The sequence below is a fragment of the Artemia franciscana genome, unplaced genomic scaffold (genome assembly GCF_032884065.1).
Source record: "Artemia franciscana unplaced genomic scaffold, ASM3288406v1 PGA_scaffold_32, whole genome shotgun sequence".
NCBI classification, from domain to species: domain Eukaryota; kingdom Metazoa; phylum Arthropoda; class Branchiopoda; order Anostraca; family Artemiidae; genus Artemia; species Artemia franciscana.
Window position 1 is genome coordinate 1,387,354 of NW_027062665.1, and position 72,089 is coordinate 1,459,442.

The 72,089-nt window shown below is 34.6% G+C and overlaps 1 protein-coding gene and 1 long non-coding RNA gene across 2 annotated transcripts in view; one reads left to right on the forward strand and one right to left on the reverse strand.

Annotated features, from left to right (window-relative positions):
- Positions 1 to 27,814: 27,814 nt before the first annotated feature.
- Positions 27,815 to 50,800, forward strand: LOC136041628 (uncharacterized). The gene is made up of 2 exons (XR_010621073.1): positions 27,815 to 29,604; positions 50,521 to 50,800. It is a non-coding gene; the product is annotated as an uncharacterized LOC136041628 (long non-coding RNA).
- Positions 50,801 to 64,675: 13,875 nt separating this feature from the next.
- LOC136041629 (uncharacterized) overlaps positions 64,676 to 72,089 on the reverse strand; it is a 176,567-nt gene continuing 169,153 nt past the window's right edge. Inside the window, exon 6 of the mRNA XM_065726326.1 lies at positions 64,676 to 64,747. Within this exon, the coding sequence (XP_065582398.1) occupies positions 64,719 to 64,747 (29 nt within the window). The 3' untranslated portion in view covers positions 64,676 to 64,718. The remainder of the gene's footprint in view (positions 64,748 to 72,089) is intronic.

The following is a 72,089-nucleotide window of genomic DNA, read 5'->3' on the forward strand; positions in this document are numbered from 1 at the left end:
TAACTGCGCGGTTTTGCGTTCTTTAGCCTCAAGCCTGTTTCCTTGCTGTTCTTTTGATTCCTCGGCACGCTTTATTTTCTGACTTTCTCTATCAGCAGCAAGTTTTTTGGCATAGACTCTTTGAGCATCTTCATCGGCTTTTGCCATTGTAAGTTCATCAGTCATTTTAAACTTAAACATTAATAGATTTCTACGTGGACATATATGTCTTAAATATCTTTAATGACGTCACCGTCATAGCAAAAATGACGACAACTAACTTCATGACGCCAGTCGACACAGAAACATGACGTCACCTGATCCACAGACAGACAACTTATTTTTATATATACAGATAGATATAATTCTAAAATTGTTAGGTAATTTTCTATTTTGAAATAAAAACTAAAAATTATTGCTCAGACAACATAAATATTTTTGATATTTACATAATAGCTTTAGTGGTTCTGGACTGAAAACTAAATATGCTAATCAAATTGGGAATTGCAATCTTCTAGGTTGAAAAGGCAGATCCATTGGAATCATGAGAATGCGTGGAATAAGAAAAGCCTCACCCTCAAAAGGCCCTGTCAAGATTGTTGCCTCTATTACGTTATAACAGACATAACACGTCATTTGTGTCCCGGTGTCCCGGTCTGTAGTTTCGTTAGTCGACAAACATGACGTCAGACGACAAACAACTTCATGACGACATACAGCTCAATCCTTATAATGACGTCAGTCGACAAACATGACGTCAGTCGACGCACAAACATGACGTCAGTCGACAGACAGACAAACAACTTATTTATATATATATATATATATATATATATATATATATATATATATATATATATATATATATATATATATATATATATATATGTATATATATATATAGTATATATATATATATATTATATATATATATATATATGTATATATATATATATATATATAAATATATATATATATATATATATATATATATATATATATATATATATATATATATATATATATCTATATTCACAGATGGGACACAGGGACACAACTACAATGGCGCGTAACTAATATGGCGCGTAACGACTTACGCGCGCGGGTATCTATTTATATATATAACGTCATGTTTGTCGACTGACGAAATTACAGACCGGGACACTGGGACACAAATGACAACCGGGACACTCAAAGAGTCTATCTATTCACTGTCAATAAAAAGGTATTATCCCTATTTTGAACTGTTTTACTTTCCTCAAAGAGAAATTACAGACTGGGACATTGGGACACAAATAACGACCGGGACACAGGGAATATAAATGACGACCGAGACGCAGGGACAAAACTACAACGAGGACACCGGGGGGAACAGGGGGATGTATAAATGACGACCGGGACACAGGGAATGTTCGATTAGCAATCACCATCAGCAAAGCTCAAGGGCAATTATTATAATAATGAGGTATAGATCTGAATACGGATTGTTTTTCCCATGGACAATCATATGTTGCATGTTCAAGAGTCGGTAAACCAACAATCTATTTATATGCACAGACAATGGGACAGCGAAGAATATTGCATATTCACAAGTTTTATAAACATATATATATATATATATATATATATGTATATATATATATATATATATATATATATATATATATATATATATATATTATATATATATATATATATATATATATATATATATATATATATATATATATATTCACAGGTGGGACACAGGGACACAACTACAATGGCGCATAACTAATAAGGCGCGAATAAAAGCTAAAAAGAAAAAAACTTTAAAAAAAGGAAAAAAATAAAAACGAAAAAAAAACTAAAAAGAAAAAAAACACCGGGACACAAATACGACCGGGACACAGGGAATATAAATGACGATCGGGACACAGGGACACAACTACAACGGGGACACCGGGGGTTACAGGGGGATATATAAATGACGACTGGGACACAGGGAATGTTCGATTAGCAATCACCATCAGCAAAGCTCAAGGGCAATCATTAGAATAATGAGGTAGATCTGAATACGGATTGTTTTTCCCATGAACAATTATATATTGCATGTTCAAGAGTCGGTAAACCCAACAATCTATTTATATGCACAGACAATGGGACAGCAAAGAATATTGTATATTCGCAAGTTTTACGTAGTTAAAAACATATATATATACCTATCTATATTCACAGGTGGGACACAGGGACACAACTAAAATGGCGCGTTACTAATATGGCCCGTTACGACTTACGCGCGCGGGGGGCTTGGGGGGGGGAATTTAAGCAAACATTCTCATTTTTCCTATTTTCATATATTTTTCTAATGTTTTCTAATCTTCCAGAAACGTTATTTTCCGCACTACCTTTCTTTCTGGTATACTTACTAGTCTTACTAGTATCTATTCTTGTACAGTCCATCCTGCTTGATTTTAATCAGTTTAACAGATTATTATTTTTGTCACTTCTATTAAGAAATGCCCTCCCCCCTCAAATTCTGAACAATGCCTTTTTTATCTTAATTTAAAAAAAAAAACACAGGTAATTCCTCCTTTTTAGATTTTCCTGAATCTGTCCCCTACTTCGGTGGGAACTAAACTTGCCGTAATAGATCGGAATTAATACACTCCAATGGTTTTTCCTCATTTTCTTAATCATGAAAGCTATACGGTTCAACTTGATCTTCAAAAGAAGCCTTGAAGAACATTAAATCTTATTGATATTTCGCTTTGAAATATTTATTTGATCCTTTCTCTTAGGTTAAACTAAGAAAAGTAATAAGAAATTTTTTAGACCGAGAGTAAAATGTGATATTAAAACTTAAAACGAACAGAAACTAACTTCTTAAACCTTCTTAATAGTGAAATATAAAACGAACAAAACCGCACAAAAACGATGGAATTGAGCTCGAAGCGAGAAGATGTTAAGATTGTTGCTAGGCCTAGACAAGTCAGATATCAGAGTATTTTTATCTATAAATTTTATCTAAACAATCTTATGCTAAGTCCTCCAATAAATAATATTTCTTATGTACATTTAAGCGATTTTTATTCACAGATTTGTTAGTTGAGGATACCAAGTCACTTTCTTGTGTCTCATTTCCATTTATGTATAATCTAAAATTATTTGAGTCTATTAACGTTTTTGGCAATTATCGATACCGGTTGTTAAATGTCACTTTTATCAGAAAACCCATTCAACAGCTTACCTGAAGACATACGAAGGAAATTAAACCATTATTTTCAGCTGTGAAATCATTGAGTAGAAAATTTTTTGCCTGTTGTGGGAAAAAATCAAAATTCTAATTGATATATCTAACGGAGTAAAACGAAGGAAAACTCAGGGGGAGTTTCTTGTTATTAGCGAGCCTGAGATTCCTCTAATAGTAGGATATGATCTCTTAAATTGCTTGGAAATTTCTCTTGATTCTCGTCGATACCAAATCAATCTAGGCTCTAATAATTTACCACAAGAAAAATATAGTGAATTTTTTGCCGAAATTATCGATAACTTTGTAATGGAAATGCGAATACAAACCTTATGATTTTACTTAAATTGTTGGATCGCCAATTAGGGACCAGTTAATCCAGGTTTGGCTTACTGGTGTTGAGAAGTCAGTTACTCTAAGGTTTTATTAAATAAAAGAACACGTTTTTTCATCTGAAAGTATGGAGTAAAATTAAAATGAAAAGAAATTATTACGTATAGGAAGGGGGTTGCCTCATCCTCAACACCAGGCTCTTTACGCCAAAGTTCTTCAGTACTTTAAAAAATCTTCTTATGGTTCTAATTAAACGACGCAAGTGTTTCAAGAGTCGTTCTTAAAGAATTAGGCAAAATTCAAAATGTTGCTCCTTACTTTCAGTTGAAAAAACTTGTTTTTTATTTAATTTATGATAATTTTTTTAAATAAAGCCAGTAAATATGACCTTACCTCCACGGAGATATTTCCCTCCCGACGGAAACATCCTCTAGACAATTCAATCCCGGTAAAAATTCACCCCCCACAATTACCCTTAACAACTCCACGGGTAAAATTGAGACGGAAAAATGAAAGCAAGAACTATAAAAATAAGTTTGTATAGGCATTCCGGCAAATTTCCCCTGTGTAAAATTTCCCTGCAAAGTTGCCCCCTGGAAATCTACCTCTCCATGGGAAATTCTCACGTAGAAAACTCCCAGCATAAAATTCTGTCCCAATCCCCACCGAAAATGTATGCATACTTCCCAATAACAAATACTATGTGTAAAAAATGGGCTAAATTTATAATTTAAAGATCTTTCCACTTGGGTGGTGGAGGTTTCATGTTATGTCCAAAGGCATAGGCCTAAGGCCTGTCTAAAAATTTTCATAGGAAGATTTTTGGAAAAAGGGCCGGGGGATGGGGCCTAGTTGCCCTCCAATCTTTTTGGTCACTTAAAACAGGCACTAGAATTTTTATTTCCGTTGAAAAGAGCCCTCTTGGGGTGTTCTAGGACCAAAGGGTCGATCCGATCACCCCTGGGAAAAAAAGACAAATAAACACGCATCGGTGATATTTCTTCTGGCAAAAAAAGTCCACGTTCTTGCAGATACAATCTTGAAACCTCTGTAGTTGGGTTTTTTGATATGCTGAATTTGATGGTGTCATTTTCATTGAAATTCTATTACTTTTAGGGGTTCTTTTCCCCTTATTTGAAAATAAGTAAATTTTTTGTCAGGCTCGTAGCCTTTGATAGGTAAAACTAAACTTAATGATACTTATATATTTGAAAGCAGCATAATAGGCCAATTGTTTTGATATACCTGTTGGTATCAAAATTCTATTTTTCAGAGTATCGAATACTATTGAGCCGCTCACACCCTGTTACCAAGAACTAATTGATAAGCATATTAAAGTAGTTTATGGAGATGAGTTTTAGTTGAGACAGAACTTATCATGGAAAGAGATGAAATGTTGCCTGCCATTGCGTTTGGACGCTGGGATTCTTATGATGCAGATGGCCCGGGAGGTAAGTGTGCCTTCCCCCTATTAGGTGGAGTATGGTGATCACCTGGAATGTTTTATGATGAACTGGCAATGTTTGAAGGATTTGAGGAATAGTTTTTTTTGCAGGGGGAGGGGGTGATGCACTGTGACTCCCAGGTTTCTTGGGGTCCTCATCTAGGAAGCTAATTATTGCAGTTGAAATTTTTATGAACAATGCTTTAGAGGCACGGTAGTTATGATTTCAAAGTGTTGAGTGATACTGTTTGATTTGTTCAATTTATAAACATTTTTGGATGAAGACTGACTAAATGGTTTGGCACTTTAGATGTTAATCGACATGTTTCTGTATCAGTGGACGAGATTCTGGAAAAGTTTGCTCTTAGCTCTGTTCATAGGTTGTAAATTGCTATTTAGGACGAATCTCTATTTCTTGATTTGTGTGTTTTTGGTTTGTGTAGATGTTAAATAATATAATTTGCCTTTTATCGTTTTTTTGAAGGAGACTATGAAAGAAAAATCATAGCTTTCTCGAGAAAGAAATGATACAATCTGAAAAAAAGGTTCAAATAGTCTTATTTGCAAGCAAAATGAAACAAAAATAAAATTAATCAGCGCAATCCATGAGTATAGGGATTATGACTAGTGGCTGAATTTTTTTTTTTTTTTATTTCTTATAGGACTCTTCTCAATTTAAGGAAATTATGGATCGATTATAGAGAAATTTAAAAAGAATTTCTGGATAGTTGAAGAGGGAGAAAATAAATAATAAAAATCGAAGTAGCTTAAGGAAGGAAAAGAAAATAGAATTAAAACGAGTATGAAAACAATTTCAATAAAAAGAAGGGAGAAGAAATGTAATGATTGTTGCAAATGTAAAAAATGTAACTAGGCATAGACTAGTTAGATATCAGTATATTTTTGGTATTCAGTGTTTTACTACTTTCAGGTTGTATTTTTGGTATGTAGTGTTTTAGGGCGCCATGGTTGTATTTTGCCTGTTTCTGCCTTCCTTTCTCTTCCAAGTGGAATTTGACCATGACCACGACCCATCAGCCAATGAGGGGATAACTTGGGGACCATTGATTAGGAATGTTTATACTTGGGACTCGGAAGAGAAGAGGAGGTAAAAGACATAACTCGTGGACAGTTCAGCTTCGATACCAATAGTAATAATCTCTTTTTTATAGATCTTTAATAAGATCTTTTTTTAGCTTCATTGCTTCATTCACATTATTTTCTTATTTTGAAATTGACCTCTTTATATGAATTTATATCTTCTGGTTTTAGCCATAATAATCCCTAATGTATTTATTTATTGGTTTTTGTATCTAATTTTCGTGTTTTCACATATTTTACATTTCTATTAGTAATAGTAATGAGGGTTAAAAGTTTTTTTTCACGTAGCTGGTTCTCACCTATGGGAATGTATCCGTTAGCAGCGAGGCATAGAAGGGTCTTGTCGCAGCCATAAGAGGTAAATACTACTAAAGTTACAAATCCGTCGAGACATTATTGAGCGCACCTAGGTATTACGTAATATTAGTTGCTTCTTTACCTATGCAAATGTTTTCTTTAAGATATTGTTATTGATTATGTACACCTCGGTGTTACCAATGCTATAGGGAATTTCTTGTTACGTAATTGTTTACCTATGTTGAGTCTGATGCAATATAGAGTGACATGGTAGAGCTCACCGTCCGCTTACCTCAGTATTGAAAAAGATTTCAGTGCGTCAACATTGTGGCCATTCTTCTAAGAATATTCCTTAGTAACAGATGCTTTTACTTTTATGGACTACTGCATTTGGACTACTGGACTACTGCAATTTTATGGACTACTGCAATGGACATAGCAATGATGAAGTGAAACCTAGAGTACCTAAAGTAGCATTAGAAATTACAAGGATTTGTCGGCTAAGCCTAAAATTTGACGAAATGTCTGTAAGATATGTAATATCCTTGAGCAAATCAAAGATGGAGTTTTGTAGTTATGTTTTGCAGCAACATTTAATATAATGCACATGCAAAGATAATATGACGGATTAAATGCATATTGAAACATATTGAAGAAAAATGATCTGAATTAATATATATATATATATATATATATATATATATATATATATATATATATATATATATATATATATATATATATATATATATACATGTTTTTAACTACGTAAAACTTGCGAATATACAAAAGTCTTCGATGTCCCATTGTCTGTGCATATAAATAGATTGTCAGGTTTACCAACTCTTGAACATGCAACATAAAATTGTCCATGGGAAAAACAATCCGTATTCAGATCTATACCTGATTATTCTAATGATTGCCCTTGACCTTTGTTGATGGTGATTGCTAATTGAAAATTCCCTGTGTCCCCGTCTTCATTTATATATCCCCCTGTGCCTCCAGCATCCCCCTTGTAGTTGTGTCCCTGTGTCCCGGTCGTTATTTATATTCCCAGTATCCCGGTCGTCATTTGTGTCCCAGTGTCCCAGTCTGTAATTTCTCTTTGAACGTTCCGGTCGTCATTTATATTCCCTGTGTCCCGGTGTCCCGGTCGTCATTTGTGTCCCGGTGTCCCGGTCTGTAATTTCTCTTTGAGTGTGCCGGTCGTCATTTATATCTTCCGGTCGTTATTTGTGTCCCAGTCTGTAATTTCTCTTTGAGCGTCCCGGTCGTCATTTATATTCCCTGTGTCCCGGTTTTTAGTTTTCTTTTTCTCCTTTATTTTTGGTTTTTCCTTTTTTTGTTTTTTTTCTTTTTCAGTTTTTAGTTATTTTAGTTTTTTTGTAAGTTTTTAGTTTTTTTTTTCTTTTTAGTTTTTTTTGTAGTTTTTACCTTTTTTTATTTTTTTTAATTTTTTAGCTTTTTTAGTTTTTTTAGTATTTTATTTTTAGTTTTTTTTGTAGTTTTTACCTTTTTTAGTTTTTTTCTTCTTTTGTATTAACGCTAAAGCCAAGATTCGAACCTGGAACCTGGAACATAACGCTTTACCAACTCAGCTACTTCGGCTTGAATACATTCGTTTTTGAAAAGGTGTATGATGAAATAATTCAGACGTCATATAATGACGTAACTCGACAGACAGACAGACAGACAGACAACTTACTTTTATACTAGCTGTTGGGGTGGCGCTTCGCGTCACCCCAACACCTATTGGGTGGGGGCACTTCGTGCCCCCCAAGCCCCCCGCGCGCGTAAGTTGTTACGCGCCATTGTAGTTGTGTCCCTGTGTCCCACCCGTGAATATAGAAAGATATATATATATATATATATATATATATATATATATATATATATATATATATATATATATATATATATATATATATTCGCAATTTTGTATATTCGCAAGTTTTACGTAGTTAAAAACATATATTATATATATATATATATATATATATATATATATATATATATATATATATATATATATATAATATATGTTTTTAACTACGTAAAACTTGCGAATATACAAAATTCTTCGATGTCCCATTGTCTGTGCATATAAATAGATTGTCAGGTTTACCGACTCTTAAACATGCAACATAAAATTGTCCATGGGAAAAACAATCCATATTCAGATCTATACCTGATTATTCTAATGATTGCCCTTGAGCTTTGTTGATGGTGATTGCTAATCGAACATTCCCTGTGTCCCCGTCGTCATTTATATATCCCCCTGTGCCTCCAGCATCCCCCTTGTAGTTGTGTCACTGTGTCCCGGTCGTTATTTATATTCCCAGTATCCCGGTCGTCATTTGTGTCCCAGTGTCCCAGTCTGTAATTTCTCTTTGAACGTCCCGGTCGTCATTTATATTCCCTGTGTCCCGCTGTCCAGGTCTTCATTTGTGTCCCGGTGTCCAGGTCGTCATTTGTATCCCGGTGTTCCGGTCTGTAATTTATCTTTGAGTGTCCCGGTCGTCATTTATATCTTCCGGTCGTTATTTGTGTCCCAGTCTGTAATTTCTCTTTGAGCGTCCCGGTCGTCATTTATATTCCCAGTGTCCCGGTTTTTAGTTTTCTTTTTCTCCTTTATTTTTGGTTTTTCCTTTTTTTTTGTTTTATTTTCTTTTTCAGTTTTTAGTTATTTTAGTTTTTTTGTAAGTTTTTAGTTTTTTTTTGTAGTTTTTACCTTTTTTTATTTTTTTTTATTTTTTTTGTTTTTTACCTTTTTTATTTTTTTTTTAATTTTTTAGCTTTTTTAGTATTTTCTTTTTAGTTTTTTTGTAGTTTTTACCTTTTTTAGTTTTTTTTCTTCTTTTGTATTAATGCTAAAGCCAAGGTTCGAACCTGGAACCTGGAACATAACGCTTTACCAACTCAGCTACTTCGGCTTGAATACATTCGTTTTTGAATTTGTATAGGATGAAATAATTCAGACGTCATATAATGACGTAACTCGACAGACAGACAGACAGACAGACAGACAACTTACTTTTATACTAGCTGTTGGGGTGGCGCTTCGCGCCACCCCAACACCTATTGGGTGGGGGCGCATCATGCCCCCAAGCCCCCTGCGCGCGTAAGTCGTTACGCGCCATGTTAATTACGCGCCATTGTAGTTGTGTCCCTGTGTACCACCTATGAATATAGATAGATTTATGTATGTGTTTTGAACTACGTAAAACTTGCGAATATACAACATTCTTGGCTTTCCCATTGTCTGTGCATATACAAAGCCTTATTTTATTTTATTTTATTTTATTTTCTTTATTTCCCTCAAAAAATGAGGAGTACGCTACAATATAATATAAAGAAAAAACAACTGATAACACTTACAATCAAAACGTATCAAATATTGATCGAACACTTAAAAAAAAAAAAAAAAAAAAAAAAAAAAAAAAAAAAAAAAAAAAAAAAAAAATAAAAAAAAAAAAACACTTGCTAAATAGATTAGCCTATAAATCATGAAGAGCCAGAACTGTTACTAAAAAACGGAAATAAATTGTGGCCTAAAAGGCTAATTTTCGCCCTATCTTCAAATGTTTTATATTTTTTCTTTATACAGACTACAGGATCCTTCACACTAAGCTTTAAAACAATCTCAGTGTTACTAAAAGAAAGGGGGAAACCAAGTAAAAATTTACAAAATTTAAAATAAGCAACTTTAATGGGCGAAAGATCAGAAGGTCTGAAATTTCGGAAGAGGAGGGACGGGAATAATACGTGAGGCAGAGCAACAGCGCTATACATACGACCAAGGATTTTTTTTACGGCCAGTCGCGTGCCATTGCAAAGCTTTGGTGGGTTTATGTTACGTAACGATATTATTGGTACGCCTATTTTTAGTTGTAGCACGTTTGGTGGAAACCCTGAAAGATCCACGAAATTTAAAAATTTAGATGTATAATTAACCGCCTCATTTGGTTCCAAAACTGTGTCGACTGACTTGTAAAGGACTGCCTAGTCTCGAATCTTGGTCAAAACAATATTGTTGATTTCGTGGACGTCTATATTTTTGGGTGCAAGAATCGCTCTTTCACTTAGCCATTTATTATTTTTATAATTGTTTAGAATATTCGGAAATACTTTTTCAATTAATTCATTTTTGGACGTCACTAAATTACAGAATTCAGCTGGTAGTTGTGTACGTCCTGAAATTGAGTCTACTGGGAGCTTTCCGTTTCCAATTGCAAGCAATTGATCCGATAATGTTTGACCAAAGTCATCGTTTTGCAATCGGACACGCATATTTGTAGTTAATTTTAATGTCTTGACGTGTGCCCGTAAATTAGAATTTTTCAGGCAAGCATTCATTTCGTCTGCAGGGGTTGATCTAGGTATTATAGGTAATGTTTGCCTGAAATCTCCCGCAAGCAATTTTAATGTGCTGCCAAAGTGTTTCGACTTCCCTCGCAAATCTTTCAAACATTGATCCAGAGCCTCGAGCGATTTTTTGTGTGCCATTGTGCACTCGTCCCAAATAACAAGTTTGCATTGCTGCAATACTTTACCTATCCCAGATGATTTGGAAATATTGCACGTGGGAGTTTCTGTAGAATGCAAATTCAGAGGCAATGTCAAAGTCGAATGAGCAGTTCTTCCACCAGGCAGCAACGTTGTGGCTATTCCGGACGACGCAATTGCCAACGCTATATAATTTTTTGATCGAATTGATGCCAGAATCAGTTTTATCACAAACGTTTTACCAGTACCTCCTGGCGCATCCAAAAAGAAAATTTCTCCAACGTTGTTATCGACACAATGCATTATCGTATCATAAATGTCTTTTTGTTCCGATGCTAACTTGGAAATGTTATTTTGTACATACGACAATAGATCACTCGTACTGTAACTTTGTTCACAATCCAATTCTACACATGTCGATACAGCAGCGGTGCGATTAGGTGAAGGCATTCCAAAATCCTAAAGAGGTTTGTTTGCCTTACATACGCACAAATCTTCTATAATAACTAAAGTGTAGTTATAAATTTCTCATGTAAAATTAAAAGTCATATCTGACGTCTCTAACCGTTTTCGATGGAGTATATCTTTGGACATATTCGATTTATATTTTTCCCGTAACTCTGTAGGAGCTGAAGGAGAGCAAGTTGTTATTATGATTCCAAACAATGCACGAATTTGACTTGGAGTTGACGTTTCGCACGCGTCACTTTATTTTTAGTATTCCATGTGCAATACAAAGGCACTTCAGTATACAGCAGTTTTTTTTGCAAAAGAATCATTTTTGCTTAGCGAAAAGAAAGCAGTTAACTTTGTATCCGGTGGATTCAGGGCTCTTTGTTGCACGTTGGATTCCGAAAAATAAACACGTTGACCATTCTGTAAATGTACCGCTAAGTGAACAACAGCTGGACTACGTTCATTTATCGGAAATGAAAGAATTCGCCAAACAGCTTCATTACTGCTTATGTATCTTCCAGTCTGAGATTGTACGATTTCGTCGATATCTTTGATTTCGGACTGCAAGCCAAAAACTGCCACGTCACTGCCTTTGTTGACCTATTTACATATGTATTTGATTGCCTTTATGGAGTTACAGTATTCAACGTTTATGTGTGCATTAACTGTTTTTGATAATTATTGGGAATATGGAACAACCCACTGGTTATCTACTTCGATGGTGGCACCGTTACGCTTCTTTATTATTGCTGTTTTACCGCCATCTTCAGTAGATCTTCTTCTATATTGTGGGTAACCATCATTGCCAGTAATTGTGTTGGGTACTAAAAGTCGAGGATATTGCTTTGTACACCTACCTTTGGCCATGCATGGTGAATTTTCGTTCAGTGCACCGCAAGGTCCATGTATCATATTTTTTACAACAATATCATATAACTCCTTATCGACATTTTCATCAGGTATTTCAGCGGAAATCAAATCATCAATTTCGTTAGAAGTAATTTTATAATGTAGCCAGATTAGTATATGTGCGAGTGGCAATCCTCGTTTTTGCCATTCCACTGACTACATCCAGCATCGCACTGACCCAAACACTTCAAGTTTTACTATGTAGTTTATCAGTGATTTCAACTTTTGCCGGAAGACACGGGCCGTAATGTCATGTCTATAAACCACCGATTGTCCTTGAAGTAAAAGCTGCTGTATCTTGTCCCAAGAATGATTACATGTAAATGTAATAAAAAAATCTGGACGACCATAGAGACGAACATACGCAATAGCATCTTGAGCATATTCATGCATATGACGGGGACTGCCAGCATATGACGAAGGTAAAATTGTTAATCTTCCAACGTTTGTGGTATTACCGTCATTTACAACTGCATCTCGCAAATGAATGTATTGTTCAGAGCGGAGCTTGGTCTGATTCAGATGGATAAATAGCAAACATTCTGATTTAATTTTTGAATACATATCAACGATGTATTGGTGAAACAATTGACGGCATTATAAAATATAATTGTCTTCATCCTGCCGAATCATTAATCTATAGGAATAATAATGCATTGCACTGCATTTCTTATTCATTTCTTTGTTAGTGGCTGGATTTATCAATTTAATATTAAAGTGATAGCCGTCGGCTCCATCCGAAAAAATGATAGGATATTGTAGGGCATCGTAGCATCGATGAGTTTCAGCAATTCTTACCAACTGAGCGTTTTGCTTATGAAGAATAATATCTTGAGGTAAAAACTGATCACCGACCATAACGATTGCCACTTCGTCGATAGTTGGAGCATTGCATCTACGTACATGTTGGCCAGGAGGCGTTTTGTCAGCAGAAATAAAAATTTCATGCGTATCAGTAGGCATCAAATCGATGGCTGTTTTAAACAGACGCACAGAATTATAATTTTCGTGGAAAAGATGTTGCAATTGGGAAACGATTGTCCTTTCAACGTTGGGAGAAATTTCGCAACGTGCATTCAATTCAGAATTTCTGTCACTGACGAAGTACAATTGTAAAAATTTATGATTTTCGCCTGAGAATGGTAGAAGGGACCCTGCTCTATGATAAATTTGCCCTTTTACTTTTAAAGTAGGCATAAATTGATCTGGATTTTCGATTTGGGCACCAAACGACGTCATTTGGAAACATGAGTTATATTTTCTGATTTTTGATAAAAAACGCTTAGATTCTGACGTAGTTCTCTGTAAGCAAAGTCTTCAATGGCTCTGGGGGTGCAGCCAGCCGAGGAAGTTTAACTTTTCCTGAGGCGCAACACATTCCCATTGTTTCACCATTAAATTTCAAGGCCTTGCAGTAGGGACAAATTTTAGACATAGTCCCGATTTGAACACATCTACTATAATCATCGACTGGGCTGTACCTGAATGCAATGCGATAATTTTCACGTTGCTCTTGTGATTCCTCGGCACACCTTATTTTTTCAATTTCTCTTTTAGCAGCAAGTCTGGTTTCACGTTGCTCTGGTAGTTCCTCGACACGCCTTCGTTGACGGTAATTGCACATTCCTAATCTGGCATTATCTTTTGAAGCCGCAAGCCTGTTTTCACGTTGCTCTTGTGATTCCTCGGCACGCTTTCTGTTCTTACTTTCTCTATTAGCCGTAAGCCTGTTTTTCTTGCTGTTCTTGCGATTCCTCGACACGCTTTCTTTTCTTACTTTCTCTATCAGCAGCAAGTTTTTGGCATAGACTCTTTGAGCAGCTTCCTCGGCTGTTGCCATTGTAGGTTCTTCAGTCATTTTACAATTAAACATTTTTCCGTCCACGATCTTCTTACAATTAAAAATTTGTCTTTGAACGAATTTCTTAAATACCTTTAATGACGTCATCGTCGAAACAAACATGACGACAACTAACTTCATGACGACATGATGACATGACGTCACTCGACAGACATAACACACATACAACTTATTTTTATATATATAGATATATAGATAGGAGTGCGTTTGTTACTATTATATTTTTGAAAGTACTTTTGCTGTTGGATATTTTACTGGCAATGGAAACTTAAAAATAATCTTTATTCTTTTTGTCAGTCTGTAAGGTGCAGTGTAAATATAAAGATTAATAATAGTTATATTTGAAAAAAGAAAAATCACATGGTATCTAGTGACTTTGGACAATTGTTTGACTCTAAATGATCATTTTCAAGAGTTTTCTGTTCAAAGGGAAATTTTCTCTCAAAGAATGCTTCACGATATAGTAAAAAATGAATTTCCATCTTTAGACTTTTGTATGGAACTTTTATAACGTGGGTCAGATTCATTTACTCAATTTAATGACTTACTAGTTGAAACATAACAAAACGATAATGTTGATTTGCTTTTGAACGATACCAAAATGTTAGTTTAAGACGAACCTTTTTGTTTGGCAACCACAAACAAGCTGGAAAAATAGGTTTAGTGAAGTCAGTCGATTACTCCTCCTAGAAGTAAAATGAACCAGTTTCTTTTTTGAAGTGAGACAGTCAGCAGTGAAAAAATGTTTAACATATGTCCATTATGTTTGTTTACATTGGGTAGCCTGTGAGAATTATACATTTGTTGATGACTATGACGAAAAGCGTAGGTTATTTAATCCATGTGAATTTCATAGAGGATATGCAGTGCAACATAAAGACTAATTCCTGTCTTGAAGATTTTGTGACTCTTAATTCAGAGACTTTCTATGATCCAATTGTTACTATTATAAACGTGATTAATGGAAAAATACTAATCCGGGTATGATTGGAAAAAAACCTAAACGTCATTTCATTTTGTTTTAAAGAGATGGGTATATTCGTGGTTTTAAATTGTTTTGGAAGAGATAGCCTGGTCTGCGCTTCAACTGCTGGAATAGTAAGAATTTCTGTTTTTTTCCAATCATGCCAATGTTGCTGTGAAGAAATTGGCTACTATGATTATAAACCTACTGATTTTTATTTGGCTTTTGCAGAAAGTGAGAATGTCGTGTGTGATATTGCTTCAAAGAAGAAAATTGAAAAAGATGAATTTTATAATATGAATTAGACTATTATTGTTTTAGGTTGTCCACCTTAATGCTGAGAAATTCACTGTAAGTATATCCACAACGTCGAAAAATAAAATATTGTAGTTGATGAAAACAGCAGCTTTTGGTCGATAAATCTTTGCCTCCAATTAAGATTTTCCATTTCACCCAAAAATGTGTTTGATATGATGTGCGTAGAATGTATACGGCATGCCAAGAGGATAAAAAATTTCAATATTCCTCGCTTTTTGAACAATGCACAGCCATTTTTCGTCTTTATAATTGACCGACTACTATTAACAATGATAATGTTATTGTTAACCCTTTGTTCTCTGAGGGTAAAAATCTGAGGGTAAACGATAGGACTTGAATTTGGACTTTTACGGATCCAAGTTGAATATTTTGATTACTTGATCTGTGTTCATGGTGTCAAGTATAATAGAACACTACCATAAGGGGTGACCACTACATAATAGAACACTACCATAATAGTACACTACCAAATCGTTTTAGCAAGAATAAGGCTATGCTTTCCGCTAACGACTCGGCTAAGGTGCACTCTAAACGCACAATGCTGGTTTGAATAGTACTCATATCTTGAGTACAAGACAAATCCTATGCAATGATACCTTGAGTTTTTGCAAATGCTGCATCGGCCATACCATTTTCGAATAGCTGCCAATCTCAATCTAGGGATTGCATTGTCAATTCATAAAGGGTCTTATGCTATTCATCAAAGCGTAAATTGTAACTCGGAATTCAATTTACTTTACATAAAAAAGATGAAAGTCAAAGATTTCAAATTTTTGTTTTGAATTTGTCCATGATAAAAGTGGACTAGCACTTTTAAAAAAACCAAAGTGAGTTTTTAAGGAAGATCGCCACTGATAAATGATGAGTCGGTGTAAGTTCGTGAACCCGTAGAGATATTTAGTTAATTCTTGATTGTATTTGGAATAAGAAGTGGACAACAACGTTTCCGCCTTGCGCAAAATATAGAAAAGCACTATAAAAAACACACTTCTAAGTTGGAGACTGATCGGACTCTCCTCCTACCATATACTGAATTTTCTACAGACCGAGATGGTGTATATGCTCTACACATGCATCTCGATTTGTAGTAAGGTAATGACCGTCTGATAATACCTTCACACCGTCCTTGTATACATTGTAACAGTGTAGTTTTTAAACTTTAAAGATTGAATCCCCATCATCTTTGCTCTTTGAGCTAAATTATTTTCTACACGGTCTCTATAAACACTCATGTGAAAATTTTCATTATTTTTATTTAAAACTAAACTTCTTTTTTCCCGTAATGCATGTTTACAATAGGTAAGAAAAATAGGTAGTTTCCTTAATTATCGGGAGGATTTGACCCGGTGAAATTTAGTAAGTGAGGTGTATAAGATTTCTTGTTTTTGCGGAAAGTTTTATATTGATAGAACTAGCCAACTATCTCTTTATAGGTTTATTGAGCATCGTAACTCTATAGAAAAAAACTCTACAATCAAAGCCTCCTGAAGCTTTTGCTTCGGCTTTTACAAAACATATTTTCATTCATCCAGAACATTCTATACAATATTGATGAGACTATGGCTCTCTCTAAAGATAGAGGTTGTTCTCAGTGAGTGAGAGAGGCTATAGAAATAAAAAAATATATGTTTGCTAATATTTCAATAAACAGTTTTACGGAAAATTTAACTATAGAGTCAGTTTATAATATTCTTTTGTAAATATGAACCAATAGTTAATAAGGTAATCAAGGTTTCACAAAATCACTAGGGGACGAGATTACCAGTCCTACCAAAAAGAATTGCTTCAATAATGACTAACAATAGGCTTGTTCCATAACAAAATAATTAAATTCATTTCCATTTTTATACTGTTTTGTTCGGTTGTTTTGTTATTCTCATCGAAATAACTTATTAGCTTCTGTGACCTATGTGGATAAGTTGTGACAATAGTATTCTATTATTGTTGCTGAAGGTTTATTCATCTTAATAAAGGCGAAATATCTTCGTCGTTTTAGTTTTTCGTCTTTTCTCTCTACTGGCCAGAGTCTCGTTTGTTGTTTTTCATTGAGTTTTTTCTCTCTTTCTTGTTGTTTTTCATGGCGATCAGTTCAGCTGAAGATATTTCAGAACTCATGTACGGCCTCCGATCGAACGACGGCTTTATGAATCTTAGTGACCTTGAAACCATCCACCAGCATCCACCGCCAAAGAACGGGGTGTACAACAATATTCTGTTTAGGATTAAGGTTGGCATTAAGCTTTCGTTTCGAAGGTGTACATTGCAGACCCCCTTTCTCTACCAAAGAAATATTATAGAGACTTCGTGAATCCCTAGGCACAGGTCTGCATAAGCAAGAGAAAACAAAATCCTTTACCGTGTCATGAAGTTCCACTTATGCTTCACCATCAACTTTGAAAACCATCCCTGCGGTCGTTTTTCCTCAACAGTGGCGATGTCGGGAAAACTTGGATTACAAGGAATGTTCAGTTATTATGTTCAGCAAAGAGTAGTGAGACATTACCGGTGGATAAAGGGACTTCATATCGAGAAAAACCGAATCTAACTTTTTACCGGTGCTTTATCTAGTCGGGTCAGTTTCCAGGCTACGGTCACCGTGAAAAATATACCCTCTTTGCATGGATCTCTCTACAAATAATCACTGGTCCATATCTGTGATCAACCATATGTTTTCTTTGCTGGTCTTAAGAATTAAATCTATCACCAAATGAGAAATTGAAAAATAATAGCCCAAATCCAACCCAGATTGCTCATAGCTTTTGTCCATGTTTTCACATACCAATATCCACTAACGTGAATACATCCCTTACCAATTACATTTTACAATAATTTTCCTAATTTTTACGCCCTTTCCCAGCCCAAACATTGTTATTAAATTCATAGTCGGCGGTGTTGCATTGACCATCGTGAAGTGGGTCATAAAATGCTTCAATGGGCGGCAATTTTTCCTCACGTAGTGTCGAGGTGGACTTGTAGTACTCATATGAGTACTTGCCCTTTTATGTTAGTAAATCATTCATTTATCATGTGGTAAGAGCTGTTTAATGAGGGAGAAACTATTAAAATTGTCGCTTCTGTATCTGAATTTATTTCTTTATTTAGAGAAAAACCTATAAGAATCTAAAAATCGATTATATTCAAGTACGTATAGCCGTTATCAATTGTTTTCCGATCGGATTCCAAGACTATCAGCTCCTTAGATGATTTCCGTTTGATGTTACAATAAAAAAGAAACATCTAACTATGCGCTATTTACAAATTCACCTTTCTGAAAACGCGCCAACGCTCGTATAATTAGTCTAAAATCATAGTTTGTATTGTGAATATGAACCGGTTGAAAGTATTGCTGCTTTACGTTTAAATTCCATTATTTAAATGCCAGTCAACGAAAGTTACTCCTCAAATAAAATTTGACTTCTTAAATGATTAGGGTCATGGGCTGGCGTTTCCCCACTACCATCGTGAGAATTCTCTTTGAAAACCCAACTGATTTCATTAATTTTAATTGCTAACTCGTCCTTGGATGATAGAGTCATTGGATAGTTTACATTACATAGTCATTAAAACGACTTATTAGCTGTTTTCATAAGTTCAGCCATAGCTGCTTCCACACAATCTTCCCTAACAAATGTCTGAAATACCCTTATCAATTGAATGGTATTACTAGAATCTTTTTGGGTATGGGCAAAAGAAATTGCACCGGCTCTAAGCTCTTTAACATGATTCGAGTTCGATGGCCTGTACACAGCCGTAAGTTTATCTTCGATGTCTAAGGCAACCTTCTCATTCTGTAAGAGTAAATTCTGAAAATTCTTGAGCCGCAAGATGGGATTGTCACCCGAAGTCGTCTCAACAGATTGTTATCCATGACGCTTACAGTGCCTTAAGTGAAGCTTTAATTTCCATACAGCATGAAATCTTGAAAGACACTTCAGACAATAGTAGCACATTATTCCCTCTTTATTTTATTTTGAGCCCCCACATAAAACCAGACTGATAATTTCAATAGGAAAAAATGTCCAGTTGAGTCAGGCTCTGTGGGAGGCTCGAACAGAAGCCATACCTGTGTTTGTGTTTTGTGAAAACACAAAGTGTTTCATCGATAAAATGGACGGGGTTTCAATGGACATATTCCTCCCTTTTTATCTTTTCGTTGACCCTCTTCAAATTCAGTATCGTAATGAAAAAATGTTATACCAATCCTGAAGTGCTCATTGACTCTCCCAAAAATGTCTATTTTTTCGAATTTTATAGGATTCCACCCCTTTAAACAGTTAAAGCCTGACCTAGACTCTGACCTCTCTCCACCCCATATTAACTGGAAACTCTTCTAATTATCTCTTAGTAACATCCATTGCTGGGGATCCATACATTGACACAAGGAATGCATAGTTGAAGCGCTCTATCTATCGAAAAGTAAGTGCTGTACACCTTGACAATCCCTCAAACTTGCATAATATTTATAATATTATCCTTCCTCCTCCTGCTTTTTCTGAAAAATTGCTTTTTAAATTTGGTCACATTTATATTTAAGCTTTCTACAGATGAAACTACTCATCCACTTCCCTTTTTATTGTAACTTTCTACCTTATTATAGATACTGCTTACCCACTCTGAAAATGACCCTCAAAGTTATGCAAGTCAGAATAAAGTGTCTTCATTTCCATCTGTATGTAATGTGAATATACCTCTCCGAACTTTTCCTTAAAATAATTTTTTTGGGTGATGGATGCTTTTATGCTGTCCTGCATTCCCCCATCCCGAATCTGTTTTTCAAGAAAGGGTCGAATCTTGCCTGCATAGGAGTGGACTATTTCAATTTGATCCGGACTATTACTACCAGAGTAATTGTGTTAAAAGGGTCTCTAAACTCAACTTTAGAGACATAAACATTAGGCAAGGCTATATTAGCCAAATACTACTACTACTACTACTACTACTCACAACTCACCGCAGGAACAAGCCACTTGAGGCCAACAAAGCTAAACAAACTCCTCCTCAATCCCAATCTATTCAAAGCCTCCGTTTTTTAAAACATCCAAGGAAGTTGTCATTTCTTTTTGATAACTTTCTTTTTGAAGTTCTTCCACCCAAAACTAGGATGACCTGCTTTTCTTTTAGTCCTAAATTGTTGGTCGAAAAAGACGACCTGTCATCCTCCATCCAAACAACGTGCCAAGGTAATTTCAACGTATCTTTTATTATAGCCCTGTATCGAGGCTGAGATCCCTCACAAACGATTCCAAAGTGAAATTGGCCGAGCTTTACTATCTTGGTTCACCCCTGTACTGAAACCCCTTTCAGCTAACTTTCCACGGGGCCAGTACTGAAACAGTCACTTTCACGGAATTGTGTTTGTGGTGACAGGATATGGCTCTACATGCCATCAATGTAGATCCCTTGCGCAGGTGGTAGTGTTGTTAAGCTAACGAAAAAAATAACAACAGCCTTTTTCGCTTTGAAGTATTTTTGATCTCATTCTGAAAAAGAACTTATTTTAAGTTGAAATAGAACGTATTATTAATCTGTGAACTTTTAAGGGGGCAAAATGGCCGCTTGGACGGAAAGACATCACTCTACTAGCTAAAGTTTAAAGACCAGAAATTATTCCGTAAGCGGGGTAGTGTGGCTGTTTAGATGTAAAGAGAATCTGCTAGTATAGGAAAGTTTAACGGTCAAAAACTATCGCTATATGAGGGCTAGTTGCCTTCTACCCGGACCAATACGATTCAATTTTCTAAAAAAAACGTCATTTTAAGCCCTGTTATCACAAGGTTCTTTTTAAAATTACGAGTCTTAAAAAATTACGCTTATAGGGGGGCTAATACTAGTAATATCAACTTGTGCAGCTTCTTTGCCCAAGAAATCATCTACTAATTGGTCAATTCATTCTATATCACTCTTAGCCAGCTCTGCTACCATTTCAAATGGGATCTGTAAAATAATAGTATTTTATTTTCCTTGAAACAATTATGGTAAATTCCTCTAAAAGTATATTAATATGTTCACTACTTGTCCCTTATAATCTCATTAAAAACCATATTTTTTTTTCATTGTAATGAAAAACCTATTTTTAAGGTTGGGCAATATCATCAAATCTCCCTCGCAGGGATAGCGATCATGGGCTTTCTTTATATTCTACAATTTCAGTACTCAATCCTTAAGTTCTTTGGTACTAAAATACTGTTCAATAAGTCACAGATAATATCTTGTTAGGCTCCTTTGCTCTTTTTCAAAAATATCAAAGGTAAAATTTTGAGCTCATTATACCCCTAGAAAGCAGCATTGGTAAAGAAATATCAATAAGTGCATTTAAAATATTTTATTTTCATTTTCTGAAGGGGTATAGTTAATCTCTAAGAATTGCGTTATTTTAGCCATTTCTTTAAGGACCAGTAGCAGCAACATTGGATAGAACCATCTATTGAGTCGAACAGAATGCCTTACTTTAGCAGTGATGAAAAACCTATTTTTGGTATGGCCAATACCATAAAACCCCCTCCTAGGGATAACGAACATGGTCCAGAGTATCCTAGTTATTTCCTCCTTATTAACTTCAACAGGGACATATTTTTTCCCATGCCAAAAAAACATATAAAAATAACTTTCTAGGCATAATTCGTTATTACTCGATTAAAATATTGCAAATTTCTTGGCACCAATGCGTCTTAATGAGTCTGAGTCTATACGAGTCTTAAAATAATTTTACAAAAGACCTTGTGTCTTCACCTTGCATGGATAATGAAGGGGTCACATATTCACTTTGCTTGATGGGTGAACTTTTTGAAAGCACCGTCTTTGGACTATGCGCGGGGTGGGGGAGAGGTGTTCTTATTCAATTTTACTTTCTTTGTGGGAGAAAGCTCAGGATTTTCTTTAATAGAAATTAAATTTTACATTTTTATTAAATAAAGACACAAACCGGTAAGATAAATCTTAATTTCAACATGTATGTTGTCTCCGCTTAAATTTATCTCACACCTATTGACCCTATCCCTTCTGTAACAATGTTAGAAGTCATCCCTCTGCAACAGAAAATGGTTTCTATTAACGTAGTATTTAAGTCTAGAGGCATTTCACGGTCTGAACAGCTGTTTTCGCGGTCCACAAGGATGAAAAAAAAATTATGAAAAAAAACTTTTTCCATAAAATAAGTTTTTCATAGAAATGTAAAGAACTCAATTAAATTGAAATTGAGCAAATAATCGATCTAAGTGAAGTAAGTTCTTGCGATTTAGATATAGTCAAACATAAGGGATAATAATAAAATATCAACTGGACAATTATTTAAAAGGAAACACTAATGTACAATTAGCGTTTTCCCAAAAAATCCGTGTTTTCCTACACAAATAATAATTTTACGCTCAGTCTACCCTAATTTCTATCCTTAAATATAAGACGGTTTTATAAAACTATTTAACGCAAAGATTCAATTTGTTTAGGCAGACAATTTACGACAAAATGGCACATATTAAATATGATCAACCATAGTCTACTCCCCCCACTAAAATAATCAAAGATTTAGTGTGAATAGAACTCAGTCAAATTAATCAGAAAAATATTTGTGCTGGGATATTCTTGTTATGTTTAATAGCAGCAAACAACTTAATGGATTTTTGGCTCGAATGCGTCAATTTAACAGCAGATATGTGAGTGACCCTCATCTATTGACAGGTAGAGTTCGGCACAATTACGGCCTAACTGAAATACACTCTATCCTTAACGGTTGTTAATTATCTTTTGTTCAACCCATCTACTAGAATAGGCATAGATTGGAGAAATGCACTTTGAAATTGCAGACGTGGTAAAAGGGTATATTTTGCGAGAAAATTAGGTTATTATATCACTGATGGAGTTTTGCAATAGCAGGTGGAAGAGGACTTTAGTCCGGTAATTTCATATAGAGAATTATATCAGTTCTTATATGACTACATTTTCACCCCTATTGTTTTGGGGGAGGAGGATCTATCCTGAATATCCATAGGAGCTTACCTTTTTAAAAATTTGTTGATGCACTAGCTATTTCAAAAGCAAGACTGATGGATTTCCCTGTTTCAGTCTAGATTTTATAGTCCTGGAGAAAAAAGGAAATTATCCGGTCCATAGCCCGCTATACGAGTAGCATTCTCTTGACTGATGCGATTAAAAATCAATAGACATCTAGATCATATAACGGCGTGCCTTTGTTTTTGTCAGACAATCAATACATAATGTGAATTCCTTTGTCTTTTACTAACAATGAAAAAAAGGCCTCTGTTTAAACCAGAAAGGACTTATGTAAATATTTGACTAAGATCAATTTGACATATTTGGACTAAATCGCTACTTGACTAGTGAGGGTACTGTGGGTTTTTTCTGTGCCCTTAGATTTTTTTAAAAATCTAACATAACTATCAATGAAAACATCCAGTATTATGACATCTACATTTGCATGGCAATACCACCATCTTGAAGGTTCCCCACTTCACTGGTTGGCCCTGAGGGTTTTTATACACCCTCAGGTTTTTAAACAATTAACATAACAACCAAAGAAAACAATTCTTAATTATATAACATCTAGTTCTACATAATCAATATCAATGGCTTGAAAAGAAAATATCTTGACTGACTGATCCCGGGTTTTTTTCCTACACCCTTAGGAATTTTAATCATTTGGATGGGTAAACAATTACGTAACAAGCAAGTCCCATTACTTAAGACCCCAGGTGCGTGTAAAAATGTTTTGAGGGATTTGCAACTCTATTAGCATATCCCCTATGGCTATGATCGGACCCCTCTATGCCTCACTACTTTCACATTTACTCTCTCCCATCATATACAAGATATATATTTTTAGTGACTCTCGGCCAAAAGAACTCTCAAAATTCAAACTATATTTCATTTTTCTGTACATTATGGCAGAAAGAGAAAAAACTGTATAAATCATAAGTTACTTTCAAAAGATAAGAAATGACAATGTCCATCAGCGAGAATGTAGGATACGACACATGACATTCATTTGCCGTGTTGTATGTTAGTTTTGAAGTTTGAAACCAGTCTTTGGTGTAATTTTGTTGATTTTTGTCTCTTTTCTTAAGTAGTTCCCTCTTGTTACAAGTCTTAACTGTTGCTCTTTTGGTCAATGATGGTATTACCTGAACAATTTTTTTGGGTCATGAAGCTATTGTTAATGCATGCATTTTGATTTTTTGAACATCTTTTCTCTCTTGCCAAACTACTGCAAACTCACCGTTATGGAGTTATTCCGGCCCAAATATTCTTGTATTTACACATATAGAATTGCAATCATTTCCGTTTTCGTTGATCGGATATTTGAAATCACGAATCTGTAATAGTATAGAAACAAATTTGGGCTATATTTTTGCACTTTAGGAGGGTGGGGGTAAAGCATAGCATATATTATATACGTAAACTAACCATTGCTGTATTTAATATATGCTGTGCCCCCCCCCCCCTAATGTGCAAATTTATAATAACTCCATAACGGTGAGTTTGTGGTAGTTTTGCAAGAGAGAAAAGATGTTCAGAAGGTCAACATGCATCTATTAGCAATAGTTTTATGACCCAAAACAATTGTTCAGGTAATACAAATATTGACCGCTCTTTTTTATTTTTTTTTCTTAGTTTAAATATCATTTGTTTAATTTAAATAATTAATATATGCCTTCATAGTAGTAAAAGTGGTGTCGTTTTGGGGGATCAAGGGGGGCAGTTACCTCCAATAATTTGGAGAAAAATATTATATAGACCACGCCTCTTGACTCTCCAGATGTGAACCCCTCATGTTTCCCAATAAAAATGTTGGATTTACGCCCCTAAGCAGTAATTCTCGTCAACGAGTCTGAATAGCATGGCTCGTAGGCTGGCTCTAAGATTTTAAAACGCAATAACTTAACTTTCCCCACACGAATACTAAAAAAGTCATTAGAGACTCCCCATGATTCAGGAAATTACTTCACGAAATTGCTATAGATCAACAGCTGGAAGGGTTGTCACCAAAAAAATATGTGACGGCTATCACTAGGTTTAATGGCTATTTCCAATTAAACTGAGTTATTTACAGTGATGTGTCTGTGTCAAGAAGGTAATTGAAAAACCTATATATGTCAGTATTCCATCAGCTTTTGGCTGATGTAGTCTTTAATCTAATGGCTCATTGAAATGAGCCATTTCAAAATGTGTTTTTTTTATCGTTAATATAACATCTTTAGGAAGCGAGGATAAAGTTACCAATACATTTAGAGAGGTTAACACAATTCGGATTTTTCTTTTTTTTCAACTAAGCACTTTCACTGGAATATCATGCTTAAATTCAAATTTCGACAAGATACTATTGATGAACCATTTGTTGGCAATGGCTAACTACATTGTGGCCAGCATATATTTTTTTAGGTAGAACATAACAATTAGAATAGATTATAGGAAAATTGTTTTTTTCTATGTTTAAAATTCTATGTTAAAAATTCTACACGTTATTGTTAGCCCCCGTCGAGCCTCCTCTAGACCCCTGGAGGTCATAAATAATGCATCAAAGGTACTCTTATAGTAATCATTTCCTACTGGCCTTTAACCATATATTTTGTCTTTTCTTTCCGTTTGAGCTTTCAAATTCACCAAATTTTATCTTTCTTATATTGTTAAAGCCTTTGATGAAAGCTGATTCCTCCTAAACGAAGGGTTAGCGCACTAGACTTGAAATCCTTTGTCCTAGTGGACAGGGATTCGAGTTCTGGTGTCGCTGGTGTTTTTTTTTTTTTTTTTTTTTTTTTTGGAATGTGAGCCAGTAGTGTGATTCTGTAAACTCAACTGTAAATGGGTATCTAACCAGCTGTAAAGAAATATGTAGTAGAAATACGGAAAGCGTCAGATGATTTGCCTTCAACCACGCATTGCACTCCTTGCCGAAGTCAGAGAATTAGGAGATCAGTGCTTGCGCTACAAGAAATTATTGTAAATACCAGGAAAAGCTTGTTTTTGGTTAAAGTCAAAATTAGTCTTGAAAGAAAAGTTCAAATTATCGAATTATTTCGCAACGATAACAATCGAATTTGATAAAAAATCGAATTATTTCACAACGATAACAATCGAACTCGATAATAATCGAATTATTTCGCAACGAAGAAAGAAAATTCAGAGAAGTCGTATACTTGAAAAATTGGATACAACGTGCGATGCATTTCTCGTCAGAAAAAATTTCCAAAGCATGGCACAAGGACGCATAGTCTAGCAGATCGATACTACAGTGGGAATATTTAACGCATTGTAGAACGAATGGCCCTTGAGAAGCCCTTAAAAATATTTCATCAAAAATGCTAACGAAGTAAGGATATATAAGGTTTGTTTTCACCATCACTATATTGTTTAACTATAAAGGAAATGAGAACTTATTGGGAAGGTGTAAAGAGAGAGACCTTGAATAGATTAGGATGGAGAAGGAGCGTGCGTAACTGTGTTGGTCTCAGGCGGCATGATGCTGCAATGAGTTATTATTATAACTAGTAGTAGTGGTGGTAGTAGTAGTAGTAGTAGTAGTAGTAGTAGTAGGAGTAGTAGTAGTAGTAGCAGTAGTGGTAGTAGTAGTAGTAGTAGTAGTAGTAGTAGTAGTAGCAGTAGTAGTAGTAGTAGTAGTAGTAGAAGTAGTAGTAGTAGTAGTAGTAGTACTATTCATTACCATTACATTATAACAGACAACTTATAGAACAATTCTTCTTCTGATGCTTCATTTCCTTCTAAGACGTAGTAGTACATAAAAAAGTTGTTTCCATCTAATAAGAAAAGTATATGCCGCAGGCCTTCATTTCTTTCATAAAGGATAAGATTTGCAAGATATGTTTGTCCACAAGGCTATATTTTAAAAATAAAACGTAAATCTACATAATGAGAAGTCTAATGAGAAGCAATTTTTAAAGATTATATACAGAGAGTCTATATTGTGTATGCTTCATCCGAAGCAGATACAAGTGTAGGACTAATTATTCCGTACTTGTCTATTGAACAAATGTTTTTTGTATAGTTCATTGACAATAATAGAAACCAAAATATTTGCTCCTCCCCCCACACATTGACAAATACATTGTATGTCTCTCTATATTCGTATGAATTGATTACATGAACCGGCATTGGGGAGGGAGAGAATAGGTTAAAACTAGATGCTATTCTAAAAATCAATAGGTAGAAATTTTCTTTATTAAAATTACTTCAAATTTTGGTAAAAGTGTACATAATTCATGGCACATGAATTGGATTGACGCTCATTTTTATTTATTATAAATAGGATGTGATTTAATTAGGATCGAAGGCACGGGCTATTTTGGGCTCAAACCCTTGACAATTCAAAATTCCTTGAGTTTGTGGGCACTTCTTAATACAATTATCTAGCTTTTTTTTTTTCAATTAGCTTCTCTCTTACCACGAAAATAAATTGGTTTGTGCCTTTCAATTAGTTTTTTCTTTTTGAAGAATGCACTGTCTTTCTATGATCAAATAAAAGTTCAAACAAATATAAGTCTTTTTATTAGACCGTGAAACAGATACAAAACATTTTGGGTACTTCGATCACGTTTAGAGTGACCGTCAGCAGTAGATTAACTAAAGTGTTACAAATAAAACAAAATATATTTATCCTGAAAAAAAAAACTGTTTCTGGGTCAAAAATAGTTTTCGGTTCATTGGCTGAGTTCGGTCTTAATATTGTCTTATTGTAAGTTGAATTTTTAAACAAGGTGACGCAATATTTTCCTTCTTCCAATCAAAGTAAGGAGAAAAGAGAGAGCTTTCTAAGAAAGGAGAGAAACGGCTCTGTAGTAACCGAAACGGTAAGAAACAGAATTTTGATAGTAATGGACAAATCAAAGAATCGAATTTCGATGCTTTAAAATTCATAAAATTTAATGTTACCCATCAAAAGTTACGAGCCTGAAAAAATTTGCCCAATTTAAAAAAAGGAGAAACACACCCAAAACATCGAGTGATCTTAATGAAAATGACACCATTAGATTCAGCATACCCGAAAACCCTAATGCAGAGGTTTAAATCTCTGATAAATCTTTTGATATCGTTACATAGGAAATTGAAATTCCTAATTCACTTTTTAAGAGTCAAAAGAGGTCGGAGGGTGACTAGCCCCCCTCCCTGATTTTCACAAGGCGATCGGATAAAAATTTTGAGATAGCCATTTTTGCAAAAAAAGTTTGAAGATCAGTTAAAAAAAAAAAACACTGAGGTCAGCACAACCCCGCAAAGGCTGGAGCAGGGCTTGTAAGTTATGGTCAGGGGCATGTATGGGTGTTACGGAAGGGATGATCGTATAAACTTCAGAGGTGGCTAATTTCAAAGGAAATTGAAAGTTCTAGTTTAATTTTTAAGAATCAAAACAGATTGAAGGGCAACTATGCCCCCCACGTTCTTTTTCACAGAACCTATCCAATAAAATTTTGAGACTGCAATTTTGTAACAATTAGTTTAAACATCAGATAATAAAAACTCCGAGGTTGACGCAACCCCCTAGAGCCTAGGGACAGGCGTTGTAAGCTATACCATTTGAGTACCCTTTTTAGCAGTCAAATGTGACTTGAGAGCAAAAAGCCTCCTTCCCCTAGTCCACGCCCTCTTTTCCCCAAATGTATCCAATCAAAATTTTGAGATGGCTATTATGTCCAAAATAGTAAAAAGGTAAAGTAATTAAAAATAGTCATCTTATTAATTATTAAAAATAATCACTTTTTTCGGAAAGGGCTCCAATATATTTCTTGTTCGCCCCTGAAACAAGGATTTACGGACTACAAGCTGCAATAGCACTTGTTTCCGACGGCCAAATTTTGCCTACTTTTCATCTTTTCCCGCGAATTCAGTATGAGAGTTTAAAATTAATGAGTTTCTTTTGAACTTTACAGACATCGCTTTATCAGCGGAAAAAAAAAGAATTTTACTTTTTTTTTCCCGCACGGTAGAGGGGATGATGGCATTATGAGCTGCCTTCCAGTCTACCATATCTTTAGACATTGTCAATTCAATAATAATGGAAGCTAGATTTTTCTTTGCAGTTTGGAGAAGAGTCATTCATTGACTCTGCACGTACACTGTGATTTCTCTTATATTTTCTTCAACCTCAGAATCCGCTCTGTCTATAGTCATTAGTGAATAAGCCGAAAGAAGAGAAGTTAACTGTATGCTTTTACACTGCTGAAGGATTAAAAAGAGCGCTGCAGGTATTTGGCGTTTCTCTTTTGATCACCACTGCACTCGCAAGACAGCACTCTTCTATGAATTTCTCAAATCCATCACAAAAGAAAGTTTGTTATTTTCTTTTCCCCTCGGTTTCCGTTGTTCTGCTCCCAAAATAGCGACATCTATTTTTGTCACATTGTTGTTAAACTTTAAAATTGTAGCAAGCATATTTTTGAAAAAGTCAACTCCAACGTTCAAGTGTTTTTATTAAGTGTTTATTAACGGGACTCTACAAAATTTTATTGATTGCTTATGGACATCCTTTGGTATCTTATTGGTAAGGTCTGATTTCTTAATCTTAATTTGAGATTAGATAAAAAAAGTTTTTTTTTTAACGGAAAGTAAGGAGCGGCATTAAAATTTAAAACGAACAAAAATTACTTCGTATATGAAAGGGGCTGCTTCCTCATCAACGCCCCGCTCTTTACGCTAAAGTTTGACTCTTTCTCTTAACTCTACTTGTTAAAATAGTAAAAAACTTTAGCGTAAAGAGTGAGGCGTTGATGAGGAAGCAGCCCCTTTCACGTAATTTCTGTTCGTTTTAAGTTTTAATGCCGCTCCTTACTTTCCGTTAAAAAAAAACTTGTTTTTTTTATTTAATTTCTGAACGTTTTTGAATCAATGCATGTTTTGATTTTGGCTCTCCGCAGACGAATAATTAAAACGAAATCTGCAAATATTTATTTTTTTGGCTAAATGGCTTTCTCATAGTTTTGATCGAATGATTTTGGGAAAAAAGGAGCGGGGGAGGAGGCCTAGTTGCCCTCTGATTTTCTGGTTACTTAAAAAGGCAACTAGAACTTTTATTTTTTAAGAATGTTTTTATTAGTAAAAGATATACGTAACTTACAAATTAGCTTACGTAACGAACTTCTGTATTCTCATGTTTTTATTACGTATATGAGGGGTTTCACCCCCTCGTCAGTACCTCGCTCTTTACACTAAAGCTTAATTTTTGTCCCAATTTCTTAAGAATGACCCCTGAATCACAAAAGCCGTAGAATAAAGAGTTGAAATTACTAAAAATACTTTAGCGTAAAGAGCGGGGTATTAGGAGGAGGTGAGCCCATCTTATGCGCAATAGTTTCTGTTCGTTTTAAATTTTAGTGCTTCTCCTTACTTTCAGTTGAAAAAACTTCTTCATGTTTATTTTTTCATTGTTTTTTTTTAAATAATGCTAGAAAATCCTGCGCTCCCTTCATGGAAATTTTCTTCCCCCATGACAAGTTTCTCCAAGAAAAGGTCTCCCAACATATCTCCCGCTTCTCAACCCCCCCCCCCCCAACCTAAAAATCCCCCTGAAAACGCCTGTACACTTCCAAATAACCATTACTATATTTTGGGAATTTGAAGTGCCGAAACCCTATAGGCAAGTGTGTATTCTCCTGATGAGCCCTTGTGTTAGGTTGTTGCCTCTGAATTATTTGTCTTTTTTTTACTGTTTTTAATATTTGGTAAATGACGAATTATACTTACTTATGACACGACTGCCTGTCCTTGGATTATTCTTTATGGTTGATTGTGTATGGCTATGCTGTTTGACCTATGTAATTGTATGGAAGAGTAGGGTTAAAGCCTCATTCAAGAATTGATCTATATTAATTACTAATGTAGGAAATCAGTCTTCTTTTTCTCCTTTTTTTTTTTTTTTTTTTTTTTTTTTTTTTTTTTTTTTTTTTTTTTTACGTGTTTGTGCTGTTGCATTGGTAATTTCTTTTTTCATAATATGTAAGCACTGGTCAAAGTTTGTAACTTGTAGCCCCTCCCACGGGGGACTCTGGGGGAGTAAGTCGTCCCCAAAGACATAGTTATAAGGTTTTTCGACTACGGTGAATAAAATGGCTATCTCAGAATTTTGATCCGGTGACTTTGGGAAAATAATTGGCGTGGGAGGGGCCTAAGTGCTCTCTAATTTTTTGGTCACTTACAAAGGTCACTAGAACTTTTCATTTCCGTTAGAATGAGCCCTCTCACAAGATTCTAGGACCACTGGGTTGATACGATCACCCCTGGGAAAAAAAACAAAAACAAATAAACACACATCCGTGATCTGTATTCTGGCAAAAAATGCGAAATTCCATATTTTTATAGATAGGAGCTTGAAACTTCTACAATAAGATTTTCTGATACGCTGAATCTGATGGTGTGATTTTTGTTAAGATTGTATGACCTTTAGCGGGTGTTTCCCCCTATTTTCGAAAATGAGGCAAATTTTCTCAGGCTCGTAACTTTTGATGGGTAAAACTAATCTTGATGAAACTTATATATTTAAAATCAGCATTAAAATACTATTCTTTTGATGCAACTATTGGTATCAAAATTCCATTTTTTAGAGTTTCGGTTACTATTGAGCCGGGTCGCTCCTTACTACAGTTCGTTACCACGGACTGTTTGAAAATTCCAGGTCATTGTGACTAGCTGCTTTTCTAACAGAAAACACTCCATGATCTAGGGTAGCTCAAAAGAATTTCCAACAAATTTTCTTCTTCTTTCCATCAATGCAGGCACAAAATATTTTTACTCTGAAATAGATTAATAATGAAAATGGAACACTTTCAATCTTCCAGTCCGATTGTGCTGCCAATATCTCATTATTACGCAAAGATCTTTCATTTTATTAATCTGAGAAGGTTTAACTAAACTTACACATTGATTTGTCTGAAAAATCGGGGTTTGGCCTGATTTCTCTTGCATAAGTTTTACCTCTGCCTTTCCTCACTTTTCTTCCATGCTCTTTTCCTAAAGCTCTCATATTTTTTTTGCTTTCATTTCAATGTAACATTTACAATATAAAATGTCAATGTAAAATTCGTAAGACACTTAACTTGGAAGAAGATCTTCTTCCTTATCTGAGACTACATCTAAGGTATTTTGTGGACCAGCTTCCTTACGCTTTGAAACAAAAACTTCATTGCTAGTACCTTCAGCACTTGAAGGACTAGCTTCAGGCAAATTTCAAACTTGTTGGTGAGCTAAGTTCTTCAAAACGAACAGAGCTGCTTTAGATTTTTGTTAAGAGTTACTGTACTGGGAATATAGATGGATCCTGAAGAATCATGGCTCAAATCCTCGAAACTAATGTCAATCTCAATCAAAGGCTTCAGGTTAATCTCGGTTGAAGCTTCTTGGTTAAACTTCTTTCTTTTTGACGTAAAAGTGGGACCCAAAACAGACAGAAATTAAAACAAATAGTATAAATTAAAATATCGATTAAATTGAAATTAAAATTAAATTAAAATTATAACAAATAATCAAGTCAAACTGAATGTGAACATAAATTGCTAAAGACATTTCTGAAGGTAGAATTTTCTCTGTTCAAACAAATAGAAAAACTTACGCAACATCTTACTCTCTGATTCATACTCATCTTATATTTTTAGAGTCTATTCTGTCTAGGCACATTTCTCTTATAAAATATTTGGTCTTAAGATGACATAATTTCGGCCCAATTACTTTTTTGCACTTGTTCATGATTTTTCCTCGGAATAAGTAAATGTTGCAGAAATATAAAATGTCTATGGAAAATACAAAAAGCTGATATATGAACGTAGGAGAAAAGCTAGATAAGCATTGTCACGTCAAGCCTTATTACGCTCAGTACTTTCCAGCCAAAAAAAACGTAGCCCCCAATATTTACTCTGTACCAAAAAAGATATAATATTTGATGCTAATGAATAGTTACTTTTTGATATATCATAAAGCAACGTCAAACAGGCTAATGCTGATAAGTTTTGATACCCAAGGTGCATAGAATCAAAGATTAAATAATTCTGACCAAAGTCTTACTTTAAAAATAAAAAAGTTCCTCTCATGAAAAGTCTACTGCATAAAACTGTGATTCTGAAAAAAAATTGACAAAAGCCCTGAAAATTTCTCAAAAGAGGGTAAAATAAATTGAATAAAAATGTATAACTCTTCGACAATCAATGAGTGTTTTTTTTTCTTTTTTTTTTATTTGAATCAGTGTAAAAAGTTGTAGCAGAAGCACAATTAGAGCTAAAACACCGAAAAGAAAAGTACCAAAATTCTGCGAAACTAAGTTTGAAAAAAGATGCTATTAAACTTCAGACACATTAGCTTCATAACTTCATAAACTTCAATTAAACGCATTACTTCAATCATTCATTATACGTGTCCGATATATAATAAAAGTGTTGCCTTGGTCAAGTTTGCCTAATCAAATTTGTTGCACATCACAGTACTAATGATTTCAGTCTATTATAGCTTTTCACCTAAAAAAATTTTGCTGTATTTGTGTAGATAGAGAGTTTGTTCAGCTGAGTTGAGAGAGAGAGAGAGAGAGAGGAGAGAGAGAGAGAGAGAGAGAGAGAGAGAGAGAGAGAGAGAGAGAGAGAGAGAGAGAGAGAGACAGAGAGAGAGAGAGAGAGAGAGAGAGAGAAAGAGAGAAAGAGAGAGAGAGAGAGAGAGAGAGAGAGAGAGAGAGAGAGAGAATATGGGACGGAGTACCAAATAAACTATAGAAAAAGTGAAATCCATATAAATGATAAAAAAGGATTCTGCTTAAAAACACCTAGGACAACCAACAAAATGCTCCAACACACACACATAAATAGCTTAAATTATTGTACAACACTTGGCAGATTGCAAATATAAGCGAGAAAGTCTCAATTATTCGATTTCAAAATGCCCAGAAATTCAAGCTTGAGAGATTCTTTAAAAAAAACATTGGTAGTCGCACAAAACATGTTATATAATTGTTGAAACTGACGTATCTTTGTTTGCCTGCTAAAACAGAGCTTTCTAATCGAAAGCAGCAATATGGCTCGAAAGAATAAAAGCTTGGCTAAGCCTTCAGATAGTCCTCTCCGACATACAATATAAAACTCCATTTCAGCTCACAAGCTCTACCTAAATACTCAGCTTTTTCAAATGTAATGTCGTATTTATTAATCTGGCCTGAGGTCCATACTTTCTATGAAAACCACGGAGGGTAAACTCTTACCACTTTTTTACAATAACGTGAAATAACCGGACTAGGGAAAAACAGGATTAAACCAAAGTATCGCTCTGGAAACACAAATCATTCCACTGGCACTGATGGTATTAATTCAGACACAGGGACTAGATTATCTAACGGCAGTTCTTAAACATACAAAAATGAGGTTTGATCCTATCTCGCCATTTCTTCTTACTATGGACTAATTTCCAAAATTGTATTTCTATGTTTACGTCCAATTTGGATTTCTACTTAAGATGATGAGAGTAATTTAGACGAAGGAATTTGGGTTTCGAAAGTCCTTTTCTTACATGATAAATTTGCTAATGCTGTCATTTCTGGTAGTCATAGGTTTGACAAATAAGGTTATAAATCAGAAGGGTGTGTCTTATTTATAATAGTTAATGCCAAAAGTGATTGAAATATTGTTATAAAGCTGTTAAAATATTTTTGGCTAAATAGCTGTGAAGAAGCTTCTCATTCTAAGTTCTGAGTTCTTTATTTAACAATAAATTTCACAAACAAAAATAAAATTCAAGACAATCTCCCCCATAAGGCTCCATGGCCGAGAAAGAACAGGGGAAAAATTACCAACACAAAAAAAAAATAAAAAAAAATATAAAAAAAATTCAGTCGCCCACCTTAATAATCCCAAAAATGACAAGCTAGACAGAGGGTAGCACATAATTTCACCAACTCAATTAAATATCCAACTCAGTCTAGAGACATCAACTCCAAGTGAAACCGAAAAAAAATTGTTTACTAGCTAGAAATTCTGCAACATAATTTTGAAGATACCAAACGAGTGGCAGCTTCGTGCAAACTCTGGGAGCGTGTTCCAGATCTTTTTGCAACCTTTCATAGGGTTGAAGTCAGACCTCACTGATGGAGTGTGAAGAATATGTAAATTGTTGGAAGTTCGGAGATGATAAGTCGATTGATCAGAAACAAAAGATATACTATTACATAGGACGGCAGGAAGGTGGCCGTGCAGCTGTAAAAAAAAATGAAAGAAGAACAAGAAAGAAAATAGAGAGATTGTAAATCAAGCAAGGGCTTAAGTGAAGAACGGTTAGTTTAATGAATAAACACTCTTTGTTTTTATCATAAAGTTTTAAAACTGTCTTCAGAGACGAGGGAAGAATTGACATCCAAATAACAGAACAATATGAAACAAAACTGAACTAGGCTGCACAACAAGATTCTAAGAATAGACCCTGGAAATATGTGTTTGAGCTTTCTAACGATTTGAAGACTCCTGGAGAAATTCATTTTAATAAGGTCAATATGATGCTTGAGAAAAAGATTTTCGTCAAGCAAGATGCCTAGGAATTGAATGTAACGATCCTTAGGTCTACTTAGAGATTTTTTTTCTTGATACGTGCATTTCATTTAAGTCAGGGCAAGCCTTTGCGATTCTGGGGAAAATGAGAAAACACGACTTTCCGACATTTAAGACAAGATAATTTACATCAAGCCACTAAATAGCTCTTTCAAGAACTGCTATCATCTTTGAACGAAGATCAGACTCAGTTCTAATAGTTGTGCCAAGAGTACTGTCATCAGCAAAAGCAATAAGTGCATCCGGTAAGGACCAACTCCTATCACGATTAGTGACGGATACTGTTTGACAAAGACTACAGCAAATGGTAGGTTCTAAATTTTTAACTGTATTAATAAGGTAATTGACGTAGATTAAAAAGAGTATTAGCCCGATGACAGATCCTTGTGGAACGCAAAACTCTATTCCTGAAGGGTTGGAAAAGTGCAGATCAACCGAGATGACTTGACCAGATAAATATGATCGAAACAAAGAATAAGCATTCTCTCTTATACCAATATGGGACAGTTTCAAAAGAAGAATCTTGTGTGTTTGTAAGTCAAATGCTTTCCGAAAATCCAGAAAAAGAGGAGCAGGTATCAGACCAGAGGCTCTTATACCTATTAGAGGCTATTATACACATGCAGCTCTTACCAGAGGCAAGAGCTGCATGTACACAGCTCAAGTTAGTTGCAAATGCATGCTCGGTTGAGTGCTTCGCCCTAAAATTAAACTGGAAATCATGAAAATAGAGTTTATAGTTGAGAAAATCAAGAAGTCGAGAAAGCATAGATTTTTCAAAATTTTACTAAAGACTGATAGAAGAGATATGGGACGATAATTTGCAGGATCATTCCTTGACCCACCTTTGGAAAGAATAATAACACGAGCACGTTTTAAAGCACTTGGGAAGAAACGACTTTCAAAACAAAGATTGACAGGTCTCGTGAGGGCAGAAACGATGAATGAATTGGAAGAATGAACTTGACAACCTTAGTCGGAATACGGTCTGGGCCAGAAGATGCTGAGCCCCTCAAACCATTTACAATTCTGGCTATTCCAGCTTCAGAAACAGGTTCCAATGCCATTTATTTAGGACAAGGCGGTCCAAGGTAAGACCTAAAATCAGGTAGAGAAGAAGAAGGACTTACAGAAAGGGCAGTAGTTTTGCCAATATTAGCAAAATAGGAAGTAAACGCATCTTGAACTTTTAGCACACCCTCTACATTCTTGCCGTCAATCACAACATTTGACCTAGTTTTGACCACATTACCTAATTGAACATTTTGTGCTGATCCTGGAAATGCGCTGAGATGTTTGTTGTGCTTTCAAGTCTAACCATCCTCCACAGGTTAAAAAAGGTGTGGTAATATCTTTTGTGGATAGAGTACTTAATATCTGTTCAGAGCCGTATATTAAAAAGAATTACATGTTACTACAGACATACTTTTTGGCAACGGGTACCTAATTTCTCTCATAAATACTGTTATTGCTCAAAGATTAAAGATGCATTCTTCTAAAGCCTTAAATCCCACACCAGTAAACGATTTGAGTAAACCCACAAGCAGATATACCTACATTATATTCCGAAAATTACTTCAAAGCTGAAAAAATTTTGTTTAAAAAATAATTTACGTGTTGTATTCACAAGGGATTTAAGTATAATGAATCTTCTCAATTCTGGTAAGGATAAAACCCCAGTTACTCGTCTAAGAGGGGCGTATCAAATACCATGTAGTTCTGGAAATTATTACATTGGTCGAACCCACCAAAATTTAGGAACAAGATTACAGCAACACAGAGAAAGTATTGAAAAAGTATTAAAATCAAACAGTTCGTGGTTACGAACTGTAGTAGGGAGCAACCCGGCTCAATAGTAACCAAAACTCTAAAAAATGAAATTTTGATATCAATAGCTACATCAAAAGATTCGCGTTTTAATGTTGATTTTAAATATATAAGTTTAATCAGGTTTAGTCTTACCCATCAAAAGTTACGAGCCTGAGAAAATTTACCTTATTTTAGAAAATAGGAGAAAAAAACCCCTAAAAGTAATAGAATCTTAACGAAAATCACACCATCAGATTCAGCGTATCAGAGAACCCTATTGTAGAAGTTTCAAGCTCCTATCTAAAAAATGTGGAATTTTGTATTTTTTGCCAGAAGGCAGATCACGGATGCGTGTTTATTTGTTTTGTTTTTTTCCCAGGGGTGATCGTATCGACCCAGTGGTCCTAGAATATTGCGAGAGGGCTCATTCTAACGGAAATGAAAAGTTCTAGCGCCCTTTTTAAGCGACCGAAAAAATTGGAGGGCACCTAGGCCCTCTCCCACGCTAATTATTTTCCCAAAGTCACCAGATCAAAATTCTGAGATAGCCATTTTATTCACTGTAGTCAAAAAGCGCTAAAGTGTTTTACTGATTTAAAAATTAGAGTTAAGAAAAAGAGTCAAACATTAGCGTAAAGAGCGGGGCACTGATGAGAAAGCATCTCCTTTCATATACGAAGTAATTTCTGTTCGTTTTAAGTTTTAATGTCGCTCCTTACTTTCAGTTAAAAAAAACTTGTTTTGTTATTTAATTTAAAAGTAACTCCATATCTTTCGATTCAGCTTTAAGCAATAACATTTATGGAAATCCAATGCGTTATGGTCTATTTGACGAAACAATTCTAATTAGCAATGACCTAGGAATCAAACAAACTGTCCGCGAGGCAATCGAAATCAAAAGAAACTTAAATAATAATACATCCCTAAATAGAGACTTGGGTGAATACAGACTCAACCCTATGTACACAAAATTAATTATAGAAAATAATCTAATTAAAAAACAAAACAAAAATAGGAACGAATAAAAACAAGCCCAATCCAAGAAGAACTACAAGATTACCTGCAGAGAAGGCAAATGTCGCAATAAGAAATTATTACGATTTTTAATAAATTAAATAAAAAAAACTAATTTTTTTTTAGCTGAAAGTAAGGAGCGACATTAAAACTTAAAACGAACAGAAATTACTCCGTATATAAAATGGGTTGTCTCCTCCGCAATCCCTCGCTCTTTACGCTAAAGCTTTTAATTGTTTTAAAAAGTAGAATTGTGGCAAAGAGTCAAACTTTAGCGTAAAGAGCGAGGGATTGCGGAGGAAACAATCCATTTCATATACGGAGTAATTTCTGCTCGTTTTAAGTTTTAATGTCGCTCCTTACTTTCAGCTAAAAAAATTAGTTTTTTTTATTTAATTTCTGAACGTTTTTGAATTAATGCATGTTTGGTTTTGGCTCTCCCCGCATAAATTATTAAAATGAAATTTTTATATTAATTCTTTTTTTTTGGATAAATGGCTTTCTCTTAGTTTTGATCAGACGATTTTGAGAAATAAGGGGCGGAGAAGGAGGCCTAGTTGCCCTCCAATTTTTCGGTTACTTAAAAAGGCAACTAGAACTTTTAATTTTTAACGAATGTTATTATTATTAAAAAATATACGTAACTTAAGAATTAACTTACGTAACAAACTTTCATAACCTTATATTTTTATTATGTATACGAAGGGGTTTGTACCCTCGTTAATACCTCGCTCTTTACACTAAATCGTAAGTTTTGTCCCAATTCTTTAAGAATGACCCCTGAATCAGAAAGGCCGTAGAATAAGTAGTTGAAATTACTAAAAATACTTTAGCATAAAGAGCAAGGTATTTATCTCCTCCTAAATACCTCGCTCTTTATGCTAAATTATTTTTAGAACCCCTCACATGCGTAATAATCTCTATTCGTTTTAAGTGTCAATGCTACTTCTTCCTTTCATTTGAAAAAACGTTTTCATGTTTATTTTTCATTGTTTTCTTATAGTAATGCTAGAGAATCCTGCGCCCTTGTCATTGAATTTTTCTTCCCCCATGACAGATTCCTCCAAGAAAAGATCCTCCAACATAGCCCCCTCTCCTCAGCCCCACCCCCAAACAAAATAAAATCCCCCTGAAAACGTCTGTACACCCCAATAACCATTACTATATGTAAACACTGGTCAAAGTTTGTAACTTGCAGCCCCTACCCCAGGGATTGTAGGGGAGTAAATCATCCCCAAATACATAGTTATTATGGTTTTCGACTATGCTGAACAAAATGGCTATCTTAAAATTTTTATCCGTTGACTTTGGGAAAAAATGAGCGTGGGAGGGGGCCTAGATGCCCTCCAATTTTTTTGGTCACTTAAAAAGGGCACTAGAACTTTTCATTTCCGTTAGAATGAGCCCTCTTGCGACATTCTAGGACCACTTGGTCAATACGATGACCCCTGGGAAAAAGAAAAAAAACAAAAAAAAACAAACAAACAAACAAATAAACACGCACCCATGATTTGTCTTCTGGCAAAAAATACAAAATTCCACATTTTCCAGTCATAATTTATTAGGAAAAATTCTCAAAATACTTTTTATTCTTGAATGAAAATAAATTTAATTTCTAGTGCCCGAAATAAAAATCTTTCTGTGTTCAACTAATAATGTGTTCAAATAAATCCATAATTAATAGGACTAAAGTAAGAGCAGCATAAAAGAACAGATAATATGCTCAACAGCTTCTTATGTCCATTGGGAAAATATGTCTTAAAGGGTTTATTTCAAATTCTCTGTTAACTGGACTTATTGACTTATTTATGGCTTCACTTGAAGGAGAACTTCGTTTCTGCAGAAAGTTCTGAGCCAAATCGTATAATAAAGTCGCTTAATAAGGGCCCTCTAGAGGACTAGATAATGACCAAGCTAAAATTATTTGCTCAGCTTTTTTTTCTTCTTCAGAATAATTCCTTTATCCTATCTTTTGTCTTTTATAAGAGACATTTTCTCACTAGTGAATCTACTAAATTTTTCATCTTTTGAAAATTATGGAGACCATCAAAAACTATAGTTTTATTCAGTTTTCTCTCAGTTTTATCCTTTCTTCTAATTTGTTTTCCATTTCTTTTGTAAATTAAATAAAAAACAAGTTTTTTTTAACGGAAAGTAAGGAGCAGCATTAAAACTAAAACGTACAGAAATTACTTCGTATATGAAAGGGGCTGCTTCTACGTCAACGCCCCACTCTTTACGCTAAAGTTTGCCTCTTTCTCTTAACTCTACTTTTTTAAAACAGTAAAACAACTTTAGCGTAAAGAGCAAGGCGTTGATGATGAAGCAGCCCCTTTCATATACGAAGTAATTTCTGTTCATTTTAATTTTTAATGCCACTCCCTACTTTCCGTTAAAAAAACTTGTTTTTTTTTATTTAATTTCTGAACGTTTTTGAATCAATGCATGTTTTGATTTTGGCTCTCCGCAGATGAATAATTAAAAGAAATTTGCATTTTTTTTGGCTAAATGGCTTTCTCATAGTTTTGATCGAATGATTTTGAGAAAAAAGGAGTGGGGGAGGAGGGCTAGTTGCCCTCCAATTTTTTGGTTACCTAAAAAGGCAACTAGAAATCTTAATTTTTTACGAATGTTTTTATTAGTAAAAGATATATGTAACCTATAAATTAGCTTACGTAACGAACTTCTGCATTCTCATGTTTTAATTACGTATATAAGGGGGGTTCACCCCTCGTCAGTACCTCACTCTTTACATTAAAGCTTAAATTTTGTCCCAGTTTCTTAAGAATGACCCCCTGAATCACAAAAGCCGTAGAATAAATATTTGAAATTACTAAAAATACTTTAGCGTAAAGAGCGGGGTATTAGGAGGAGGCGAGCCCATCATATGCGTAATAATTTCTGTTCGTTTTAAGTTTTGATGCTTCTCCTTACTTTCAGTTGAAAAAACTTTTTTACATTTATTTTTTCATTTTTTTTTAAATAATGTGAAATCCTGCGTTCCCTTCATGAAAATTTTCTTTGCCCATGACAAATTCCTCCAAGGAAAGTTCCCCCAACATATCCCCCTCTTTTAACCCCCCCCTCCTCAAACTAAAAATCCACTTGAAAACGTCTGCACACTTCCAAATAAACATTATTAGATGTAAGCACTGGTCAAAGTTTGTAACTTGTAGCCCCTCCCACAGGGACTGTGGGGGAGTAAGTCTTCCCCAAAGACGTAGTTCTAAGTTTTTTCGATTACGTTTGAATAAAATGGCCATCTTAGAATTTTGATCCGATGACTTTGGGAAAATAATTGGCGTGGGAGGGGGCCTAGGTGCCCTCCAATTTTTTGTCACTTAAAAAGGGCACTAGAACTTTTCATTTCCGTTAGAATGAGCCCTCTCGCAAGATTATAGGACCACTGGGTCGATAAGATCACCCCTGGGAAAAAAAAACAAAAAAAAACAACCAAACAAATAAACACGCATCCGTGATCTGCCTTCTGGCAAAAAATACAAAATTCCACATTTTTGTAGATAGGAGCTTCAAACTTTTACAATAGGGTTTTCTGATACGCTTAATCTGATGATGTGATTTTTGTTAAAATTCCACAAATTTTAGGGGTTGTTTCCCCCTATTTTCTAAAATAAGACAAATTTTCTCAGTCTCGTAACTTTTGATGGGTAAGACTAAACTTGATGAAACTTATATATTTAAGATACTTTCAAACAGTTCGTTACCACGAACTGTTTGAAAGTATGTGTTTACTGCATCTACATATTTTGTTTTCAACTTGTACAGGTTCAAGCTGTGTCCAAGAGGTCCAATTGGTGGAAGGTAATTAATGGCTTATGTATCTTTAGGAAGAAATGCGTCAGTGTAGGGGCGTTACTGTCTATGAAACTAGAAAGCTCAATATGTAGGTTTCCGATAAATTTAAATCGATCAGCTCTCTCAGAATTTTCATCTTAAGACTTTTGACACCTTTTGGACTAAACTTTTAGTGTACACCACAGAATGCCAGCAATGCTACTTTGCCCCAGCATAGTCTTTTCTCGTAGTTAAATAGGTCAGTAAAACGTTCAATTTTGTTCTAATGAGCCTTCTTCTGATACTTTAGGACCACCTGTTCCATTCGATCATCCCTGGGTAAAGAGAAACAAATAAACAAACAAACAAACACGCATCAGTGACCATCCCTCTATGTAAGAATACATCATTTTACATTTTTATAGATAAGGGCCTAAAGCCTCTAAACTTGAGTTTTTTTCATATGCTGAACTCAGTAGTGTAACTATCACCAAAATGATTAACCCTTTTTGGACTGGGAACTGGGAACATTTTATCAGGCTCGTAATTTTTGGTAGATAACTTTAAACTTAATGAATTTTATATGATTGGCCATACAAAGATAATTCTTCTAGTATATAAATTATTGTCAAAACTCCTTGTTTTAGAGTTTTGGTTGTTTATATGACGAGTCATTCCTTGCTTATGCTTCGATACGACCAACTGTGTAGTAAAAAAAAAATAAACAAACATAAAACGCTAAGTTTCCATGTAAACATCGATAAAACCAAAGCTCGCGGTGACACCTTCTCCCCCCTTCAGGCAATTTTTTGACTTGTCTCACCTTTCCACGTCTCCACTTTTTGTGCTGAAAAGCACATGAATGAAATCTTTAAAAAAAAAATCAGCAACAAGAAGAGAGCTATTACCTATTAGCACCCTTATTCAACCTTAGTCCAAATGATGGTAGATTAAAAACTAATAAATACCTACCCCCATACAACTTTCTATATTTATCTGAAGGCTCATATACATTTAGACAAATTGGGCATTAAAATGCACTCTTTGAGGCATCTTTCACACACGCATCATGCCAATACCATAACCCATCGCCCCTCCTTCAGTTGTATGCAAAATTATAAATCACTGCGGTATTTTTATGGAGCATCAAGTGGACCAACTTAGTTAAATGAAGCTTTAAAATAAATGTTTATATTTATCATCTATCTTGTATAGACTACTTGACTTTTTAAATACGCACCAGCGTGTGGTTTTACTTTTTCAGAACCCGGGAAGCTCAACACGTAGTTTTTCAATAGTTTTAAGTCGATTAACTTTTGCTTAAAGCAAGTCTCGGAATTCTTAGGTTTATGATACCAAAATCGCCTTTTTTTAACTTATCAAAATAATACTGAACACAGGTGAATTACAGAATCTACCCAAATTATACAATGGGATACTAATTATAATGGTATTTATAAGTAATTATTTATAATTATAAGTGATCACTATATTACGTGATTATTATATAATTACTAGCTGTTGGGGTGGCGCTTCGCGCCAAGCCCCAAAGCCCCCCGCGCGCGTAAGTCATTACGCGCCATTGCAGTTGTGTCCCTGTGTCCCACCTCTGAATATATATATATATATATATATATATATATATATATATATATATATATATATATATATATATATATATATATATATATATATATATATGTTTTTAGCTACGTAAAACTTGCGAATATACAACATTCTTCGCTGTCCCATTGTCTGTGCATATAAATAGATTGTCAGGTTTACCGACTCTTGAACATGCAACATATAATTGTCCATGGGAAAAACAATCCGTATTCAGATCTATACCTCATTATTCTAATGATTGCCCTTGAGCTTTGTTGATGGTGATTGCTAATCGAACATTCCCTGTGTCCCCGTCGTCATTTATATATCCCCCCTGTTCCCCGGCGTCCCCATTGTGGTTGTGTTCCTGTGTCCCGGTCGTCATTTATATTCCCTGTGTCCCGGTTGTCATTTGTGTGTCCCAGTCTGTAATTTCTCTTTGAGTGTCCCGGTCGTCATTAATATTCCCTGTGTCCCGGTGTCCCGGTCGTCATTTGTGTCCCGGTGTCCCGGTCTGTAATTTCGTCTGTCGACAAACAACTTCATGACGGCATAATGCTCAATCCTTATAATGAAGTCAATCGACAGACATGACGTCAGTCGACTCCACAAACATGACGTCAGTCGACAGTCGACAAACATGACGTCAGTACACAAACAACTTATTTTTTATCCATCTATATATATAATCTATCTATGTATATAAAAATCTATCTATATATATATATATATATATATATATAAATATGTTGTCTGTCGGTCTGTCGAGTGACGTCACTGTCCGCATATGACGTCTGAATTATTTCATCATATACCAATTCAAAAACGAATGTATCAAGCCGAAGTAGCTGAGTTGGGAAAGCGTTATGTTCCAGGTTCTAGGTTCGAGAGGTTCCAGGTTCGAACCTTGGCTTTAGCATTAATACAAAAGAAGAAAAAAAACTAAAAAAGTAAAAACTACAAAAAAAACTAAAAAGAGGATACTAAAAAACTAAAAAAAAAACTAAAAACTAATAAAATAAACTAAAAAAACTAAAAACTAAAAAAGAAAAAAACTAAAAAAAAGGAAAAAAACTGAAAAATAAAGGAGAGAAAGAAAAAGAAATAAAGAAATTAAAAAGGTAAAAACTACAAAAAAGCTAATAACAAAAAAGAAAAAAACTAAAAAAAAGGTAAAAACCAAAAAAACTAAAAAGAAAAAAAGGAAAAAAAAAGAATTATTTCATCATATATCAATTCAAACGAATGTATATACAGACCGGGACACAGGGAATATAAATGACGACCGGGACACTCAAAGAGAAATTACAGACTGGGACACCGGGACACAAATGACGACTGGGACGTGTGTGTTGACTGACGTCATGTTTGTGTGTCGACTGACGTCATGTTTGTCGACTGACAAACATGGATTATAAGGATTGAGCTGTATGTCGTCATGAATTTGTTTGTCGACTGACGAAATTACAGACTGGGACACAAATGACGACCGGGACACAGGGAATATAAATGACGACCGGGACACTCAAAGAGATATTACAGACTGGGACACCGGGACACAAATAACGACCGGGACACAGGGAATATAAATGACGACTGGGACACAGGGACACAACTACAACGGGGACGCCGGGGGGCACAGGGGGGATATATAAATGACGATGGGGACACAGGGAATGTTTGATTAGCAATCATCATCAACAAAGCTCAAGGGCAATCATTAGAATAACGAGGTATAGATCTGAATACTGATTGTTTTTCCCATGGACAATTATATGTTGCGTGTTCAAGAGTCGGTAAACCTGACAATCTATTTATGTGTACAGACAATGGGACAGCGAAGAATGTTGTATATTCGCAAGTTTTACGTAGTTAAAAACATATATATATATATATATATATATATATATATATATATATATATATATATATATATATATATATATATATATATATATATATATATATATATATATATATATATGTTTGATGTATATATATATATATATATATATATATATATATACATATATATATATATACATATATATATATACATATATATACATCATATTATGATGTATATATATATATATATATATATATATATATATATATATATATATATATATATATATATATATACATCTATTTATATTCACCTGGGAAACAGGGACACAACTACAATGGCGCGTAACTAATATGGCACGTAACGACTTACGCGCGCGGGGGGCTTAGGGGGCGTGAAGCGCCCCCACCAACAAGGTGTTGGAGTGGCGCAAAGCGCCAACCTAATAGCTAGTATCTATATATATATAAATAAGTTGTTTGTTTGTGTGTGTGTGTTGACTGACGTCATTATAAGGATTGAGCATCATGCCTTCTTGAAGTTGTGTGTCGACTCACGTCATGTTTGTCGACTGACGAAATTACATATAAAATTGTATTTATAAAATTATATTATTTCATATATTATTATAATAAAAAACTTGCACAAGACAATACAATTGCACATTATAACAAATTAATATTTACTATTAGAATTAGCTAATATTTAGACATTTTTTCACTAACACTTTAACAATTATATGTTCGTAATTTTCCTTTTCAAACGACAATTTTGTGAACGACTTGACTAGTTCAAATAGAAAATTCAAAGCTTATTTTCACAGCAGTATTTTCTTCACTCACAAACTTGTGAGTTCTTTTCAATTTAATTCGAATTTTTAATTGTATGTGTTTTTGTTGTTTTTTTTTTCTTTTCTGAATGACTGAATGTATTTTATTATCCCACCACACTTGACATAGTCAAAAAAGTATGAAGAGAAAAAAAAGAGAACACAAAAGATACATAAATAACAAGAGAAAATACAACGAAACTAGAAAGATAACTTATAAGAAGAAGAGGATTATGGTACCATCACCGCATACTGGGAGTTGTTCTTGCAGAGAGATCGGACATAGCGAGAAAGCCGATTCTGGACGGCCAAGTATGGATCAACAATACCATATTTTTCACCAACCCAAGAGTTTCTAGACCAGGGCGGTAGGCCTAATAAGAACTCACAAAAACGATAAGAACATGACCGGATGGTGCGCTTATTCCGATCGGTTTCTATTTCATCTGCGAGTTTTTAATAGCTAAGAACTAAAATTAGACCATATTTAAAAATTCAGTCAATGAAATCAGCCAATCAATACCAATCAACCAATGAAAATACGATTAAACTGTTTTTATTTTTGTTTTGTTTTAGCAGAGGACACGATTATATAAAATTTATAAAATATACAATAGCACAAAATTTCAGGGACTAATTCCATTTGGTGTTTATTTGGTTATTTGCGTAATATTAAAATGCAACCATATCAGTGGAAACATATCAGTGTGTGGAAAAAAATTGCTAGAAAAAGTCAGCTTAGCTTACTATGATGCCTGTTGCCCATGCTATGTTGGCCTGTTTTTTAAGTCATGGCTACTCGTCAATATTTATAGCGTACGAAATAGTCATTGTGCATTGCTGCAATAGCAGTTGGCCAGAGCAATGAAAATTTCTCCTACAATTTCTTGTATTAGAAAAACTCTTTAACAATGTTGATGAGCAGCTTTGGTCATTCACGGAAGTGCTATTGTTAGTAGCCTACCTTATTAACTATAATTTTAGCAAGAATAGTATAATTTTTTTTTAGATCAATCATGACTTTCTGGGCAACAATAGAAGTGTCAAAATGTATATGGAGCATCATGTTTACCTAAGCTCTTTACTAATTTCAACTTCTCAGGTAAACTTCATCAGAATTTTGCCGAATGGATTCATTTTAGAAACTGATTTCAGTGATCAAAAATATATTCAGTCAGCCAAATAAGATTTTGACGACTACATTGGATCATTAGTTTTACGTTCGTTTCTTTAATTTGTGACTGGATTTACTACTGAAGAAATCAAGTTGACAAGAAAAGCAAATAAAATGAGCAGTTGTAGACCAAGTACAGCAGATGACTTTACCTCAAAATCGGGGAAAGCGTAAAAAGCTTCTCATCTTTAAACTGCATGCTATAAACACATGCTGCAACCTTAAATGAAGGGGAATGAAAATGAATCAATAAGCCAAACATCAAATGATAGAAATTACTATAAATGAATGAATGAAACCTAGCATAAGAAGAAATAAAAATTATTCCTCAATTCAAACTTAAAATCCACAGAAAATACCATAAATAGGACATGGATCGCTGCTTCTCAAACAGTTCGTGATAACGAACTGTAGTAAGGAGCGACCCGGCTCAATAGTAACCAAAACCCTAAAAAAATGAATTTTGATATCAATAGCTATATCAAAAGAATCACATTTTAATGCTGATTTTAAATATATAAGTTTCATCAAGTTTAGTCTTACCCATCAAAAGTTACGAGCCTGAGAAAATTTGCCTTATTTAAGAAAATAGGGGGAAACACCCCCTAAAAGTCGTAGGATCTTAACGAAAATGACACCATCAGATTCAGCGTATCATAGAACCCTACAGCAGAAGTTTCAAGCTCCTATCTACAAAAATGTGGAATTTTGTATTTTTTGCCAGAAGACAAATCACGGGTGCGTGTTTATTTGTTTTTTTTGTTTTTGTTTTTTTTCCAGGGGTCATCGTATCGACCAAGTGGTCCTAGAATGTCGCAAGAGGGCTCATTCTAACGGAAATGAAAAGTTCTAGTGCCCTTTTTAACTGACCAAAAAAATTGGAGGGCATCTAGGCCCCCTCCGACGCTCATTTTTTTCAAGTCAACGGATTAAAATTTTGAGAGAGCCATTTTGTTCAGCATAGTCGAAAACCATAATAACTATGTCTTTGGGGATGACTTACTCCCCCACAATCCCTGGGGGAGGGGCTGCAAGTTACAAACTTTGACCAGTGTTTACATATAGTAATGGTTATTGGGAAGTGTACAGACGTTTTCAGGGGGATTTTATTTTGTTTGGGGGTGGGGCTGAGGAAAGGGGGCTATGTTGGAGGATCTTTCCTTGGAGGAATCTGCCATGGGGGAAGAAAAATTCAATGAAAAGGGAGCAGGATTCTCTAGCATTACTATAAGAAAACAATGAAAAATAAACATGAAAACGGTTTTTCAAATGAAAGGAAGAAGTAGCATTGAAACTTAAAACGAACGGAGATTATTCCGCATATGAGGGGTTCTAAAAATACTTTAGCATAAAGAGCGAGGTATTTAGGAGGAGATAAATACCTTGCTCTTTATGCTAAAGTATTTTTAGTAATTTCGACTATTTATTCTACGGCCTTTCTGATTCAGGGGTCATTCTTAAAGAATTGGGACAAAACTTACGATTTAGTGTAAAGAGCGAGGTATTAACGAGGGTACAAACCCCTTCGTATACATAATGAAAATATAAGGTTATGAAAGTTTGTTACGTAAGTTAATTCTTAAGTTACGTATATTTTTTACTAATAAAAACGTTCGTTAAAAATTAAAAGTTCTAGTTGCCTTTTTAAGTAACAATAAAACTGGAGGGCAACTAGGTCTCCTTCTCCACCCCTTATTTCTCAAAATCGTCTGCTCAAAAGTAAGAGAAAGCCATATAGCCAAAAAAAGAATTAATATACAAATTTCATTTTAATAATTTATGGGCGGAGAGCCAAAACCAAACATGCATTAATTCAAAAACGTTCAGAAATTAAATAAAAAAAACTAATTTTTTTAGCTGAAAGTAAGGAGCGACATTAAAACTTAAAACGAACAGAAATTACTCCGTATATGAAATCGGTTGTCCCCTCCGCAATCCCTCGCTCTTTACGCTAAAGTTGGACTCTTTGCCACAACTCTACTTTTTGAAACAATTAAAAGCTTTAGCGTAAAGAGTGAGGGATTGCGGAGGGGACAACCCATTTCATATACGGAGTAATTTCTGTTCGTTTTAAGTTTTAATGTCGCTCCTTACTTTCAGCTAAAAAAAATTAGTTTTTTTTATTTAATCACAGACTAGAGTGACACATACATTTTACCGCGTAACCAAAAACTCGGTACTTGCAAAACTTGCCAGACTCATTCGCAACCACCTCTTTAAATGCGAAGAGTTATCAGATATTTTCTTTTTTTTTCTATATGTTTTTTTTTATAATTAAAACAATTTTAACGTGAGACTCGATGCATTAAAGCGTTGATACCTTTTCTACTTAATCACGATGAATATATAAGGTAAATTTAAAAAGGATAATTTCAAGAGACGCTTAGTTCCCATAAAGAGAAAGTCTCCTTCAAAACTTGTCACTAAGAACAACTTTAGTAAAAGTTCAATTATCTTGAAACCTGGGAAAAGCCACTCTAGTGAAATAATTGACATTTAATCCGCCAATTTCATCTCTTTAAGACTAAGGATCAGCTGAAGCGGAAGATTTTGAATATTGTGGTGAAAGAAGCAATGTCAATGTGGATGAGTCAGGAACTAAAGCAAATATTAGACAGACAAGCAAGCAATACTGAGACATGAGAGCAGAGGATATTAATACTTCAAGTGTGAATAAAGCCAAATAAATGACTTTTTATTCAAGCTTACATAAGCTATATAAATGAAGAAACCCCTTTTTAATTCCAAAAACGTTGTGAGTCATGCTATAGTGTGTAAAACTAGTTTTACTGCTGATGATGAACACTGTATATGTGTTCAAAATATCCAGTTAAATAATTTTATATCTATTCACTGTCAATAAAAAGGTTTCATCCCTATTTTGGACTGTTTTACTTTCGTCATGGAAAGGCAGTGTGGTCTTCGAAGTTATCTACCTTCATCGTACAATCGTACCCTCGTCAGATAATCATACCCTCATCGTATACTGTCATCAGCAGAAAGAGGTTGCAAGGTATACAAAGACCCTAGAGAAAGAAAATATTACTAAGATAAATAATATTAATAAAACATTAATAAAATATTAACAGAAAATAATATTAATAAAATATTAAGCCATCTCCAAGTGGGCTTTATTTTTTCTAAGTTGATGGCTAATACATGCGGCAAAGTTTTCATATAGCTGGCCATCTAAATTTTTTCCAGAACAGATATAGATCTGTTCAGACTTTTCAATATAATTCTAACGGATTTTCTGCGTACATTCTACTTACAGTTTCAATTTAATTTTACCCTCTTTTCCCGGTGGGTAGAATGCAGCTTGTACAGCCAATTTAGCCTTCGTATTTTATTAGACAATACCCAATCCCCATGGCAGGATACCCATATTGCTGGTTATGTATATTCTGCCCAATGGAAGTCAATCCGGGTTTCTTAATATAATTTTACTAAATTTTGGAGTATACTGATTTAATGTCTTTGGAGAATATGTCCTTGATATTGTTTCATAGTTTATGTATGCCTATGCCTTTTGAACTCAAATAATCATAGGCTAATAGTAAAATGCTACAAGAATATTGTGTTAAGCATACAAAATTACACAAATGTTAAGTTGTTCTAAAACTTTTTTCTTTTATACAAGTCAATAGCTGTAATTCCCAGGATTGTCATGCTTTGTACTTAGACACAATTGCGTCTACCACATTGCATAGTATTTTTTACTAATGAGACATTACATTTTCAATCAAGAGATTAAATCTGGTTTTATTCAATAAATGTTTAAATCTCTTACTAAAAAGTTTAAATATTAAAATTTCTTTTTAGATAAATTAAATAAATAGAAATTTTGGTTAGAAATTTCTAACTTGAAATAAAAAAACTATCGTGTAGTAAAATAGCACCTAAAATATAAAAAAAGTTAACAATTTATTTATTTATAAGAAATAATAATTCATTGTTCGAAAACTTAAATTTCTTGAGAATTTTGTTTGTTAGGATAATGAACTTATTGAAGTTACTAAATTTTAGAGAAACTGAACTATTGAATTTTTTGTTAGAAATACTATAATCTTGTCTAAACCAACGAATGCTAAAATTTATTACATTTAAAGATTACAAGTTCAATTCCCAAAAGCTTTGACACAGCATATGCAAGAAAATGCAAGATTCAGATCAAACAGTTCATGGTAACGAACTGTAGTAAGGAGCTACCCAACTCAATAATAGTAACCGAAACTCTAAAAACGGAATTTTGATACCGATAGTGACATAAAAAGAATTGCATTTTAATGTTGATTTTAAATATACAAGTTTCATCAAGTTTAATCTTACCCATCAAAAGTTACGAGCCTGATAAAATTTGGCTTATTTTAGAAAATAGGGAGAAACAACCCCTAAAAGTCATAGAATTTTTACAAAAATCCCACCATCAGATTCACCGTATCAGAGAACCCTACTGTAGAAGTTTCAAACTCTTATCTACAAAAATGTGGAATTTTGTATTTTTGCCAGAAGACAGATCACGGATCCGTGTTTATTTGTGTATCTGTTATTTTGTTGTAAAACCTATTATTCTTAAGCAGAAATTCAATTCTTATTCCAAGTATAAATCACACCCAGGGACGGCTAGAAATTCATTATCAGGTAAACCCCTTAAGTAGCAAAGTGAAATGAAATACGAAGTGAAATGAATAAATGCCAGTCAACAACTGATGTCAATAATAATGTCTGATTTAAAACAGTTAACAAGACCTGTGGGAAATGCTCGTAATCAAACCATCTTCCCCCAGAAGTTTAAGGACCAATATCCGGACCAATATCCATAGCATTCATTCGTTTGATGCCTTTAAAAACCAATTAAAAATATTTTTGGTTGATAAATATAATGGGAAATAAATTTGAGAATTTTTGAATTGGTTTGAATTAATATTGTTATATGTTTAATAATATTATGAATAATGACGGTAGTGCGACATCCCTAGATGCTAGACTTGAGCATGTTTATTTATTTAATTTTAATTGTTGTGATTTTGTGATGGTGGGAGATGGTGTGGACTTGGATTTGAATTTCGAGGACGAAGTGGTAAGTAAAAATAACCCAAAATTATTTAATTGGATTTCTTGTTTGTTTTTTAAGAAGAGACTCTTTGGTTGGTATTTATTTTTGTTTTGACCCCTATGTAACGGGCCATGGAGCTTTGTAGGGGTAGAAAGTTATTGTTGTCCATTTATTTTGATGTTAATAAACTGAACTGAACTGAACTGAACTGAACACCAATGCTGTACTTTTTGCTTAATACCACTCTCTTGTGGATAGGGCGTCACCGAATTAGCGACAATTTGGCTGAAGTTGAATAAAGAATTCACCAATAATTCTTTTTCATAATTATCTATTATTATTCCCCACTTCGCACTAAAAACCATGGAATATTGACTGCAAACCTCGAATCTGATTCCCAAGGGAATTTAAGCTGCGAAAATAGCAGCAAAACAGTGATCCGATTATAATAACAATATAAAATGAAAGTCCAAAGAGAAATTGTACAGGTTTAACAAGGTTATATCCCAAGAAATTTAAGGCAAAAAAAATCTAATTCATTACTGAATGTTTGAACTTATTGTTCAAACATTCTTGGGGGGCGCCCGGCCCCCCAAGACCATTTCTTGTCAACGTACTTTTGGCAGAAGGCTAAGCAGGTTTTTTTTTTTTTTTTTTTTTTTTTACCTCGGTAACCAAATAACCTGGGCTAATGGGATAGGTCAGTTATGATTCTCATAGGCGTGTTTCCTTTCTTCTGTATCTAATTTGGCAGAAACTTATAGAAAAAGCAAATGGGTGCCTAAGGATTAAAGCGGATGAATTTTAAGAATCATCTGCCACTTCTGGATCACCTATCTTTTGTGCTGGTGTCTACAATTATTTGAGATTTAGTAGGAGGGTACTTTCAGCCAAAGATACGTGATTCAAAAAGCCTTAGATTATTGAACGTTAAAGACCAGATATAGTAGATAATGCAGCAACACTTGACATGAACTATTTGTGGAATTGCAGCACATTAGCGGGCAAGCATCTTGGAGCTTGAGAGGACCGTCCAGACTTGCTGATTTGGTGCAGTCTGCCAGATTTGATTGTATTGATGTTGCACTAGTTGCAGTCTCTGATAGTTCCAGCACCAAGGCAGCGTCTATAGAAAACGGAGTACTGAACAAAATCGAATTGACTTCTATTGTCTAAACGTTGCATGCAATGGAAAAAGTGTTAGTTCTTATAAATTGTTTACCAGAGTAACTTCAACCAGAATGTTTGCCGATTTTACTAACAAGATTACTTAACAGTTAGGCAATTAATCTTCTTCTTATTTTCGAGACTAGAGCTTAATTCTATCATTAATTAATAGCAAAATTAACTCCAGAATTGTTGTTTGAATAGTTCTCTTGCCTCTTTTAGAACGAATTGGCTTTGTTTCCGTTTCAATTTATTACTTGTTTGAACATCATTCGCTATCCTTCAGAACATGGAATTAGCTTTATCAATGTTAGATGTTTTTCTTTGCCCCACGGGCAATCGAATTTCTTCAGACGGATATCGCTTTTCTAGTAGCAAAACAAACAAAGACATTTTGACGAGATATAGGATAGAAATTCTGACTACCCATAATGCAATAAAAAAACATTTTTATTAGGAAAAGACGTTTAAATCATTCATTATTCAATCAAACCTATGGTTTCATACCACACATCAAGGAAAACATAGGGAAATCCAAATCTTTCCTACATATTTCAAGAACTATACGCAAGAACTAATTTTTCCCTTGAAAACTGGTATTAATAGAGCTCTTAGTACATTAGAATCATCTCTTTAAGGTTTTTACTTGCTGCTAGCAAGCAACATGCTAGCAATAAGGTGCTACTAGCAAGCAACATGCTAGCAGCAAGGTGCTGCTAGCAGCAAGGTGCTGCTGCTAGCATAAAATGATAAAGTCTTTTAGAGCCAATGGTGACAAATAGGGCGTCAAATAGACGTTTCAAAGATCCGTTAAAGCATAGAGAGACACTTAGAGCGTTGAATACACTTCAAATATCGGTTAGAGTCAATGCTGACGCATAAGGTGTCGAATAGACGTTTCAAAGATCCGTTGTAGCCAATGCTGACACATAGGGCGTTAAGTAGACGTTTCAAAGATCCGTTAAAGCATAGAGAGACACTTAGAGCGTTGAATACACTTCAAACATCGGTTAGAGTCAATGCTGACGCATAAGGTGTCGAATAGAGGTTTCAAAGATCCGTTGGAGCCAATGCTGACACATAGGGCGTTAAGTAGACGTTTCAAAGATCCGTTAAAGCATAGAGAGACACTTAGAGCGTTGAATACACTTCAAATATCGGTTAGAGTCAATGCTGACGCATAAGGTGTCGAATAGACGTTTCAAAGATCCGTTGGAGCCAATGCTGACACATAGGGCGTTAAGTAGACGTTTTAAAGATCCGTTAGAGCCAATGCTGACACATAGAGCATCAAGTAGGCTTTTCAAACATAGGTTAAAGCCAATACCGACACATAGGGCGTCAAATGCTCAGTTCAAATATCGGTTAGAGTCAATGCTGACACATAGGGCATCAAATAGACGTTTCAAAGATCCGTAAAAGCATAGAGAGACACTTAGAGCGTTGAATACACTTCAAATATCGGTTAGAGTCAATGCTGACGCTTAAGGTGTCGAATAGACGTTTCAAAGATCCGTTGGAGCCAATGCTGACACATAGAGCGTTAAGTAGACGTTTTAAAGATCCGTTAGAGCCAATGCTGACACATAGAGCATCAAGTAGGCTTTTCAAACATAGGTTAAAGCCAATACCGACACATAGGGCGTCAAATGCTCAGTTCAAATATCGGTTAGAGTCAATGCTGACACATAGGGCATCAAATAGACGTTTCAAAGATCGGTTGAGCCAATGCGGACACAATATAGGGCCCCGAATAGACGTTTCAAGCATCAATAAGAGCCGATGCTGACACGTAGGGCGTCGAATAGACATTTCAAGTATCACTTAGAGCCAATGTTGACACATAGGGCGTCAAATAAACGATTTAATTGTTGGGTATTTTTTAAAGGGACGAGTAGTAACCTCGTTGTTCAGCCTAGTTGCATAGGGGATCGAACCCTCGGTGCTGTATTGCCAAGCAGAATTTTAATTTACTTTTCTACCCCAGGGTATTACTTACTAATGCCTATAGGTAATTTCAACCTTAAGCCATTTAAGGAAAACCCAACTGCAAACAACGTTTCTCTCACCTCAGTTCGAGGCTTCACTCATTCATTCCTCTCTTGAAGCTTTATTTTTCTTTAAATATCTCCTCATGACCTCTCCTCAATTCTTTCAAGGGCTTCTTGCTTTGCTTTTGGAACTAAGTGGTTGCAAAATTGCACGATTTTCGAAAGCCTATCATCCTCCAACCATTAAACACGATCCACCTTAACTTTTCTTTCGTCATAGCCGAAGACAGGGCAATTCAATCACATTTGTCGTCAATCTTATTGTTTCATTCCATTAATCAAATAGATAAAACGGGATAGCTAGCTTAAATAGTTTGCCTCTGATAATACTTAAACATTAAAAAAAAGTTTTTTATAGCTGTACATAAGGGATAACATTAAAACTTAAACCGAACCTAAATTGTTCCATATATTCAAGGGGAGGAGCTACCCTCTGTGACAAAAAGTTTGACTCTTTGTCAGTCCAACTTTTTAGGACAATTATTTCGCATATGAAAGGGGATGCTTCCTCATCAACGCCCCTCTCTTTACGCTAAAGTTTGACTCTTTCTCTTAACTCCACTTTTTAAAACAGTAAAAAACTTTAGCGCAAAGAACGGGGCGTGAAGCATCCCCTTTCATATACGAAGTAATTTCTGTTCGTTTTAAGTTTTAATGTCGCTCCTTACTTTCAGTTAAAAAAACTTGTTTTTTTTTTATTTAATTTCTGAACGTTTTTGAATCAATACATGTTTTGATTTTGGCTCTCCGCAGAGGAATAATTAAAACTAAATTTACATTTTTTTGGGGGGGCTAAATGGCTTTCTCATAGTTTTGATCGAATCATTTTGAGAAAAAAAGGAGTGGGGGAAGAAGCCTAGTTGCCCTCCGATTTTTGGTTACTTAAAAAGGCAACTAGAACTTTTATTTTTTTTACGAATGTTTTTATTAGTAAAAGGTATACGTAACTTATAAATTAGCTTACGTAACAAACTTTTTTATTGTCATGTTTTTATTACATATATATATATATATATATATATATATATATATATATATATATATATATATATATATATATATATATATATATATATATATATATATATATATATATATAGGAGTTTACCCCCACCTCAGTACCTCGCTCTTTACACTAAAGCTTAAATTTTGTCCCTTATTCATTAAGAATGACCCCTGAATCACAAAAGCCGTAGAATAAATAGTTGAAATAACTAAAAATACTTTAGCGCAAAGAGCGAGTTATTAAGAGGAAGTGAGCCCCTCATATGCGTAATAATTTCTCTTCGTTTTAAGTGTTAATGCTGCTCCTTACTTCCAGTTGAAAAAACTTTTTCGTATTTATTTTTCATTGTGTTTTTTAAATAATGCTAGAAAATCCTGGGCTCCCTTCATGGAAATTTTCTTCCCCCTTGACAAATTCCTCGATGGAAAGTTCCCCCAACATATCCCCCTCTTCTCAACCCCTCCCCCCAACCAAAAATCCCCCTGAAAATGTCTGTACACTTCCCAATAACCATTACTATATGTAAGCACTGGCCAAAGTTTGTAACTTGTAGCCCCTCCCAAGGGGACCGTGGGGGAGTAAGTCGTCCCCAAAGACATAGTTATAAGATTTTTAGACTACGGTGAATAGAATGGCTGTCTCAGAATTTTGATCCGTTGACTTTGGAAAAATAATTAGAGTGGGAGGGGGCCTAGGTGCCTTCCAATTTTTCGTCACTTAAAAAGGGAACTAGAACTTTTCATTTCCGTTAGAATGAGCCCTCTTGCAACATTCTAGTACCACTGGGTCGATACGATCACCCCTGGTAAAAAAAACAAACAAACAAATAAACACACATCCGTGATCTGCCTTCTGGCAAAAAATACAAATTTCCACGTTTTTGTAGATAGGAGCTTGAAACTTCTACTACAAGGTTCTTGGATACGCTGAATCTGATGGTGTGATTTTCGTTAAGATTCTATAACTTTTAGGGGATGTTTCCCCTATTTTCTAAAATAAGGCAAATTTTCTCAGGCTCGTAACTTTTGATGGGTAGAACTAAAATTGATGAAACTTATTTGTTTAAAATCAGTATTAAAGTGCGATTCTTTTGATGTAGCTCTTGGTATAGAAATTCCATTTTTTGGAGTTTTGGTTACTATTGAGTCGGGTCGCTCCTTACTACAGTTCGTTACCACGAACTGTTTGATTAGCTAGCCAACCATTACTTGATAATGAATTCCTTAACCAATTATAATTTGGTTCTTATTAACTAAGATATCGAATAATGTTTCAAAATAAACTATTAATCTTTTTGTTCTAATTGACTATTAAAACTATCAAAAGATTAATTATAGATTTGAAGCATATTTTCAAGTTTTGGTAATATTCCCTTGCTCTGAAAGGTTTAAACAGACTCGTTTAATTTTCCAAGATAGGTTGGAAGAAATTCTATTACTGACTTCCTACAGCTTGGGAAATTACTATTTCTTCACGACACTTTGATATATCAACATCAGAGAAGAGAGTTGTCATAATGAAAACATTTAACTTTGGCTAGGTTTCTTCTCCCTTTTCTATTAAATACAATCTAAGAGGAAAAAGAGTCATCGCTAATGTAGTGTAGTAAGATAAAATAATATTTATTTCAGAAAGTGGCCAAAAGGCCACTTTCCAAAAGGCCACAAGTCCAAAAGGGCCGAATTCGCAAGTGTCAGTGCAAAATTATGAAATTGCAATCAATAAAAAGTGAAACGATAAAAACTCGCTAAGTTAAAACAGGGGAAATGAATTTAGTGAGAAGGGGAGGGAGTTATTGATTTAAATTTTCAACTATGTGAGGGACGAATGTTCGTCTATAACTTTCAGTGGAAACTCTTATTGGGGCAAGAAGAGGGATTTTTCTTGAAACAGAACGTTGGGGGTGAGTTCGGGGGGGGGGGGGGGATAAATGTTCACTAGGGAAATGAGAAGTAGTACGAGGGCTCTACACGGCATTGTGGTCAAAACGCAAGAAAATTTTTGCTCCCCTTTCCCATTAAAAAGCTTTAAAAATAGCTCTCCTTTGGGAGCTATTTACCATGACTGATTTGTGGACAATCCGTAAGCTATATTACAAGCATGCAAAGTATATTCTAAGTCTTGTTGGTATATTTTAATTATATTCTAAGTCTAAGTCTTGTAACCATATGGTGTTACTGATCCATTTGTAGCTGTGGACCAACGACGTGCCGAATTTGTTTCATCTCGAGACCGTAGCTACCCGTATTACAGTGCGTTTATTTAGTATTGTTTGCCATAGTCTGATTTTTTTTTCTCTCTTCTCTTTTTTTCCTTTACTTCATATGGGCACTTTCGTGTCGTTTTATATGGGTCAATAAAATTATTGATTAAGGGTGACTAGATTTGCTCTCCGAAGAAGGGAGATGTAAGGCACTTTATCCTCATTGAAGATAATTCTTAGGCACCTTTTTTGACTGCCTCTATTCTAAGGGTAGTGCAGTGTAATATAGTGCAATGTAATGGTAATTTAGTTTTTTAAGTTCAGTTTATTTAGTTTTGCGGTGTACTTTCGTGAGCCAACACTGTTATTTCTTTTTACTTAATATTCGGGCATTATCAAACATGTCAAACTTCTAGATAGTAAAAAGAACTTAAAACCTGACTATTTGTTTTTATATGAGATTTTAAGCCAACTAAAAGAAGTAAAAGTTTTTGAGTCAAAATAGTTATTAACTTTCTGTTATTCTGTGCTTTTTCTAAATTCCCACAGCTATGGTTTCTTTACAGTCCATTTACACATAAACATCAGAGAAAGAGTTATTGTAACGAAGACGCTTGAGCTTTATATTCTGTCTGCAAGTTTTTGGTATGTTGTTTCTCTGCAGTACTTAAGTCTTAATGTTCCAACTTACGACGGCAACTTTTCTATCATTAAATACAAAGCAATCAACTTTATCAGTCACCAAATTAGATTTCTGAAATCTTCTATACATTTTTTAGATCGAAAAATACGCTGAAAAGGTTAGAAAACATGAAAAAATAGTAAAATTTCCGTATTTTACAAAAAAATTTGTTCATACTATAAACAAAAGTCTAAGAATTATCATGACTCTGGCTGAGTGAATTTATAGATTCAAATGAAATGGATCCAATAATGTAAATATCTCGCCCTTTGACCATAAATTACAGTTGTGCGCCTTTAGAACGTAGAACGCTGTAGAACTTAAGCTTCAACTGATATCAAAGAGAAAAAGAGATATTACTTCGAAAGGGTCCTTTAATTTCACTGGTTTAATTCTGTGATGTGCTTTCACAAGCCAATCAAATTATTCCCTAATTCTGTAGATACAAAAGAGGCAAACTTTTCAAAACCTGCTTTGTTTACTTGCAAGGAAAGTCAGTAAAAAATAAATATTTATGAGTCACTGCATTCCTTAAGAATACACTCATGGTTTTTCTTTGATTGAATCTTCAAAGAAGCCGTAAAAACAATTCAAGACCCCACTTTGACACTTATATGAACTTTTACTATTTTCGTATTTTATACGAAAATACCATACTTTAATAGCGTCGTATATAAATTATGGCTGTTTAATCTGGGCTAGTAACTTTCAGTTTAATTATTGGAGAGTTCAAGTGCAACAGAATAAGGCAATTAGAATTCTAGGAAATTTTGATCGTGGAAGCGCTAGCACTGTTTCTATATATAAGAAGTTTGATATTTTGGATGTTGGAAAAATCAGAGACATGCAGATTGGTATTTTAGTATATCAGTGTCTACATAATTTAGGGCCTGATATTTTTAATGATTTTTTTAGCTTGGGTTCTTCCTATCATGATTATGACACGCGAAATTCAAATAATCTTGTTCATGAGTTTTGAAATACTTCCCGGTCGGCTCATGTCATCAGATACATGGGACCGTCCGTCTGGAATCCATCCCCACAGCAAATTAAGGAATCAGAGAGTCTGCCTCAGCTAAAGCGTCACCTCAAGGCCCATCTTCTGACCAATTAGTAATGTTGAGAATTTTAGATTGAGAGAAGGGCATCTCCCCCCATTTTGTTAAATTGACCATTAGTTTTTTTTTTTTTGTGTTTTTTTTTTCTTTTTTTCGTAGTTTATTTATCTTATTTATTTTCTTTTTGATGTAAGTGAAATATTTTAAAGAAATAGATCGTATTTGATGTCAGCTATGCTTACAGGCCATTGCGGCCTATTTTTTTTTTAGCTGATGAATGAAAGTTTATTGTATTGTTTTTTGAATAAAATTACCTACCTACCTACCTATAAAAAATTAGTTCATTCTCTAAACAAAAGTCTAAGAATTATCAGGACTCTGGCTGAATAAATTTATAGATTCAAATCAAATACAAAAGAGGCAAAATTTCCAAAACCTGCGTGGTTAGTGTGGACGCTGTTCTTTGGACACATACAGTGTATTTTTTGCCTTTTAGTGCTATCAAATTAAAAGAAAAATTGATACCAAAGTGAGAAACAACTGTGACACTGAAAGGAATAGAAACTATTCTATATAAAGGGGGCTGCTACCTTCCTCAGCCACCTACTTTTCGCAAAAGTTGACCAGTGCTTTACTAGACAAATTTTAAGTTCAACTTATATAGCGAACTGGTACTAACTAGCGTTTTTTTTAAACACTAGGCCCTTAAAGAAAAATTTGGGGTAAAAATTATGTTGTTTAAAGCAAATGAAAATACCACTTTTTTGCTGCATATGAATGTACCTTCATATTTTTTTTCTGTTGTTTACTTTTTATCACATTGCTCTAATGGGAGAAATTAAATGTCAACAAATTTAGAAAAACAAGCTACTTTAGCATAAAAAATGAGTTTTGAAGGGTTTAGAAACACCCTCACATAAATGTAATTTCTGTTTGCTCTAAGTTTTAATGTCCCCTTTAGATTAATAGAAAAAATTGGTCTATTTCTAATATAGAGATTACATTATTATATTTACTGTCACAAAAAGTGGAAATGTGGGGGAGTGGACATCATCCTCTAAGTAAAGGGAGTAACATGAGTAGGGCTCACAACCCCTATCCCTTCTCAAGGATAGAACATAATTTGCACATTACTGAAAAAAATGGATACACATTATTAGTTTAATATACATGTGCTAAAATTCATTCCATAAAATTTTTTTTTTTAATTTATTAAAGTTATAAAAGTGAAAACATTAAAAAAAAATTCAGTAAGTATAAATGATGTTCGTTCCCTGAGAAGGCATAGGGGTTGAGAGCCCTACTCATGATAATTTCTGCTCGTTTTGAGTCTGTCTCGCTTATTTATTGTATTTTCGGTTTGTTTTGGGTTTTAATTTTTTCTTAATTCTTATTTATGCTAGTTTAACGCCTGGATAAGTTATTTGATTCTATATTTGCTTATTTTGGTTTAATGGAGTTCTTTACTTTTCCTTAAAAAACTTACTTTGTGGAAAAAGTTTTTGTTTAATTAATTTCTGTCCATTTTGTATTAAATATATAAGTGTCATCAAGTTTAGTCTTACCCATCAAAAGTTACGAGCCTGCAATATTTTGCCCTATTTTCAAAAAAGGGAGGAAACACCCCCTAAAAGAATCTTATACAATAGAATGAATCTTATATCATAGAATCTTAACGAAAATTACACCATCAGATTCAGCGTATCAGAGAACCCTACTGTCGAGTTTCAAGTTCCTATCTGCAAAAATGTGGAATTTTGTATTTTCACCAGAAGAAAGATCACGGATGGATGTTTATCTGTTTTTTGCTTTTTTGTTCTTTGTTCGATTGTTTTTCTCCCCAGGGGTGATTGCATCGACCAAATGGTCCTAAAATGTGGCAAGAGGGTTCATTTCAACGGAAATTAAAAGTTCTATTGCCCTTTCTAAGTGCCCAAAAAAGAGAGCAACTAAGCCCCCTCCCACACTCATTTTTTCTCAAAGTTACCGGATAAAAATTTTGAGATAGCCATTTTATTCAGCATAGTCGAAAAATTTAATAACTATGTCTTTGATGACGACTTAATCCCCCACAGTCCCCGGAGGAAGGGCTGCAAGTTACTTAAGAGGATCTTTCCATGGAGGAAATTATCAAAGGGGAAGAGAATTTCCATGATGGGGGCGCTGGATTTTTTTTAACTTAAAGTAAAAAGCAACAGTAAAACTTAAAACGAACAGAAATTATTACGTATATGAAGGGGTATTGACAAGGAGGCGAACCCGATCATATACATAATAAAATATACAAATATAGAAGTTCGTTAGGTAGGCTAATTTGTAAGTTACGTAAATTTATTAGTAAGAAAAATGCTCGTAAATAAAGTCAAGAGTTCTAGTGGTATTTTTAAGTAACCACAAAATTGGAGGGCAACTAGACCCCTCCCCACCCCTTTTTCTCAAAATCATCCGATCGAAACTTTGAGAAAGTCATTTACCCAAAAACTTTAAATTAATCTGCAAATTTGTTTTAATTATTCATGTATGGTGAGGCAAAATCAAAACCTGCATTAATTCAAAAACGTTCAGAAATTAAATAAAAAAACAACAAGTTTCTTCGACTGAAAGTAAGGAGTAACATTAAAAGATAAAGCGAACAGAAATTATTGCGTATATGACGGGGTTTGTCACCTCCTCAATACATCACTCTTTACGCTCTTTACTAAGTTATTTTCAGTAATTCCAAAAGAGCAATTTATTCTAGTTAAGCGGCCTTTGTGATTTAGGGGTCAATTTTTAAGAATTGGAACAAAATTCAAATTTTAGTGCATAGAGCGAAATATTGACGAGGGGGCGAACCCCCTTACATACGTAATAAAAATATACGAATATAGAAGTTCATTACGTAACTTAATTTTTAATTTACTTATAGTTATTACTAATAAAAACGTTCGCAACTAAAATTAAAAGTTCTAGTGGCTTTTCTAAGTAACCAAAAAAATGAACGAGAAATGGCTTTGAGAAAGCCATTTAGCCAAAAAAAAAGTAAAATTGATAAGCGAAGTTCGTTTTAATTATTCATGTACGGTGAGTCAAAATCAAAACCTGCATTAATTAAAAAACATTCAGAAATTAAATGAAAAAACTAGTTTTTAACTGAAAGTAAGGAGCAACATTAAAACTTAAAGCGAACAGAAATTATTCCGTATATGAAAGGGTCTGTCCCTTCCTCAACGCCCTTCACTTTACGCTTAAGTTTGACACTTTGGCGTAAAGAGCGGGGGGGGGAGGTGGGGATAGCCCCTTTCATATACAGAATAATTTCTATTCGTTTTAAGTTTTAATGTCGCTCCTTACTTTCAGTTAAAAAAGACTTATTTTTTTATGTAATGTCTTTAAGGTTTTAGAGTTTGGGCTGCTATTTGTAAGCTGGAGAAGTTTTAATGTCGGTCCTGACTCTTAGTTAAAAAAAAAACTTGCCTTTTTAAATGTAATTTCTTTAAGGATTCAGAGTTTGGGCTGCTATTTGTGTGCTGGAGAAACTAGTTGACCTGAAAAACAACATACACTATCATTCCCAAAAAATTGACAGCTTGGATACACTTAAAAAAGTTGAACATGAAAAGTTCAAACGTAAAATTTTGAATAATACTTTGAACCTAATACACTCAGTTTCTCTTGGGATATTGCTGAGTTGTCTTATTGGCAACTATCATACACACAGTGTGTTTTGATTTAATTTTAAAGCAACATTTAATTTTTAAGCATAATGAAGAAATCGCATAACTGTTTGGGGTTGACCGACCCCACAACCATAGACGAAAATAGCGACGAAGACCACACTGCCTTTCCATAACAAACAAATACAAAGTAGAGATAATAGGGAAAATCTTTTCAAGACAGTGGAAATTATTTCTGTAGATATTTCGGCCCTATGTCCAAGGGCCGTCTTCAGCACAATACAAGAATAAGAGAGAAACTATACATATATAAATGAACTTACATCAAATTGTGAGGATTAAAACTGAATAATTAAAAACACTTTTTAGAACTTTTTTTTTTTTGAAAAAGAGCCCTAGCATCCTTACTTCAACGAAGTTCAACCAGGACTGGCAAAAAAGAATGAAATGAGAATATAAGCTCATTCAAACTACAGAGAATAAAATGATTAGATGTAATTTCTTAAAGCTAATCTTGCTTGTTTAGCAGCCTGTTTCAAAGGCCTTTTCGTAGTTGGTTCAGTACTATTATAAATCGGTTTAGTAAAATATTTTGTTAGATCGTTTTTAATTAATTTTGAGTATAAAGAATTTAGTGAGTATTCCCCTAAGTCCCTGTTCAAAGAAATATTATTATTTATTTTGAGACTAATTTTGATTGATTCTCGAACCACCTGTTTTATTCCCAAATCATTACTGATGAGTGAAGAGTTTTCAAAAAGTATCATGTGGGACGGATTATTAAATATATGCCAACCTAAAGCGAAATCAAAGGAGTTGTTGGAACTATTTGAAATTAAGGCCTTGTCTATGTCATTTTTATGCTGTTGTAACCGTTTGTCTAGATTCTGATGGGTCCTGCCGACATAGTATTTTCCACAATCACAAGGTATTTGATAGACCCCTCTTTGGCGAGTAACTGGGGTCTTATCTTTACCCGAATTTAAGAAATTGATGATTTTAAAATTATTAGTAAAAACTACGTACAGATTATTTTTTGTGCAAATATTTTTAATTTTGTTGTGATCTTTGGGATATACGGAAGATAGACAATATTTGAGGGCTTATCAGTAGCATCACATTGTGAAGTATCTTCTTCGATTTTACAAGAATGTCTTTTTATTCTACGGTTAATTATTTTATTGACAAAAGGAATGGGGTATCCATTACCAAAAAGAATATATCTGATAAAGTTAATTTCTGCATTTATATGTGAATTGGAGCAAATATTCAGGGCACGATCAATGACGGAAGTTACAACTGCTCTTTTAACTTGTAGGGGGTGATTTGAATTAAAGTGAAGATATCTATTGTTTTGTGTTGGCTTTCGATGTATAGTAAAAGCCAGTTTATCAACATTACGAATAATTAATACATCTAAAAATGGTAGTTTATCATCAATTTCAACTTCTAGGGTGAACTGCAAATTTCGGTCATAAGTGTTAAGATGATCTAAGAAGCCCCGAAGCTCAGCTTCTCCATAATTCCAAAGTGAAATTACGTCATCCATATAACGACCCCAATAGACGTGTTTAAAAAAATAAGAGTTCAATGCCCAATTCTCAAGATTCTCGACGTAAATATTTGCTAGTAACCCGGATAAAGGTGCCCCTATGGGTAACCCATTTTTTTGCTGATAAAAGGAATCGCGAAATTAAAAATACATAGAAAACTTATTACAAATTTTAACAAGAGTCATTAAAACTTCACAATCAATTCCTGTCGCTGAAGTCTCGATCAAGTGGTAATTTTATTCTATTTTATTTTTTAATAATTCCTCTGAAATAGTTATATCTATATTTGTATACATGGAAACAATGTCAAAACTACTAACTATTGTGTTTTCTGAAATACTTGTGTTACTAAGTTTTTTAACTAAATCTGCCGAGTTACGAATATAAGAATTTTGGGAATACAATAAAGGTTTGAAAGCTGTGCAAAGCCATTTTCCAATATTGGCAGCGGGGGCTTTAGTACAAGCTACGATAGGTCTTAAGGGAATACCCTGTTTATTTATTTTTGGTAAACCGTAGAGTTTAGGACAGAAACTACCACGGGGAAAAAATTTATTGTATAGTTGTGGGGTGATTTTACCATTTTGTTTTAGCTGCCTTAATTCATTTATAATATTATTAGTGTACTGATCAGTAGTATCATGAGTTATTGTTTTATATGTAATTGTGTCATTTATATGCGAAAGAATTTTGTTGTCATAGTCTGTAGTATTCATGACAACAAGTGAATTGCTTTTGTCTGCTTTATTTATGATAATAGAAGGATCTTTTCGGAGATTAGACAGTATTTTTATGTCATGCAATTTTTCCGGTGTGGAATTGGTAGGAGGCTTAAACTTTTTTTGGCTGTTATAGAGGATATTTATAAGACCAGATCTAACTTCATCCGGGTTAGAGACAGAAGGATAGTGTTTATGCAAAGCGGACTCTAGAGAGGAAACTATATCTGCCGCAGGAACCTGTTTCGGTAGAAAAGAAAATTTTGGACCTTTTTCTAGTGTTTCGATTTCCTGGGGCTCCAATGTTTTAGAAGAGAGGTTAACGATAGCAGGTCCAGGAGTGAATCTTGGAGAATAAATACGGTTTCTCATCGAAGATTCATTTCGTAAGCCTTTCAATTTTTTATAGAGGCGTTCCTCGGACAAGCGAAAATTGTGGCTAAACAAATTCCTTTCTAATCTAACAACTTGACCAAAATCAACGGTGGACAGGTTTTCCAGCAAAAAAGTTTCCAACGATTTTCTCTCTGAAGAAATAATATGTCGTTTCTGTTTTTTGTCCTTAATAATAGGGACTAAGGTTTTTAACTGTATTGTTAATCTTATTCTTGTATTGTGCTGAAGACGGCCCTTGGACATAGGGCCGAAATATCAACAGAAATAATTTCCACTGTCTTGAAAAGATTTTCCCTATTATCTCTACTTTGTATTTGTTTGACAACCATAGAAATATAGTTGCTAGACCGTTTAGCTAGGCTGAGCAAAATTACTGTCTTAATATTTTAATTGGAAGTTTTTGGAAATTATGAGATAAAGAGGAGGGCTAAATTCCCTCCAATAACTTCTGACTCTTAGAAAGGGCAGTGGAGCTTTTAATACCGAATAAAATTAGCTCCTTTACAATATCAAAGATATGTCCAGCTATGATTGAGCAGCGCTGCTTATTTATTGATATTGCTCTTTTAATACCTTATGCTTTTCTCTTACTCTTATGCTTATGATATTGCTCTTTTAATACCTGCATGCATATAACTTTTTTGTTTAATTCAACTCCTCCTAAATGTTCCTTAATAGTTTCAACTTAATGCCCTTAGTGGCATCAGTTACAGTAGCCATAGAAGTATTGTTAAAAGTGTCCACATAGTGTCGACTGGCTAGTTCAAAACCCACCACAACTTACCCTGAAAGGTCTAACTAAATAATGTAAGGCGTTATTGTGATATTACTCTGTCACCCTTTTGACAATCCACATGATCATAGTATATATATATATATATATATATATATATATATATATATATATATATATATATATATATATATATATATATATATATATATATACACAAAAATAAGTTGTTTGTCTGTGTGTCTGTCTACTGACGTCATGTTTGTGTGTCGACTGACGTCATGTTTATCAACTGACGTATCTATATATTTAAAAATAAGTTGTCTGTGTGTCTGTCGAGTGACGTCATGTCATCATGTCATGTGGTCATGAAGTTAGTTTTCGTCATGTTTGTTATGACGATGACGTCATTAAAGGTATTTAAGACATTCGTTCACGGAAAAATGTTTAATTGTAAAATGACTGAAGAACCTACAATGGCAACAGCCAAGGAAGCTGCTCAAAGAGTCTATGCCAAAAAACTTGCTGCTGATAGAGAAAGTAAGAAAAGAAAGTGTGCCGAGGAATCACAAGAGCAGTAAGAAAACAGGCTTGCGGCTGATAGAGAAAGTAAGAACAGAAAGCGTGCGAGGAGCTACCAGAGCAACGCGAAACCAGACTTGCTGCTACAAGAGAAAGTGAAAAAAGAAGGCTTGCCGAGGAATCACAAGAACAGCAAGAAAACAGGCTTGCGGCTGATAGAGAAAGTAAGAAAAGAAAGCGTGCCGAGGAATCACAACAACAGCGTGAAATTAAACTTGCGTCTCAAAGAGAAATCACCAAAAGAAAGCGTGCCGAGGAATCACAAGAGCAACCTGGGTCAGTGCGATGCTGGATGTACTCAGTGGAATGGCAAAAACGAGGATTGCCACACGCACATATACTAATCTGGCTACATTATAAAATTACTTCTAACGAAATTGATGATGTGATTTCCGCTGAAATACCTGATGAAAATATCGATAAGGGGTTATATGATATTGTTGTAAAAAATATGATACATGGACCTTGCGGTGCACTGAACGAAAATTCACCATGCATGTCCAAAGGAAGGTGCACAAAGCAATATCTTCGACTTTTAGTACCCAACACAATTACTGGCAATGATGGTTACCCACAATATAGAAGAAGATCTACCGAAGATGGCGGTAAAACAGCAATAATAAAGAAGCGTAACGGTACCACCATCGAAGTAGGTAACCAGTGGGTTGTTCCATATTCCCCATTATTATCAAAAACGTTTAATGCACACATAAACGTTGAATACTATAACTCCGTAAAGGCAATCAAATACATATGTAAATACGTCAACAAAGGCAGTGACATGGCAGTTTTTGGCTTGCAGTCCGAAATTAAAGATATCGACGAAATCGTACAATATCAGGCTGGAAGATACATAAGCAGTAATGAAGCTGTTTGGCGAATTCTTTCATTTCCGATACATGAACGTAGTCCAGTTGCTGTTCACTTAGCGGTGCATTTACAGAATGGTCAACGTGTTTATTTTTCGGAATCCTACGTGCAACAAAGAGCCCTGAATCCACCGGATACAAAGTTAACTGTTTTCTTTTCGTTATGCAAAAATGATTCTTTTGCAAAAAAAAACTGCTGTATACTGAAGTGCCTTCGTATTATACGTGGAATACTAAAAATAAAGTATTTGAACGTCGAAAACAGGGTAAGTCAGTCGACGGCCAACCTACCATCTTCAAAGACACCACGATAGGAAGACTCTACACCGTTCACCCCAATCAACATGAATGCTTCTTTCTACGCCTGCTTTTGGTGAATGTACCCGGTCCGATGTCCTTTGAGTATTTGAGAAGTGTAAACGGTACTATACATGACACTTACCGTAGTGCATGCCAAGCTCTGAATTCGAACGTCAATTGCGAAACGTCAACTCCAAGTCAAATTCGTGCATTGTTTGGAATCATTCTAACAACTTGCTCTCCTTCAGCTCCTACAGAGTTATGGGGAAAATATAAATCGAAAATGTCCGAAGATATACTCCTTCGAAAACGGTTAGAGACGTCCGATATGACTTTTTATTTTACATCAGAAATTTATAACTACACTTTAGTTATTATAGAAGATTTGTGCGTATGTATGGCAAACAAAACTCTTCAGGATTTGGGAATTCCTTCACCTAATCGTACCGCTGCTGTTTCGACATGTGTAGAATTGAATCTTGAACAAAGTTACAGTACGAGTGATCTATTGTCGTATGTACAAAATAACATTCCCAAGTTAACGTCGGAACAAAAAGACATTTATGATACGATAATGCATTGTGTCGATAACAACGTGGGAGAAATTTTCTTTTTGGATGCGCCAGGAGGTACTGGTAAAACGTTTGTGATAAAACTGATTCTGGCATTACGGGAGATTTCAGGCAGACATTACGTATAATACCTAGATCAGCCCCTGCAGACGAAATGAATGCTTGCTTGAAAAATTCTAATTTATGGGCACATGTAAAAACATTAAAATTAACTACAAATATGCGTGTCCGATTGCAAAACGGTGACTCTGGTCAAACATTTTCAGATCAATTGATGGCAATTAGAAACGGAAAGCTCCCAGTAGACTCAATTTAAGGACGTATACAACTACCTGCTGAATTCTGTAATTTAGTGACGTCCAAAAATGAATCGATTGAAAAAGTATTTCCGAATATTCTAAACAATTATAAAAATAATAAATGGCTAAGTGAAAGAGCAATTCTTGCACCCAAAAATATAGACGTCCACGAAATCAACAATATTGTTTTAACCAAGATTTGAGACCAGGCAGTCGTTTACAAGTCAGTCGACACAGTTTTGGAACCAAATGAGGCGGATAATTATCCATCTGAATTTTTAAATTCCGTGGATCTTTCAGGGTTTCCACCACACGTGCTACAACTAAAGATAGGCGTACCAATAATACTGTTAAGAAATATCAACCCACCAAAGCTTTGCAATGGCACGCAACTCGCCATATAAAAACAAAACAATAGAAAACGTAATATATGCCACAATCTTGACAGGGCCTTTTGAGGGTGAGGCTGTTCTTATTCCTCGCATTTCCATGATTCCAACGGATCTGCCTTTTCAATTTAAAAGATTGCAATTCCCAATTCGATTAGCATTTGCAATCACCATCAACAAAGCTCAAGGTCAATCATTAGAAAAATGTGGTATAGATCTTAATACTGATTGTTTTTCCCATAGACAATTGTACGTTGCATGTTCGAGGGTCGGTAAACCTGACAATCTATTTATATGCAGCGACAATTGGACAGCGAAGAATGTTGTATATTCGCAAGTTTTACGCAGTTAATTTGTATTGTATCTATCTATCTATCTATCTATATAAAAACGAGTTGTGTGTATGCATGTTTGTTTGTTTTTAAAAAGGGCGTTTGCATATGACGTCATAAGTACATAAGGCCTTGTATATCCACAGACAATGGGGAAGCCAAGAATGTTGTATATTCGCAAGTTTTACGTAGTTAAAAACACATATATAAATCTATCTATATTCATAGGTGGTACACAGGGACACAACTACAATGGCGCGTAACGACTTACGCGCGCGGGTGGCTTGGGGGGCGCGAAGTACCCCCACCCACTAGGTGTTGGGGGTGGCGCGAAGCGCCACCCCAACAGCTAGTCTGTATATATATATATATATATATATATATATATATATATATATATATATATATATATATATATGTATATATATATATATATATATATATATATATATTAGCTGTTGGGGTGGCG